This window comes from Lithobates pipiens, unplaced genomic scaffold, assembly GCF_037356315.1.
Source record: "Lithobates pipiens isolate NorthernLeopardFrog02 unplaced genomic scaffold, aLitPip1_a1.2 Scaffold_23, whole genome shotgun sequence".
In the NCBI taxonomy this organism is placed as follows: domain Eukaryota; kingdom Metazoa; phylum Chordata; class Amphibia; order Anura; family Ranidae; genus Lithobates; species Lithobates pipiens.
Window position 1 is genome coordinate 74329545 of NW_027507785.1, and position 60948 is coordinate 74390492.

At 44.5% G+C, this 60948-nt stretch overlaps 1 protein-coding gene across 2 annotated transcripts; it reads left to right on the forward strand.

The window, feature by feature from the left end:
* The first annotated feature begins 6610 nt into the window (after nucleotides 1-6610).
* Nucleotides 6611-60647, forward strand: LOC143927671 (interferon-induced very large GTPase 1-like). 2 transcript variants are annotated; one of them, XM_077451893.1, is made up of 2 exons: nucleotides 6611-6674; nucleotides 49356-60647. In XM_077451893.1, exon 2 carries the CDS (start codon nucleotides 49358-49360, stop codon nucleotides 56552-56554), a length of 7197 nt encoding a protein of 2398 aa, XP_077308019.1. In that variant the 5' UTR covers nucleotides 6611-6674; nucleotides 49356-49357; the 3' UTR covers nucleotides 56555-60647. The 2 variants fall into 2 exon arrangements, with proteins under 2 accessions (XP_077308019.1, XP_077308020.1); XM_077451894.1 differs by lacking the exon at nucleotides 6611-6674 and adding an exon at nucleotides 12756-12812.
* The last annotated feature ends 301 nt before the right edge of the window (nucleotides 60648-60948 follow it).

A 60948-nucleotide genomic window follows, 5' to 3' on the forward strand; every position in this document is an offset into this window, starting at 1 on the left:
AGCGAACAATACTAATATTGAAAGATTTTGGAATCCTGGATTTTTGATCCGGCACTTTCATTAGACGTTTTATAACTGGATCTTAAACTTCGGGCCCACCTCTTCTTGTTGAGTGGTCTCTCTGAAGGTCTTGCACTCCATATTAACTTGATTGACTGACTTTCTTCAACCAACAAAAAAAAAAAACTGAAGTCAAATCCAGTGCTTCTGCTATACATGTCCTAGCAAACCTGGCAGGGATTTTACCCCCCTCAGTTTTGGCCTTAGATACAGTAAAGCATGCTATGTGTAATTGCATGATGTATGCACAATACAGATTTGTTGACCAGTGTGGATAAAGAACCCCCGTTGCTCTATTTTTCAATATATAGTGCTATTTTGTGATTCTGCTGCCAAATTTGCTGAGAACATTGTACCAGTGACAGGTCTTTTGATAGATTCACCATTTATTTACCACCTATGGCTAGATAAGTTGCGGGTTAGTTTGAGAGGTGTGTCCTGTGTATACTGTACCAATATTGACATGTCCTCAGGATAAAGCATGCCCTGCTCTGCTGTATGGCCTCAGGCCGCGTACACACGGGCGGACTGTTCGCCCAACTAAGTTCGTCAAACAATCCGACAAACAGTCCGCTCAAAATTTGCATGAACGGACTTGACCACACACGATTAACGAACAGTCCGCTGAAAGCGTGCGCGATGACGTGAACGGCACGTACGACGGGACGAGAAAATCGACGTCCAATACACTGCAATGTAAATCCTTTCTGAGCATGCACGAAACTTAGTCCGTCCAACTTGCCTACACACGAGCGGACTGTCCGCTGAAACCAAGTTTGGACGGACTGTCTTACGGAAATTCCGAAAAACTTTGTTCGTCAGACTGTCCGCTGAAACAGTCCGCTGAAGCCCACACACGAGCGGACTGTCTGCTGAAACACTGTTCAGCGGACTAAGTTGGGCGAACAGTCCGCCCGTGTGTACGCGGCCTCAGTGTGCCTTGTATTAACCACCTTCTTAGAGAAGCCATGTACTAGTTAGCTGCTGAAATCACTAAATAGAAGTAATTGTTACATTGATTATAGCTATGAAAACCAAGGTAATATTCATGGCCGATTTATTATAATGAGATGTATATGTGTGTATATATATATATATATATATATATATATATATATATATATATATATATATATATACACACTTTTTTTTTTTTTTTTTTTTTTATATTCTATATCCTCAGGCTGTGCTTTGGGTGCTGAAAACCTCATTGGCTCATTTTAAGCGAATCTATCCAGCAGCTTGAAAATCTCCTAATGTATCTTTTGGTCAGTGAGGCTACCCCTGACACCGAGGGGCCGAGTGAGTACCCCTTGGTTATGGGCTAATACAATGGGCATTAGTGCCAGGAAAATAGTGTTGGTAGTTATCAGAATCTTACTGGTAAAGCTAATGTCGTCATATAGGAAGTATGAAAAAAAATTGTGAATGGAACTCCAGATAGCAGTAAAAACCAGAAGGGGTTCTAGCCCTTCCCCACTCTAATAGGGAGCTCCACACTGTCTATTTGTGCTGTTTAACGTTCTCATCAAAAGTGAAGGAATGGCAACATTTTAGTAGAGGGAAAATCTACCAATGGGGACCTTAGTTCTGCTGACCCTGGTAACAACCAGTGATTTCCTCACTTTGGAGGGATTTCCCCTCACTTCGTGTTTTGGCTATGGGACAGGAAGTGACGATAGATCTCCCCAGTGGGACTCCCTTACTCTATCAAAAATGGGGGTGAAATGTTTTGCTTATAGTTCTACTTTAAGGTTGTGTTGGAGAGGTACCAGAGGAATTAAAAATCCCACCTTTAAAGTACCAGGCGAAGACAATGCTGTATTAAATTAAATTGTATTGTATTAAATATACATGCCAAAAAAAAAATGACTTTAACCAAGTTTATATTGGTCCAGTCAGTTTTCATCACCATAAATTATGGCTCAGGAAGTCCAATAATCTGATATGTAGTACAGCGGGCAGAGAAGGAGGTTTGGTGGCCTGGTGACAAATGCTGCTTAATGAGGTCCAATCTGTGGTGTCAGCGCATGCTGGCCTAGTGGGGGAGCGTTGTTCTGGGTAACCAGCAGGCCGTGAAATCTCAGTCTGGCTCCTGTGTGGACAAGACAAACATAATAAAACAAATTCCCTGACAAAAATAGCAGGGGAAGCTTCCCTTACAATGGGGCATCTTGTCTCCCCTTAGAACATGTGTTAGAATTTTTGTCACTTGCATATGAGGCCCAGCAAAATAAACACCGACTGCTGTCTCCTTCTAGGAACCCTTGTTGATATTGTAGCCTAATCTCTGCAGTGAGGTCATGGATAGTGAATGCATCTCCGCTTTTTAATAAACATCATTTATCCATGACAGTCCCTAAACAAACAAACACTTGTCTACTGGTGCAATTTTTTCTTATTATTTTTTTTTTTTGCACGTTAAAATCCGATTGATTATATATATATATATATATATATATATATATATATATATATATATATATAAATGTATTTATTTTTTTGGGCTGTGAAATTATCTTAAACCCCCCCAAACTAGCATATATTTTCTGAAAGCCAAGGCTCTGTAGAATAAAATGATGGTAATTTCAATATTTTTTTTTTTTTTTTTTTTTTTATGTTACACCATAGGTGTGTGCAGCCTATTGCATTAGGGTATGCAACCCAAAGCTCAAACGCACATGAATGCCACCAGCTGTCACAGAGAGGAGGCTCTGATGGTGGGAGACTATTACCTTACATCAGAAGTATAGGTGTAATAAGTTCCTACAGTTGAACCTAGCCTTTAATATAATGGGGGTATTTGCACTGGCACCCCAACCACCCACCTACCTGGTGCCACCCCTGGATAATGCTAATGCACACAGGGTGATTAGGGTGTTCCCAGGCACACCCGGCACATCCTGTGCGCACGCCTATTTGTGACACCATATTTACGCAACTGTTATCACTGTTGCATGTTTCCAGGAAAAAAAAATACACTATAATATGAATTTTGGTAAAGCAAAAAAGGGTTGCATTCAGTAGATGCCAAACATGCCAAGCCTTAAAATAGCTTGAGCCCTTGAAATTGTGAAAAATTAAAGCTTTTATATGTTATCAATTTAGAATTGCTTGTAAATGATGACCTTAGAGAGCCCCACTTGTGTGGAGAAATTTTTGTTTTCGCATACATTTGCATTGAGGTGTGTATAGTGGTGCGGGCGTGCTTATATAATGTAAAGAATTAAGAAAGGATTGCTGCACTTAAAATTTTATGTAGAAAACCGACATGTTCAATATTAACAGTTTTGGGCTAAGTTGATGGCGCCCTTCTTTAAGATAGAATACACTGTATGTACATTGTGTGTGTATGTGTATGTGTGTGTGTGTGTGTGTGTGTGTGTGTGTGTGTGTGTGTGTGTGTGTATATATATATACAGCGGTGTGAAAAAGTGTTTGCCCCCTTCCTCATTTCCTGTTCCTTTGCATGTTTGTCACACTTAAGTGTTTCGGAACATCAAACCAATTTAAACAATAGTCAAGGACAACACAAGTAAACACAAAATGCAATTTGTAAATGAAGGTGTTTATTATTAAAGGTGAAAAAAAATCCAAACCATCATGGCCCTGTGTGAAAAAGTGATTGCCCCCTAAACCTAATAACTGGTTGGGCCACCCTTAGCAGCAACAACTGCAACCAAGCATTTGCGATAACGTGCAATGAGGCTTTTACAGCGTCCTGGAGGAATTTTGGCCCACTCATCTTTACAGAATTGTCCTAATTCAGTTACATTAGAGGGTTTTCGAGCATGAACGGCCTTTTTAAGGTCATACCACAACATCTCAATTGGATTCAGGTCAGGACTTTGGCTAGGCCACTCCAAAGTCTTCATTTTGTTTTTCTTCAGCCATTCGGTGGTGGACTTGCTGGTGTGTTTAGGATCATTGTCCTGCTGCAGAACCCAAGTTCGTTTCAGCTTGAGTACACGAACAGATGGTCGGACATTCTCCTTCAGGATCTCTTGGTAGACAGCAGAATTCATAGTTCCTTTTATCACGGCAAGTCTTCCAGGTCCTGAAGCAGCAAAACAGCCCCAGACCATCACACTACCACCACCATATTTTACTGTTGGTATAATGTTCTTTTTATGAAATGCAGTGTTCCTTCTACGCCAGATATACTTGGACACACACCTTCCAAAGAGTTCCACTTTTGTCTCATCGGTCCACAGAATGTTGTCCCAAAAGTCTTGGGGATCATCAAGATGTGTTGTGGAGAAATTGAGACGAGCTTTGATGTTCTTTTTGCTCAGCAGAGTTTTTCTCCTTGGAACTTTGCCATGCAGGCCATTTTTGCCCAGTCTTTTCCTGATGTTGGAGGCATGAACGCTGACCTTAACTGAGGCAAGTGAGGCCTGCAGTTCCTTGGACGTTGTTGTGGGGTCTTTTGTGACCTCTTGGATGAGTCGTCGCTGCGCTCTTGGGGTAATTTTGGGCGGCCGGCCACTCCTGGGAAGGTTCACCACTGTTTCATGTCTTCGCCATTTGTGGATAATGGCTCTCACTGTGGTTCGCTGGATTCCCAAAGCTTTGGAAATGGCTTTATAACCCTTTCCAGACTGATAGATCTCAATTACTTTCTTTCTCAATTGTTCCTGAATTTCTTTGGTTCTCGGCATGATGTGTAGCTTTTAAGGATCTTCTGGTGGACCTTACTGTGTCAAGCAGCTCCTATTTAAGTGATGCCTTGATTGTGAACAGGTGTGGCAATAATCAGGCCTGGGTGTGGCTAGAGAAATTGAACTCAGGTGTGGACAACCACAGTTATAGTATGTTTTAACAAGGGGGGCAATCACTTTTTCACACAGGGCCATGATGGTTTGGATTTTTTTTCACCTTTAATAATAAACACCTTCATTTACAAATTGCATTTTGTGTTTACTTGTGTTGTCCTTGACTATTGTTTAAATTGGTTTGATGTTCCGAAACACTTAAGTGTGACAAACATGCAAAGGAACAGGAAATGAGGAAGGGGGCAAACACTTTTTCACACCACTGTATGTGTGTGTGTGTGTGTGTGTGTGTGTGTGTGTGTGTGTGTGTGTGTGTGTCTGTAAGTATACTGTGCACGTGTCTGTGTGTTACTGTGCATGCGTGTATGTATACTGTGCATGCATGGGTTTGTGTATATACTGTGCATCTGTGTGTACTGTGCATGCATGTGTGTATACTGTATGATCCATGTGTGCTCACTGCTGCTCAACAGAATTTGATCCAACAATCCTGTGCCTGTGAAAAATGCCCTTGTTGCCATTCGGAGCCATCTGATTGGTGCACTGCTGAGCTCAACCTTGGATCAGGCAGCAAGGCAGGTCTGGGTGCACACCTGTGCAGTGATAACATGGTGCACAGCTTTTATTCATATGCCCCACTGCCCGATCTGAGGCCAACCACTGCAGTTCACTATTCCGCTGGCTCTACGACAGCACATGTGCACACTTTTTTTTAAAGGCCTTGCCCGTCAGCTGCCTACCTCACCAAGGTGCAAAGGTGTGTGTGTGTGTGTGTGTGTGTGTGTGTGTAAGGGGATATTCATGGAAGGTGACACTCTGGGGGCTCTGCCATAGGGCATGTCAAAAGTGTCCAATCTGTCTGCCATAATGTCACAGTCCTGCCGTCATTACTAGTAAAAAAATAAAAAAAAAATTATAATAAAAATGCCATAAATCTATCCAATCAATATACGTTTATTGTGATTTTATTTTTTATTTTTTAACAAAAATATGTAGAAGAATACATATTGGCCTAAACTGTGGAAAAAAAAGTGTGTGTGTGTATGTGTGTATATCTATCTATCTTACTTTTTTTTTTATAGTATAAAGTAAAAAATATTGCTTTTTAAAAAAAGTGTCTGCCTTTTTTCGTTTATAGAGCAAAAAGTAAAAATCCCACAAAAGAAAGCTCTGTTTGTGGGAAAAAAAAGGACATCAATTTTGTTTGGGTACAACCTCGCACGACTGCCCAATTGTCAGCTAAAGCGACGCAGTGCCGAATCGCAAAAAGTGCTCTGGTCAGGGAGGGGGTAAATACTTCCGGGGCTGAAGTGGTTAAGACTCTCCCATTGACCATGCCCATTGTTCGCCATGGTTCACTATGCATGCCACAGATCATCATCTCCCTGGTAGGGGTCCCAGTGCAGTATTTTGCCCAGGGGCCCATGATGTTAAGGTGGCATTGCCCATGAGAGGCTCGTGGTGTGTTTACCGGGTCACCAGGTCTAGGTCTCCTGCCACCCTGCATGTCGCCGAGCTTGGTGCCCCTCCTCTAAAAAAAATTAAATAAATGGCTGCCATGTGGCGGCCATCTGTAAGCCTGGGGGCCCCATAATCTCTTATTGCCCGGGGGCCCCATAAGTTGTCAGTCCGCCCCTGGCAAGTAGTTAAAGTTTACCAAGGAGATTAGTTTCCCCCCAAGCCCCCTCCCTAGGATTTCCAACCTTTGTGATTTCAGGGAAATAGCCTGACTTCAAATAGCTTGGTACTGAAACTGAAACTAGAGGCCCCTAATGTATAAAAGGGTTTGTTCTCAGTACATAGCAGGACTCGGCACTAAACATCCAATAAGGGAGCAAGGTAAGAAATCTTATGGACAATTATAAACTTATGGTTTTGCTTTATATACTGTATATCAGTTGTTTTTTTTTTTAAACCAGCCCTTTAAATGCTGATTTAAATTGCTGGCCCTTTAAATGCTGATTTAAATTGCTGGGGGTTAAAAATGATCTCTCACCAAAACTTTCTTTCTTAGTTTTGGATAGTAGGGATGATTAGAACTCCCATCAGGACCAAAAATTATGGGAAGCCTTAATTTTACATGTGTCACCAGAACAGGAGGGAAAAGGAGGGACATCTGTGTAATGCCCTGTACACACGGTCGGACTTTCCGACGGAACATGTGCGATCGGATCTTGTTGTCGGAAAATCTGATCATGTATGGGCTCCATCTGACTTTTTCCATCTGAATTTCTGACACACAGAGTTTGAGAGCTGGATCTAAAATTTTCCGACAACAAATTCCGATCGTTTGCAGACAATTCCAATGGACAAAGTGCCACGCACATGCTCATAATAAATTACGAGATGAAAGCTATTGGCTACTGGCCCGTTTATAGTCCCATCGTACGTGTTTTACGTCAACGCATTCAGAACGATCGGATTTTCCGACAACTTTATGCGACCGTGTGTATGCTAGACAAGTACAGATTTTGTCGTCGGAAAGTCCGACCGTGTGTAAAGTACATTCTCACCAGTCAGTGCATTACAACACAGAGGTGGGATGACAGCTGTGCCAATGCGCCAATCGTGGTATATCGTACTGTTCATTTATTGCACTGGTGTGAATTAGCCGGGTAGGAGACAAGGCAAGAAATGATTAATCATTGATCTAGTTAGAATGTTAATAGTCCCACATTACTTAACCATTTTAGACAATTTTAAAATTGTTCGCACACATTTTAAAATCAGCATTTTTTTTGCCATAAATTGCTTTAACCACTTGCCCTCTTGAAGATTTATCCCCCTTTCATGACCAGGCCATTTTTCGCGATTCGGCACTGTGTTACTTTAACCACTTCAGCTCCGGAAGGTTTTACCCACTTCCTGACCAGGCCATTTTTTTACGATACGGCATTGCGACGCTGTACCCAAATTAAATGTCCTTTTTTTTCCCCCACAAATAGAGCTTTCTTTTGGTGGTATTTGAGCGCCTTTTCTTTTTTTTTCACTATAAACAAAAAAAAGCAGACAATTTTCAAAACAAAAACAATATATTTTTTATTTTCTACTATAATACATATTAAAAAAAAAATGTAAAAAAAACTAATTTCTTTATCAATTTAGGTGAATATGTATTCTTCTACATATTTCTGGTAAAAAAAATCCCAATAAGCATATGCTGTTGCACAAAGGTTATAGCGTCTACAAACTACGGATAGATTTAGGGACTTTTATTTTATTTTTTCACTGGTAATGGAGGCGATCTGCGATTTTTAGCAGGGCGGCGACATTGCAGCGTGTGAGTGACTTGTATAGCGCTACCTATGCGAACTGAATCGCCTCAGGGCGCTTTCTTGCCACCAGAGTCCATCTGCGGCTTTGCGTGGTCCTTCACCCCTTAAGGTCCTGACACGCTACAAACACATACGACACTGACATACACATACACATATTAAGGCCAATTTTTTTTTAGTCAAGGTCTAATTAACCTACCAGAACACCAATACAGTGATCAGTGCTATAAAAAAAAAGCACTGATTCCTGTATAAATGACACTGGCCAGGAAGGGGTTGACACCAGGGGTGATCAAAGAGTTAAATGTTCCCTAGGGAGGTGTTCACTAACTGTGGGGCAGTGTCATACTGAAGGAAAAGAGAGATCCATAAATCAGTGTAGCTGAATCTCAAGATCTCTTTCCCTTCCTGACAGATCCGCCATTTTCCTTGTTTACACAGGCAAGTGTACATGGGGCGGTCTGAAAGCGATTAACTGACAATTACATGATCGTGCGACACTGTACCCAAATAAAATGTATGTATTTTTTTTCCCCCACAAATAAAGCTTTCTTTTGGTGGTATTTGATCACATCTGCTGCCTTTTTTTGTGCTATAAAGCATAAACCATAAAAAACAAAAATTAATAAAAAAAAAAATTATATATATATAAAAATATACAGTGCCTTGCGAAAGTATTCGGCCCCCTTGAACTTTTCAACCTTTTGCCACATTTCAGGCTTCAAACATAAAGATATAAAATTTTTACTTTTTGTGAAGAATCACCAACAAGTGGGACACAATTGTGAAGTGGAACGAAATCTATTGGATATTTTAAACTTTTTTAGCAAATAAAAAACTGAAAAGTGGTGCGTGCAAAATTATTCGGCCCCTTTACTTTCAGTGCAGAAAACTCCCTCCAGAAGTTCAGCGAGGATCTCTGAATGATCCAATGTTGTCCTAAATGACTGATGGTGATAAATAGAATCCACCTGTCTGTAATCATGTCTCTGTATAAATGCACCTGCTTTGTGATAGTCTCAGGGTTCTGTTGAAAGTACAGAGAGCATCATGAAGACCAAGGAACACACCAGGCAGGTCCGTAATACTGTTGTGGAGAAGTTTAAAGCCGGATTTGGATACAAAAGGATTTCCCAAGCTTTTAACATCCCAAGGAGCACTGTGCAAGCGATCATTTTGAAATGGAAGGAGTATCAGACCACTGCAAATCTACCAAGACCTGGCCGTCCCTCTAAACTTTCAGCTCAGACAAGGAGAAGACTGATCAGAGATGCAGCCAAGAGGCCCATGATTACTCTGGATGAACTGCAGAGAACTACAGCTGAGGTGGGAGAGTCTGTCCATAGGACAACAATCAGTCGTACACTGCACAAATCTGGCCTTTATGGAAGAGTGGCAAGAAGAAAGACATTTCTCAAAGATATCCATAAAAAGTCTCGTCTAAAGTTTGCCACAAGCCACCTGGGAGACACACCAAACATGTGGAAGAAGGTGCTCTGGTCAGATGAAACCAAAATCAAACTTTTTGCCCACAATGCAAAACGATATGTTTGGCGTAAAAGCAACACAGCTCATCACCCTCAACACACCATCCCCACTGTCAAACATGGTGGTGGCAGCATCATGGTTTGGGCCTGCTTTTCTTCAGCAGGGACAGGGAAGATGGTTAAAATTGAGTGGAAGATGGATGCAGCCAAATACAGGACCATTTTGGATGAAAACCTGTTGGAGTCTGCAAAAGACCTGAAACTGGGACGGAGATTTATCTTCCAACAAGACAATGATCCCAAACATACAGCAAAATCTACAAAGGAATATTTCACAAATAAATGTATCCAGGTGTTAGAATGGCCAAGTCAAAGTCCAGACCTGAATCCAATCGAGAATCTGTGGAAAGAGCTGAAAACTGCTGTTCACAAACACTCTCCATCCAACCTCACTGAGCTTGAGCTGTTTTGCAAGGAAGAATGGGCAAGAATTTCAGTCTCTCAAAGTGCAAAACTGATAGAGACATACCCCAAGCGACTTGCAGCTGTAATCGCAGCAAAAGTTGGCTCTACAAAGTATTAACGCAAGGGGGCCGAATAATTTTGCACGCCCCACTTTTCATTTTTTTATTAGTTAAAAAAGTTTAAAATATCCAATAGATTTCGTTCCACTTCACAATTGTGTCCCACTTGTTGGTGATTCTTCACAAAAAATAAAAATTGTATATCTTTATGTTTGTTTGAAGCCTGAAATGTGGCAAAAGGTTGAAAAGTTGAAGGGGGCCGAATACTTTCGCAAGGCACTGTATATGTGTGTATATATATATATTATATTTTTTACATTCTGCTATAAAAACTGTCCAATAAAAAAATAGAAAAAAAAATCATATTTCTTCATATATTTAAGGCCAATATGTATTCTACATATTTTTGGTAAACAAAATCCCAATAACCATATATTGATTGGTTTGCGCAAAAGTTAGAGCATCCACAAACCATGGGATTTATTTTTTATTTTATTTTTTTTACTAGTAATTCTGGTGATCAGCGACTTATAGCAGGACTGCGATATTGTGGCGGACAAACTGACACTTCTGATACTCTTTGGGGACCAGTGACACTAATACAGTGATCGGTGCTAAAAAATATGCACCGTCACTGTACTAATGACACTGACTGGGAAGGGGTTAACATCAGGGGCAATCAAAGGGTTAAATGTGTTACAAGCCAGTAATGTGGGGGAAGTGCTTTTACTAAGGGAAGGTTATAAAATAAATAACTAAAAATTATATAATAAAAATTCTGAAAAAGAACAATAAAATCATACAATTATGCTGGCTATGAAGTAATCAATGAACAGTTCTAAACCAATAATAAATCAATTATAATAAATATTTGCAAGACACTATTAACCACTTAAAGACCGCCTACTACATATATACTGTGACAGGGTCAGGGGCGGGTTGGCCGGGGGGGCAGGGATGCAATTGCCCCCTGGGCTGCTCTAATGTCCTGCACAAAGGCTGCTGAGCTGGCCAAGTGCAGCAGCTCGGGTGACGGGCACAGCCGGATTCAGTACTGCAAGGCAGCGATGAGCTCTGTCACAGGGCTGACAGTCTGTGTTAGTTTAGCCCAGCCCCTCCCTCCTCCACATGAAGCTCTATCAGAGGCTGGATGGAATCGGCTCTAATAGGCTTCAAAAAAGGTGGACTCAGAGTGCAGAGCATTGCGCCATGAGCCCACCCAGCTGTGTTAGAAAAGCAAATTAATATTCTCTTTTCTAACACTGAACCACCTCTCCGCCAATCAGGAAGCGCGGGTCTAATACCCGTCACCTGATTGGTTGAAAGCACAGGCATTCCTATTGGACACCTAGCAGACCAGAAGAAGAGACGCACGGGAACCACGGAGGACATAGGACAGGAGCTGTCACCTGACCCACTGCATGTCCCACAGCTCGCCACCATCACCCACTGCCTGACCTACCACCAAGATGGGGTAACTGTCAGTCAGGCAGCAAGTGGGCAGAGGGGGTGTCACAGTGGCTGCATATGATGGGGCACAGTGGCTGCATATGATGTTTTTTTTTTCAGTTTGCTTGCCCCCCCAAAAAAAAAAAAAAAATGTTGAGTACCAGTGTGAGCCCAAAGGCTTGCACTCTTAGCAGGCACTGCCACTCCACTGAAAAGTGATCAATGCTCAGGTCACTTTTCAGAGGCATTTGACAGGCAGTGAGGAGGCGATATCTAATTTCCTCCCTGCCTATTTTAACCTCCTAAATGCCAGTCCCTCCAGGTAATTCACTTTGAACTCCACCTTGTTTCCATTACTCTCTGTAGGTATTACATGTTCTCTCACCTTATTCTTTGAACTCCACCTTATTTCCAAAACTCTCATTATGTATTAGGTGTGCAAAGTGAATTTACCTAAGTGGAGCACCCCTTTCAGAAGATTTGAGATTTGATATTAAACTCAGACTGGTGGACTTAGGCCACCATAGACAGACTGAAATTTCTGCTGAACTTCCAGAATTGCAATCTATCAATGTGCAGATGGGTTATACAGAATCCGATCTATCAACTGACTTCAGTACAACCAGCGTGTCCTGTTTTCTTTTTTTTCTTTTTGTCAATCACTGCTGGCTGCTATAGCTGCCGGCAGTGACTACTGTATTCTGATGGCTGGGAAACGAGCACACACCGACACGCGGCTCTTACGGAAGCTTAAAACAAAGAAAAAAGGAATGCGAGATATCACAAACACTAAAGTGGCTAGTTAGAGGATATCTCAGATATAACCAGGTCAAAATGGTGCCATCATCCTTAGTGAGTAGCATTAGCATTATAGCATTATACGCTCTCTGGTGCATTAGGAGTGGAGGATGGGGGCCGGTCCATCTCCTACGTTCCCCCCTCTCTAGCTCCGTCCCTGAGCAATGCACGTCCCGACGTCCCGCCCCCCTAGTGCCTGTGTATGACACAGCCGCACTTGTGGGGAGGTGTGGGCGTCTTCCAAAGGGGCGTGGCATGCTCAGGGGCTTCGGCCGGCCCACCGCATTTGACGGACTGGCATTCTGACCAGTCTGAGTAGCGGTGGGCGGGGCATCCACGTATTTAGGGAGATGCAAACACCAGCGTCTCCCTCAGACGTCTCATCACTCTTCCTGCAGTCACATGTGCAGCATGGTGGATGCTCCACACTGATACACATAGAAGGTAAGCCTCTCTGCAGTGGATACCTCTGCCCTCTATTCCCCTTCCCCTCTCTCTTTCCCGACCTCTTCCCCTCCTCTTTCCCCCTAAATTTGTCTCTTTTGTTTTGTTCTTTTTTGTCTTTTGAAGTATATAAATAATTTTAATCACGCCCCAGAAGAAGTGTTGTCCGTAAGAACGCGAAACATGTCAGGCACTTCCCTTGGATCCTGCATCAGTTTTTCATCATAATACCTATTGACCTATCTTGGTTCTACTGTGGGTGACTAGTTCCCCTGTATCGATATGGAATCTTTGTAATATTTGTACCTTGATATGTATACTGATGCAGTCTTCCTATGTGTATAGATCCATTTCCTATGTCTAACAGTCTTTTTAATCTTTCTATCTTTATGATTTTCTATTTTTTGAATAAATTTTATATAAAACCAATACCGATTGATTAGAAAGAAATTCCTTTCAAATTCATTACTGGTGCCTTTTAAAATCCTAAAGTCCCCATCCAGTCCTTTCTCGCAATAGCCTCTTACGGAAGCTTGGTAAATCAAGTGCCAGGCTTCCCTAGCATTACACCTGTGTGGCTGCAACCAAGTCTTGGCACCAGCCAGCACAGGGTCCTGGAAACGCATGAGGATGGCCAGTAAGAGGAGAGCTGGGATAGAACATTACTTATGCCATATCCCTGGACCCTGCCACTCCTAAACCTGCTCCACTGCCACACCAGGCCCACGGTGCCCTTAATTTGGTCCCGGGGACTAGTGCACAGGCCTGTGCCTACACATGCACCGCACTACCCACACAGAGAGAGTGGCCACTTCACATTGCCCTCACAGAGAGAGAGAGACTGTGCAACATTGCTTCCAGAGAGAAACTGCAATGTGGAGTGATCTCTCTCTCTCTCTCTCTCTCTCTCTGAGGACAATGTGGAGCAGTCTCCCCCTCTCGCTCTGTGAGGGCAATGTGGAGCAGTCTCCTCCTCTCTCTCTTTCGCTCTGTGAGGGCAATGTGGAGCAGTCTCCCCCTCTCTCTCTCTCGCTCTGTGAGGGCAATGTGGAGCAGTCTCCTCCTCTCTCTCTTTCGCTCTGTGAGGGCAATGTGGAGCAGTCTCCCCCTCTCTCTCTCTCGCTCTGTGAGGGCAATGTGGAGCAGTCTCCCCCCCTCTCTCTCACTCTGTGAGGGCAATGTGGAGCAGTCTCCCCCTCTCTCTCTCGCTCTGTGAAGGCAATGTGGAGCAGTCTCCCCCTCTCCCTCTCTCTCTGTGAGGGCAATGTGGAGCAGTCTCCCCCTCTCTCTCTCGCTCTGTGAGGGCAATGTGGAGCAGTCTCCCCCTCTCTCTCTCGCTCTGTGAGGGCAATGTGGAGCAGTCTCCCCCTCTCTCTCTCGCTCTGTGAGGGCAATGTGGAGCAGTTTCCCCCTCTCGCTCTGTGAGGGCAATGTGGAGCAGTCTCCCCCTCTCTCTCTCGCTCTGTGAGGGCAATGTGGAGCAGTTTCCCCCTCTCGCTCTGTGAGGGCAATGTGGAGCAGTTTCCCCCTCTCGCTCTGTGAGGGCAATGTGGAGAAGTCTCCCCCTCTCACTCTGTGAGGGAAATGTGGAGAAGTCTCTCTCTCTCTCTCTCTCACTCTGTGAGGGCAATGTGGAGCAGTCTCCCCTCTCTCTCTCTCTCTCTCTCTCTCTCTCTCTGAGGGCAATGTGGAGCAGTCTCCCCCCCTCTCTCTCGCTCTGTGAGGGCAATGTGGAGCAGTCTCCCCCTCTCTCTCTCGCTCTGTGAGGGCAATGTGGAGCAGTCTCCCCCTCTCGCTCTGTGAGGGCAATGTGGAGCAGTCTCCTCTCTCTCTCTCTCTCTCTCTCTCTCTCTCTCTCTCTCTCAGGGCAATGTGGAGCAGTCTCCCCCTTTCTCTCTCTCTGTGAGGCAATGTGGAGCAGTCTCCCCCTCTCTCTCAGGCCGCGTACACACGGGCGGACTGTTCGCCCAACTTTGTCCGCTGAACAGTGTTTGGGCGGACAGTCCGCTCGTGTGTGGGTTTTCAGCGGACAGTTTCAGCGGACAGTTTGACGGACAAGGTTTTTCGGAATTTCCGAAAAACTGTCCGCTGAAACCTTGTTTCAGCGAACAGTCCGCTCGTGTGTAGGCTTGTTCGTCAAACTAAGTTCCGCGCATGCTCAGAAAGGATTTACACGCCGAAAGTTATAATGCAGTGTATAGGACGTCGTATTTTCCGTCCCGTCGTACGGCACGTTCACGTCATCGCGCACGGTTTCAGCAAACTGTTCGTACGTCGTGTGTGGCCATGTCCGTCCATGCTAATTTTGAGCGGACTGTTTGCCGAAACTGTTTGACGGACAAAGTTGGGCGAACAGTCCCCGCGTGTGTACGCGGCCTCACTCTCTGTGAGGGCAATATGGAGCAGTCTCCCCCTCTCTCTGTGCAGGCAATGTGAAGCAGTTGGATGGTGAGCTGATTCGGTGGTTCAATGGGCCACTTGACTAGACTTGCCCCCCTAAGGCTGCCAGCCCTCCCCTGCCTCTACGTCATTTTGTGCAATGGATACTGTGGGTGTGTGCAGAATACATAATGGCCTAAAATTGATGAAGAAATTAGATATTTTAATTTTTTATTGGGTGTGTTTTATAGCAGAAAGTAAAAAATATTGTTTTGTTTTTTTCAAAATTGTCACTTTTTTTGTTTATAGCGCAAAAAATAAAAACGATAGAGGTGATCGATAGTTTGTGGGGGAAAAAAAGGACATCAATTCTATTTGGGTACAGCCTCACATGACTGGGCAATTATCAGATAAAGTAATGCAGTGCCGTATCACAAAAAATGGCCTGGTCCATAGGCATCCGCAGAACTTTTTTCAGGGAGGGGCATCATTTTAGGGTCATCCCTGCACTGCCCCTTTTTGACAATGTCATTATCACATTATCATGGTCAAAGACTGCAGACGTAGTACAGTCCCTAGGATAAGTAATGGATAATGGCCAACAGGCCCTCTTACCAGACCCAGAGAAATTACAGCAGTGATCCCTCCAGCTGGAGGATCGCTCACTCTGGGTTCCCTGGGATAGACTCTTGTTAGTAGTATAGCATTTCTATACCCTAGTAGTGGCTAGAAAACCTCACCATCTATTTATGCAATAAGAAAAACTATTCTACACATATGAATGGCCTACCTACAATCAGAAACTAGTGATTTTATGCTCCTATGGATTGCAAGAATGGGAGTTCTATATAACCATTAAAAGGAGTTGTAAAGTCTTGAGGTTTTTCACCTTAATACATTCTAAGCATTAGGGTGAAAAGCCTTCTATGCTGCAGCTGCCCCCCAGAGCCCCCTCTTTTGCTTACCTGAACCCAATTTTTCCAGCGTTGAGGACCAGTCCAGCAACTCCAGCCGCTGTCTCGGGTCCTCATTGGATAGATTGATAGCAGCAGGAGCCATTGACTCCCGCTGCTTTCAATCAAATCCAGTGACACGGGGGGCCGAGTCCTGCTGTCTGTGTCAAAGAATGCAGCAGCGGGACTCGGGAGCACGCCCGCACTTGTGCCCCCATGGATAGAGGCTTTCCGAGGAGGCACCCAATGAAGAGAATCAGCTAGGAGCGCTGCCGGTGGACCCTAGAAAAGGAGGATTGGGGGCCACTCTGTTGCAAAAGCCTTACACAGAACAGGTAAGTATGACATGTTTGTTATTTTAAACATAAAAAAAGAACCTTTACAATCACTTTAAGTTGAAGACTACGTTTTGAAGGATAGTATGGACCTCGAATTTCTAATTTAACCCCTTAGGGGCCAAAGTGTCTAATCTAAAAGCCCCAAAAGTTTCTCTTTTACAGAACTTTTGGAACCTCTCAGGAAAAGCATTGTTTGGTATTTAAACCCACTTGTTAGCCATTAGGGGCACGCTTTGACAAAGGAATAGTAGAATGGAAAGGGGTTGGGACTCTGTGTGAGGCCTAAGACAATTACGTCAAATTGCCTCCATCCCTGTTGACACTGAAGAAAGAGGTTGGGACTTTGGGTGAAGCATGCAAATTAAGAAGCAAAAATTAGCTCTATTGATTTGATATTGTTAAATTGAATGAATATTACACAATTATATATGTAGCGGCGGGCTCCTGAAGAGCACGCGCTATGTTTTTCAAAGTTAAAACTTTACCCAGACTACAGTTTGGTTTGGGTCTATTTGTCTAAATTAGACTTCTGTGTCAGTCTGACTGAGCTGGGAAATGTTCGGCCTGGCCACAGGGGGGCGCTGCCTCTGGTGGCGGGCGTGGGACTATGATCTAGTCAGGCATTTAGGTTACTCTCTTTCGGAGTCAGGTCAGTGGGAGTGGCCCTCCCACTGTGCCCTCTGGGGAAAGGTATTTAAGACATGGATGTCACGTGGTTCAGGGGTTTCGGTCCAGTATGAAGTGTTGAGTACTTGGTCCTGGTCTTCCTGACCAGCCCCCAGGAAGGCTATGGCCTGGGGTGCAGATCCACCTGACTTTAATGCCTCTGGGCTGGCTAGCCCAAGGCAGGGAAACTAAAGGAGGATTCTGAGGTGGTTGGGTGCCGTCTCCGGTTCGGGAGAGACCCATTGAACTTCAAGCATTCCAGGGGAGGACTCTTTAGAAGATTACCACGAGTGAGTTTGGTTTTCTTAACAAGAGCCTGGAAGGGCTGAAGTAACCGAGAGAATCCGGTCTTGTGGATATCGGCAAGCTGGTTGAAAGATCCAGGTATCCACAAGTGTTCTACAGCTTAGTTTCCTACGTGTTCTGCAACGTCGGTGATAATTAAGACTTTGTTCCCGAGCAAGCACCTTGTTGGCTGCTAGGTCTTGTGAGAGAGGGACTGTCCAACCTGAGTGTTCATCCAGCTGTGAATGGTTATTCTCTGGATGCAGTCAAAGTAAGCAAATTCTTTACCGTTTTTGACTTTGACATTGAGAGTGCCTGAACTTTCCTTCCCAACCCTCTGATTCCAAGTAAAAGACTGTTATATGCAAATTGAAGTTTGCATATAAAATCCATTCAACTGGATCTATTGTCAGTCTCAAGTTACTGGGTCATCTACCACGGGACATCCCCTAAACGTGCCAAAAGAAGAAGCGGAAGGTAACAGTAAGCCCAAAAAATAACCAGCAGCTCCTTCGGGGGTTAGTGCTATATATACATAAAGGCACAGTGGTTCATGATTCATAATCAGTCTCAGTTAATTAATTCTTATTGACATATTGCACAAAGGGAAGTTAATCAATATAGTAATAAAACAATAGGCACAGAAAGTATGAAACTGCATTCATTGAACATGATTGTGGCATCTGAAGCTCGACACATTTCATGGCTACATTGGAATAGATGTCTAAAAAAAGAGAGATATTCAACCAAAAAATTAGTCAGGTTTGTGTGTGTGTGGGGGGGGGGGGGGGTGGAAAAAGAACCATCCACCTATACTTACAGGCCGATTGATGATGAAAAGTTCTGCCAGATGTTTCTGTAATAGGAGTGGCCAATTCTTCTGAAAGATTGCATATATCTTATTTGACTGTGCTCAATACTCTCCCATAATCCAGATTAGGTCCTTTTGGTCCTTATTTTGTGAGGTTAGGCTTGCCACTTCTTGAGCAAAGTGCCAATTCAGCGTTAAGTGTCTGCTCTACTCTTTCAGGTAACTGCCTAGTGCCTACGCTCTACCCTGCAACACAAATCCACTTTGCCTGTCTGCAATCCACATCTGCTTTGCTGTAACCACTGACTCTTCCACACTTCTCTGAACACTGGGCAACATTGCATGATTGAAATCAACATTTGCCTTGCTAAGACTTTGAAACCGCTGTTAATACTTGTCTTTTTGGAAGTAACACTTTTTTATGCTGGTGCCTAGGCCATGTGCTTTTTTTTATTAGCTCTTAATTGAACAGTTGTTAACCTCCCTCTACTCCATCCCAGTATAAATTCAGTTCAACTCTTAGAATAGCTTGCAGGGTAAGGCTGCCACTTATTGAGCAATGTGCCACTTCAGCGTTAAAGTGGTTGTAAACCCTTTTTAAAAAATCCTGAAAAAAAAAAACCTGCAAGACAAAGACATGATGAGCTAGTATGCATAGCATACTAGCTCATTATGAATAACTTACCTGAGAACAAAGCCCCCGAAGCAGTCCTCCGTCTTCCTCTTCGCCGCTGCCATGGATCCCGGAGTGACTTCCGGGTCTTGCGGCTCCGGCGCTTTGATTCGCCAGAGCCGCGATGACGTCACTCCCACGCAGGCCTGGACTGGCCATAGGGCACACCGGCCATTTGCCCGGTGGGCCGCGGACCGCCGGGCCGCATATCACTGGGAAGCTGGTCCAGTGACAATCTGCCATAAGCTCCGCGGCCGGCTCCGCGGCCGACTCCGCGGAGACGGCCGCGTTTATTTCTGCCAGAGACTGAGTTGCGGGCTGCGCTGGGCTGGGCTGCGGGCTGGACTGCTCCTTGTGCCAGCGCTCACCACAGCCATCTCCTCCGCGGCCTTTCACCTTTGCAGAAGATGTCATGTGAAGAGGACAGGTCATGTGACCGAAGGGGGAGGAGTTGGAGGAGAACTCATCTTAGTGTCGTAAAAGAACCTTCAACTAGAAAGGTAAGTGACACTATTGCCTGCCTCATATGTATATTTTTTTATGCATCTTTGCTGATAATGTTTTTTTTTTTTTCCATGCCTGCCAATGTGTTTTTTTTTTTTTTATCATGCCTGTGCCAATGTGATTTTTATTTTTTTATCATGCCTATGCCAATTTTTTTTTTTTTCAATGCCTGCCGATGTGTTTTTTTTTTTTTTTAATCATGCCTGTGCCAATGTGTTTTTTTTTTCATGCCTGCCAATGTTTTTTTTTTTTTTTATAATGCATGCCAATGTGTTTTTTGTATCTTGGCTGATAGTGTTTTTTTTTTTTCATGCCTGGCAATGCTTTAGGCTGGGTTCACACTGCAGCGATGCGGGAACGCCGCGAATCCGCGGCGGGTTCCCGCATCGCATGCCTCCCGGCAGCAGTTCACACTACCCTATGCGAACTGCTGGGAGTGTCAGTGAAACGTTAATGACACGCGCAGATCAGTTCGCATATCGCAGTGCGATCTGCAAACTCGGACAGGAATCGGATCGCATGGTGTGAACACCCATGAGATCCGATTCTGCTGCGGACCAAAAAAGGGTCCTGTGCGAGTTTGGGGCGGGTGCGATGCGAATTCAGCCATACTATCTGTATGGCTGAACGCGCATCGCACAGAGATCGGATGTGATTTGCACTGCAGTGCGGTGCGAATCACATCCGGTTCTCGTAGCCGCAGCAGTGCGAACCTAGCCTAAAACTGATCTTAATAAAAAATAAAAGTGGTCAGTCTCTCTTAGAGATCCCTTTCACACTGGTCATCTCCTGTATTAGATCCACAGTCTCTGGTCAACTCCTGTATTAGATCCGCAGTCTCTGGTCATCTCCTGTAATAGATCCGCAGTCTCTGGTCATCTCCTGTAATAGATCCGCAGTCTCTGGTCATCTCCTGTATTAGATCCGCAGTCTCTGGTCATCTCCTGTATTAGATCCGCAGTCTCTGGTCATCTCCTGTATTAGATCCGCAGTCTCTGTTCATCTCCTGTATTAGATCCGCAGTCTCTGGTCATCTCCTGTATTAGATCTGCAGTCTCTGGTCATCTCCTGTAATAGATCTGCAGTCTCTGGTCATCTCTTGTATGAGATCTGTAGTCTCTGGTCATCTCCTGTAATAGATCCGAAGTCTCTGGTCATCTCCTGTAATAGATCCGCAGTCTCTGGTCATCTCCTGTAATAGATCCGCAGTCTCTGGTCATCTCCTGTATTAGATCTGTAGTCTCTGGTCATCTCCTGTATTAGATCCGCAGTCTCTGGTCATCTCCTGTAATAGATCCGCAGTCTCTGGTCATCTCCTGTATTAAATCCGCAGTCTCTAGTCATCTCCTGTATTAGATCCACAGTCTCTGGTCATCTCCTGTAATAGATCCGCAGTCTCTGGTCATCTCTTGTATTAGATCCGCAGTCTCTGGTCATCTCCTGTATTAGATCTGTAGTCTCTGGTCATCTCCTGTAATAGATCTGCAGTCTCTGGTCATCTCCTGTATTAAATCCGCAGTCTCTGGTCATCTCCTGTATTAGATCCGCAGTCTCTGGTCATCTCCTGTAATAGATCTGCAGTCTCTGGTCATCTCCTGTATTAGATCCGCAGTCTCTGGTCATCTCCTGTAATAGATCTGCAGTCTCTGGTCATCTCCTGTATTAGATCTGCAGTCTCTGGTCATCTCTTGTATATGATGACTGTGAAGGGGGAGGAGCCAAAGCAGGCACCTGCTGCTGAGTCCTGGCAGAACACCGGATAACAGAAAACGTGAGTTCCGCGCCGTGCTCTGCGCTCACCCCCTTATAACCTGGATAGGAGGAGCGATGGGGGGGCTGCATATAGAACAATCATTCTCTCCGACGCACTCCCTGCACTCTCCACCTCCCCCGATGCTCTCCACCGCCCCCCCTGTGCTCTCCACCACCCTTGCTGTGCTCTCCACCTCCCCCCATCCTCTCTGCTGCCCCCTGTCCTCTCCACCTCCCCCCATGCTCTCCGCTGCCCCTGGTGCTCTTCTCTTCCTCCCTGTGCTCTTGCCCCACCCCATGTTCTCAAGATTCTTCCCTGTGCTCTCCATACCCCATGCTCTTTCCTGGTCCCACCTCACCCCCCCCCCCCACATTTGTAGGAGTGGAGAGTGGGGAAGGGGCCGGTTACCATGTCATGGGCTGCTCAATCCAAAATGCCCGGGCCTATTTTTTGTCCCAGTCCAGGCCTGCTCCCACGCATGCGCATATCGCCGCGATCTGCGGCCTGCCCCAGTGCCTGTGTGCCGCTGTATACGGCACATGCGCTGTAGACAGCGGTGGCTGTCTTCGGGCAAATATCACCTAAACCGTATAGGTTTAGGAGATATTTCTTCGACCTACAGGTAAGCCTTAAACTAGGCTTACCTGTAGGTCAAAGTTGGTTGTAAGGGTTTACAACCACTTTAAGTGCCAAGTACAAGTAGAAACATTAGTGCTCCATATCAAGCTGTCTGGAAGTTCCCATTCATCTTTCTCAAATCGCCTTTCAGGACAACCCCGGAGAGAGTGTAGCTCCACCTTGTCATTAGGAAACACATGCCCACTTTAAAAACACCTCCTCTTCCTCCATGGCTTCAGTTATTGTGTTTCCTCCTTGGAGGAAGCATGTGCCTGAACCAGGGGAGAGCTACACTCTCTGCAGGGGAGTAAGGCTTACCTTTCGTTACAGGTTGTTTCTTCTTTTGACCCCCAGCAGCATCTCCAGTGGGAGAGGACTCCTGGAGCTCCTGGTCTCGCCATCTCACGGGAGTAAGGACCGTTGGAGTGCCGGCGTTGGGTGCCCGGTGTCCTCTGGTTAGCGCAGGGAGGGCTCTGTCGCTGGCGGAGGTCGCTGCAGGTCAGCGGCGTGGCTCCGTTTTCGGCGCCGGGTCCCGGGCGGCAGCAGCGTTGTTTACGGTGACGCGCGGGCGCTCTGAGGGGGCGTGGCGCCGTGGTTCAAGCGCCTAGAACGCAGGGATCATGGGGCGGGTCAGGTGACCGCGTGCTTCCGCTTCCGGCCGGCCCTGATGACGTGGCGGCCGGGAAAATTTGAAATAATGACGGAGCTGTTTGTGATAGCTGCCTTACTCAAGCGATGGAGGAGTGTAAGCCAGCTATGGCGGAGACAGGCGCCCCTAGCACCGGTCCAGCCCAGGTACGTAAGGTGCACGGGCACCCTCTGCTTCACTGTTGAGCTATGTCTTTGTCTGTTCCCCCCTCTTGGGGGCCTGTCGCTGCAGGTCAGAGGTGACTTCGCTCTGACTTTTTGCAGCCTAGTTCTGGGGTCTTACTAGTGGTCTGTTTGGTGGTGGGTCTCTGCACTGGCTTGGTGTTAAGCAACTGGTTGTTGAGAGCTTTTAGTGAGTTAAGCCTGCATGTCGTTTCAGGAAAAATCACTAGGAAAAGCTAGACCAGGTCAGAGAAAATGTCCTTCTTGCAAGACCCCCCTCAGAGATTCGTGGCAGAAGGCAATGTGCAGAAATTATATCAGAGAATTGGTGGAAGAGGAAACATCCCAACAATATAAGGATTTGTTTTCTTCGGTTAAAGAGCTGACAAACTCCTTGAGTTCAGTCAGGTCCATCCTGATACAAAACCCTCCCGCACAGACCGAGCCTCAGAACTTGCCGCCCAGCCCCAGGGCGTCGTCGTCCAGACAGGTGGATACAGAGGATTCTGGAGACGAAGGGGGTAGTACTCTCATCTCCTTCAGGGATTCTGAGGAGGAGGAAGAGGAAGAAGATAGCAGGGGCTCTAAATACAAGCTATCACTAGAGGAAGTAGATGACATTCTTAAAGCAATCTACACTACTCTAGAAATTCAAGAAGAAAAAGTACAACTGTCAATTCATGACAAAATGTACCAGGGGTTGGACGAAACAAAACGGAGAGTTTTTCCAGTCCACAGGGTCCTCTCAGTCCTCTCAGGACCCAGAAAAAGCCCCTTTCTTCTCTAAAGCTCTCAAGAGAAGGTTTCCCTTCGAAGATAAAGACTCAGAGGTTTGGAACAAAAAACCCAGAGTCGATGCAGCTTTCTCGCAGGTATCCAGACGAACGGATCTAGCCTTTGAAGATATGGGGATCCTTAAAGACCCAATGGACAAAAAAGCTGACTCCATCCTTAAAAAGGCTTGGGATGCTGCGTCAGTCAGTCTAAAGCCAGCTATGGCAGCTACGGTAGTGGCCAGGAATCTGGAATGTTGGGTAGAGAAGCTGAAGAGCCATATTGAAGCGGGGACTCCCCGCAAGGATCTCTTAGAGTCCTTTCCACTGATCCTGAATGCAATCGGTTAAACTGGCCGCTAGGTGTTCGGCTCTTGTAAATTCAGCCAGGAGAGCAGTTTGGCTGAAAACATGGTCTGGGTACACTGCTTCTAAGGTCAAACTGTGTGGTCTGCCCTTCTCGGGTGACTTGCTCTTTGGACCCGATTTAGAGTCTGTGCTGGATAGGACAGCCGATAAAAAGAAGGCTTTTCCAGCTAAGAAAAAGCAGGTTGCCAAAAAGAATTTTCGTGCTTTTCAGCAGTCCCATAAAAAAGACCAGGATCGCAAGAGCAGATGGGGTTCACAGAAGGGCAAAGGCAAGGGTGGAGTCCTCTTTAGATCTCCCCCAGAGCAGTCCCCTAAGAGCAAGTGACAATATCTCCCCAGTGGGGGGGGGGAGACTGTCAGCTTTTCGCGAACAATGGGACAGGCTGTCTCCAAATCTGTTCGTGAAGAGTATTGTCGATCAGGGGTACAGGTTGGAATTTTCAGAACCACCCCCGAGCAGGTTTTATGTGACAACATTGCCAAGGGATCAGGAGAAGGCCTCTGCAATGAAGCTTTTGTTACAGGAGCTGATACAGCAAGAGGTTCTGATTCAAGTCCCAGTAAACCAGCAGGGCAGGGGTTTTTACTCACATATTTTTCTGGTGAAAAAACCCTCAGGGAAGTACCGTTTAATCCTGAATCTGAAAGTTCTGAACAGGTTCATTCGCTACAAACATTTCAGGATGGATACAATTTTCTCCATCACAAATTTGTTGACCCCAGAATGCTTCATGGCATCCCTGGATCTAAGGGATGCCTACCTTCATATACCCATTCATCAGGCATCGCAGCAGTTCCTGCGCCTGGCATTGAAGGTGGGAAGTTCGGTATGGCACCTCCATTTCAGGGCTCTGCCATTTGGACTCTCGTCCTCTCCCAAGGTCTTTACGAAGATTATGGCAGAGGCTTTGGAGCCCCTGAAGTTGAAGGGGATTCCAGTCGTCCCTTATTTGGACGACCTTTTGTTTTTTGCAGACTCCAGGGAGCAGGTCCTAATCAATCTCCAGAGGGCCCAGTCTCACCTCGAGGGCCTGGGATGGCTTCTAAATCTGGAGAAGTCAATCCTGACCCCCTCACAGGAAATGAAATTTCTGGGGTATACGTTAAATTCGATTCTCCAGAAAGTTTTCCTGCCGCTGGAGAAACAGGAAAAGTTACAGCTAGCTGTACAGCGGATACAGAGCAACCAGACAGTCTCAGTCAGGACGGCTATGGCAGTTCTGGGCCTGCTTACGGCAGCAATCCCGGCTGTTCAGTGGGCCAGGTTCCATTCCAGACCCCTTCAGAGGGAGGTTCTGTCAAGCTGGTCCCATCAGGATCCTTTGGAAAGACAGCTAAAAATTTCGTCAAGGACGAAAAGGGCTCTTTGGTGGTGGAGAGACCAGGCAAACCTCTCAAGGGGCCTGGTGTGGACCTTTCCTGTGGACAAGCGCCTTACTACGGACGCAAGTGCCTGGGGAGCCCACCTGGATGGTCAGACATCTCAGGGGGTCTGGTCCAAACAGGAAGATCATCCAACTGGAGGGAGTTGAAGGCGATCTTTCTGGGATTAGTGGCCTTTCGGCAGAATTTGGGAGGCCACCATGTCCAGGTGTTGTCAGACAACACAACAGCGGTTACCTACATTATGAAGCAAGGGGGAACCAGGAGCAGGAGCTTGATGGAGTTGGCCAATCTGTTGTTAGCCTGGGCAGAGCAGAACACAGCCTCACTATCGGCAGTGCATCTGAAGGGCTCTCAGAATTTGTTTGCGGACCTCCTAAGCAGGCGCAAATTGCTAGAGGCAGAATGGAGTCTGAATCAGGAAGTGTTCCTAATGAGCTCCGAGGCCTGGGGGGTTCCACAGGTAGACCTTTTTGCCAGCCAGCAGAACTCAAAGGTGGACAGATTCTTTTCTCTTCACCGAGGAGATGCAGCAATAGGGTTGGATGCATTTGCTCACCCCTGGCATTACCAGCTGTGCTACGCCTTTCCCCCCTTTCCTCTAATTCCACTAGTACTGAGAAAATTCAGGGAAGAAGGGACAGACTTAATACTAGTCACTCCTTTTTGGCCAAAAAGGCCTTGGTTCGCGGGTCTTCGAAACCTAGCCTCGAAGCCCCCATGGAGGTTACCACTCAGAAAAGATTTGTTATCCCAGGGGACAGTAAATCATCCAGAGGTGGAACTTCTACAGCTAACCGCCTGGTTTCTGAGGAGGACCTATTAAAAGCCAAAGGTCTCTCAGATAAAGTAGTAAAGACCCTGCTGTCTAGCAGGAAGGCAGTTACACAGGCAATTTACATGAAAGACTGGAAAAAGTTCAACTCCTGGTGCAGTTCTAGCCACTTGCTTACTGGGCACTTAAACCCCCCTCAGTCCCAGACCAATTTTCAGCTTTCAGCGCTGATGCACTTTGAATGACAATTGCGCGGGCATACAACACTGTACCCAAATGAAATTTTTATCATTTTTTTCCCACAAATAGAGCTTTCTTTTGGTGGTATTTAGTTACAGCTCGGAGTTTTATTTTTTGCTAAACAAACAAAAAAAGATGCAAAAAAAAAAAAAAAAAAAATCATGTTTTAATAGTTTGTTATAAAATTTTGCAAACGGGTCATTTTTCTCCTTCATTGAAGTGCGCTGATTAGGCGGCACTGATAGGCTGCATTGGTGGGCACTGATGGGCTGCATTGGTGGGCACTGATGGGCTGCATTGGTGGGCACTGATAGGCTGCACTGGTGGGCACTGATAGGCATAGTTAAGGCGGCACTAATAGGCACAGATAAGGCGGCACCGATGGGCACAGATAAGGCGGCACTGATGGGCAAAGATGGGCACAGATAAGATGGCACGGATGGGTGGCACGGATAAGTGGCACGGATGGGTGGCACGGATGGGCACTGATAGGTACCACAGATAGATGGGACTGATGGGCACTGATAGGTGGCACTGATAGGTGGCTCTGATAGGTGGCACTGCTGGGCACTGATGGGCGGCACTGCTGGGCACTGCTGGGCGGCACTGCTGGGCACTGATGGGCGGCACTGGGGTGCAGCACCTTTGAGGCAGATTTTGGGTGGCACTGTGGGTGGCACTGCGGGTGGCACTGCGGGTGGCACTGTGGGCACTGCTGGGTGGCACTGTGGGCACTGCTGGGTGGCACTGTGGGCACTATGGGCACTGCTGGGTGGCACTGACAGGGGGGCACTTACTTTAGTTCAGGATGGCACTGCGGGTGGCAGGTGGGCACTGGCAGGGGGCAGGTGTCCGCTGGATATGCTGGCCGTGATCGGGACTGATGTCCCGAACACGGCCGCCGGCGATCGGCTTTTTTTTTTCTCCTCGCGCTGTCAGCGCGAGGAGGAATACTAGCCGATTACCGGCTCCGTTTTATCACATGATCAGCTGTCATTGGCTGACAGCTGATCACGTGATAAGGGGTCGGGATCGACCCCTTACACGGATCGGTGATCAGGCGAGTCTCACGGACTCGCCGATCACAGAGCGCGCCGCGCGCGCCCCTCAGGGGGCGCGCAGGCCGCTCGTAACCAGGACTACGTCAATAGACGTAGTCCCGGAAATGTGGGTCCGCGCTATTGCCGTCATTTTGCAATAGCGCGGTACCCAAGTGGCTAGAGAACTCAAGGTCAAGAGCACGGTGTCCGTCTTGGAGTTTCTCCATGAAGGAATGGAGAAGGGTCTCGCAGCCAGTACCCTGAAGACTCAGGTGGCGGCCTTATCAGTTTTCTTTGAAAAGACTTTATCTAAAGAAACTTTAATTTCTAGATTTTTTAGGGCTCTTGCTCGAAGTAGACCAGTAGCCCTTAAAGACTTTCCCAGTTGGGATTTGTCTACAGTTTTACAGGGTCTCTCGGGGGCACCGTTTGAACCCTTACAAGAAGCTTCTTTACAGAAGGTGGTTTTAAAAACAATCTTTTTGGTGGCCATCACCTCGGCCAGGAGAGTCAGCGAGCTCCAAGCTCTAGCTATTACAGAATCCTTCCTTAGAGTTCATCAGGACAGGGTGGTACTAAGGACGGATCCAGCATTCCTACCGAAAGTATCCTCAGCTTTCCATCGATCGCAGGAAATAGTGTTACCTACATTCTCTGCAACCCCAGCGAATGCAGGAGAGGAAGTTTTTCACACATTGGATGTGAGAAGGTGTCTATTACAGTTCCTGAAAATGACTAAAGATTTTAGAAAATCAAACGCCCTTTTTGTGATTTTTTCTGGATCACGCAAGGGGGAGAAAGCTTCTAAAAGTACGCTGGGTAGGTGGCTTAAGTTGGCTATAACAGAAGCCTATAAAGCAAAAGGAGAAATACCTCCCTCAGGTATTGCTGCCCACTCTACTAGATCCACGGCAGTTTCCTGGGCTGAAAGGGCCGGTGCAACGCCTGAACAAATCTGCAAGGCTGCCACTTGGTCCAGTTATTCGACATTTCTCCGGCACTACCGGTTAGATCTACTGTCTGCAGCAGATCAGGCCTTCGGCAGGAAGGTACTGCAGGCAGTAGTCCCGCCCTAGGGTAAGTTTCTCGGTTATCCTCTCCGGGGTTGTCCTGAAAGGCGATTTGAGAAAGACTAAGTTAGACTTACCGGTGACGGTATTTCTAAGAGCCTTTCAGGACAACCGTTACTTCCCTCCCTAGGTTATGCTTAGTAAATGTATTAAGTTCTACCATGGTGTTGTGCTTTCTGTGCTTTGTTTTCCAGTGTCGGAAGGCCACAATAACTGAAGCCATGGAGGAAGAGGAGGTGTTTTTAAAGTGGGCATGTGTTTCCTAATGACAAGGTGGAGCTACACTCTCTCCGGGGTTATCCTGAAAGGCTCTTAGAAATACCGTCACCGGTAAGTCTAACTTAGTCTTTTCTCTTTCCCCCAGCCTACTTTTTTCCACTCTCTCCACCCTCCAACATGCTCATGATCTACTTCTATGCAATAACGCTGCCCCTCCCCCTTCTCGAACTCTTATTTCTATACCCCCCCTCTCGACCCCACAACCTGTACTTATGTCCCTCACTTATGCCCTCTCAATATTACTGAATTTATTACCTCCTGTTCTTTCTGAACAGGGATCTGGGGTTAAAAGTCCAATTTCAGTGTTTGCAGATGACACCAAGCTATGCAGTGGAATAACGCCCTTCCAAGATGTCACCAATTTACAAGCCAACCTCAATACATTATTTAATTGGGCAACGATGTGGCAGATGAGATTTAATGTTGATAAATGTAAGGTTATGCACTTGGGGGCTAAGAATATGTATGCATCTTACATACCAGGGGGAGTACAACTGGGGGAATCAATGGTAAATGATCTGGGAGTTCTGGTAGATCATAAGCTTTATAATAGCATGCAATACCAAGCTGCAGCTTCCAAAGTGAGCAAAGTCATTTCTTGAATTAAAAGAGGTATAGACGGCTGAGAGAGAGATATCATTTCACCCTGTACCCCACCTTAGTACCTCATCTGAAATATTCTGTTCAGTTTTGGGCACCAGTTCACAAAAATATATCGGGGAACTGGAGAAAGTGCAGAGAAGGACAACCAAACCATATAGTGGACTTGGTGATGAGTTATTCACTTTAATCACTTCAATGCCGGGCACTCTTATCCCCTTCCCGCCCAGGGCAAATTTAAGCTTTTAGTGCTTTCACACGCAGTCATGCAACACTGTACCCAAACAAAATTTTTAGCAATTTGTTCACACAAATACAGTTTTCTTTTGGTGCTAAATTGGCACTGGGTTTTTTATTTTTGCTAAATAAATGAGAAAAGACTGACAATTTAAAAAATAAAATGCATTTTTTTTTCATTCCTGTTATAATATCTTGCAAATAAATAATTGTTCTTCATCAATTTAGCCCAAAATTTATTCTGCTACATTTCTTTGGTGAAGATAACCCAAATCAGCGTATATTATTTTGTCTGTAGGAATGTTATAGAGTCCACAATCTATGGTATATAGCTGGGAGCCTAATTTCTTCAGGCCAAAAATGCCAAAAGAGTAGAAATACTCCCCAAATGACTCATTTTTGGAAAGTAGACAGTCCCAGGTATTTAGTAGGAGGCATGGCAGGTTTTTTGTCATCATTTTTGGGAAAATTAAGAAATAAAAACAAAAATTTACTGAATGGAACTGATTCATTCAGTCTGTTTTGTTGCGATTGGCTGTGATTGGTCAAAACTAATCACATGGTACAGATAGGTTTTAATTGGCCCTGTCTGTACCATGTGATCACACTGACCGATCACAGCTAGCAATACAATGTACACACTTCCTTTCAAGCCATCCATTGTGTACAACTATCATGTGATTCGTCACAGCGGTCACATGTTACCTGCAGCGAGCCTGTACTCTGATCAATCATTGGCCATGACTCCTGTCCCATGGACACGGCCAGTGGCAGATCTTTTTTCGAAAATTGCAGTAAGTATGGAGGAATCATTTTCTGTATTCCTTGCTAACCTCACATCAGCCCACCATGGAATATAACTAGCAATAAAAAAGAAGGGCAGGAAAACAAAGGACACAGCCAAGATATGCTGCATAATAAGGAAAAACTCATTTTATTTCTCTTGTAAGGCTGCTGAGACCACCACTGTCACAAAATTTGCAGATGCTGTGGCCTGAATATCCAGGCTATAGTGACAAGCAAAAGTTGTGCAAGAACTCCAACTGGCAGTTCTACAGCTGTCCTCTAGCAGAACCTTATCGTATGCTGCCCAGGAGGCTGCCATCCCTCACATTGAATGAGCATGTGTCACTTCCAGAGGAGGCAGACCTTGGTTCTTGTAGGCTAGGGCAATGACCCTTGATACCCATGAAGAGATAATTCTTGACGTTGCAGCCTCACCTATTCTGGTGCCCACGGGGAGGATAAAAAGGTTATCCACCTTCCTGATTGGAGCAGATCTCTTCAGATACATGGCAAGCAGGCTCACCAGATCCAGTGCTCTGAAATCCTCTGTTCGTGAAGATGAAGGTACCGTATATACTCGAGTATAGGTCGATCCGAATATAAACCGAGGCCCCTAATTTACCACAAAAAAACTGGGAAAACTTATTGACTCGTGTATAAGCCGAGGGTGAGACATGCAGCAGCTACTGTTCCAGCTTAAAAGAGTGGAAAAGAGGGTCAACAATGCCCATCTGCAGCTGCATACATCCCTGTGTCCCGACCATCCCTGTGTCCCGTCCATCCCTGTGTCCCGTCCATCCCTGTGTCCCGTCCATGCCTGTGTCCCGTCCATGCCTGTGTCCCATCCCTCCCTGTGTCCCGTCCCTCCCTGTGTCCATCGCAGTCTAACTATCTCTTTGCCTTCTGCAGCCTGTGTGTGCCATGCCGCACCTCTCCTCCTCGTCTGACAGACGGCGGCCATTCCACTGTTCAAAAGCCGCGCATCTCTGTCTGTGATAGGCGGAACACTCAATTTCCCAGCAGCCAGTGTTCCGCCTATCATGGACATCCTCTCATCCTCGTCCGTAGTATGAGAATAAGCGGATGTCCGTGATAGGCGGAACACTGACTGCTGGGAAATTGAGTGTTCCGCCTATCACAGACAGGGAGGCGCGGCTTTTGAATAATGGAATGGTCGCCGTACCTGATCTGCGTGACTCAAGTATAAGCCGAGGGGGGCACTTTCAGCCTAAAAAAAGGGGCTGAAAATCTCGGTTTATACTCGAGTATATACGGTACTTGATCAAAACTTGGGAGTATTGCCTCCCAATTCTCATGAAAGCTAGATGCGACCTTAGACATCAGACTTGGAGCAGGTCATAGATGGCTTTTTGTGGAAGGATCACACAGTAAGGTTCTTTGCAGGACATGGGTTCCAATTCTGAAACTCTCCTTGCCAAAACTATGGCGACCAAAAACACCAATTTTAAGGTAAGGGACCATAAGGAGCAAGAGTCCGTAGGTATAAATGGAGGTTGCGTGAGTAACCTATGGACCAAGCCGAGATTCCAGGAAGGTATAAGGCACATCTTTGGTGGTGAATGTGAATTGCAGCCTGCAGAAAATGCCTAATTAGAGGATCTTCAGTCCATCTATGCCTGGTGAGAGATGACAAGGCAGAGACCTGCATTCTAATCGAGTTATATGCTAACCCCTTATCTAAGGCAGACTGCAGGAAATCCAGTATGTTGGGCCAAGAAGTAGATTCAGGAAAAAAGTGCTTGCGTTCAGTGAGCTCTACAAAATTCCTCCATACACGTTCATACATGAGGTTGGTTGAGGTCTTTTTGGCCTTCATTGAAATCTGTACCACCTGTGAGAAAAGCCCTTAGTCCTGAAGCCTTAATCAGGCCGATTCAGCAGCCATGCCACTAGTCTTAGTTTCACCGGGATGGAGTGTCGCTACTGGTTCTGGATCAAAAGGTCCCTTTTGGCTGGAAACAGGATTGGCGGGGTTGACAAGATCTGCATGATCGAAGGAAACCAAGGTCTCTTCGGCCATTAGGGAGCCACCAACACCATGTGGACCTTCTCTGCTCTGATTTTCATTCGAACCTTCATTAATAACGGGACTGTGGAAAAATGTACACCATCGGAAAGGCCCAGGGTATCGAAAAGGCATCCTGTGCTAGTGCCCCTGTGTAACTGTATCTGATCACAAACAGGGGAAGCTGAGCATTTTGCGGGGTCGCCATTAAGTCGACTGTGGGTGTGCCCCACTTCCTGAAAACTGTCAGGAGGTACCTTGATTGGAGTGACCACTTGTTGTGTTCAGGGGAAAGGTCTGTTTAGATTATCTAGCAGTTAATTGTAGCTTCTTGGAAGATATGCTGCTGTCAGATCCTGAAGATGCTCCTCTGCCCAAGCAAAGATGTCTGCCGAAAGGTGAAGGAGCGTTTTAGACTCCTTGTCTCCCCCCCCCCGGTGGGCAAGGTAAGCTACTGCGGTCTTGTTGTCTAGTAGCATCTTGACCCGTGCTCCCCGGAGATCTTCCTGAAAAGCCTATAGAACAAGAAAGGCTGCCTTAAGTTCCAAATAGTTTGATTGTCTGTGTAGTGGTTTCCTCTCCCTCTCTTTTCCGCTGGTACATGCTTGATGGCCCCTTTGGACAAAAGTTTGTCTATATAGGTCTGCAAGGACTGTCTCTTCTCGGGACACTCCGGCCACTGAGTTCTTACAGAGGAATTTGGAGGGTGGTGTAAGAATTCTATAGAGTAGCTGTTTTATAGTGTCCAGGATCCAGTGGTCTGTAACCTTCACCACCCAGACCCTCCAATAGGAGGTTAGCCTCGCTCCAACCAGAAAAGCCTGGGTGGGCGCACCCTCAAAAGGACTTTTCACTGGTAATGGCTGCCTGTGTGGCCTTAGATTTGATGCCCCGGAGAAAGGAACTTTGAGTTCCTAACCATTGAGGTCTCTCCCGTCCTGGCCTATACGATTTTGCCAGCAGAGGTCAGTAAATGATGTGCAATCTAAGCAACAATGCCTGAAACCCAGGCACAAGGGTACCCTGGCTTAAGGGGGATTTACCACCCACACACAGTGTCTTCCAACCCAGGAGAGACAGAGAACCTGGGTTGAGGTGCGGTAGGGGGATACTGCTCACCAACATACATCCAATCTGGAAACCTTTGGTAGGTTACCTGGAGCGACCAAAAATGAAGAATACCAGGGATCAGGAGGGTGGGACTTTTATTCCAGCTATTGGAGGTGGTCCTTGGGGTTACCTATGGATGATTAACCCATGGGGTGCTGACATGAGGCTAGCTAGAAAAAATGGGTTACCAGGTATAAGCTGGAGAGGGGCTCCATAATGCATTAACACCAAAGGAAGGAAAGTCTGTACCATCCAAGATACTTTCGCCTGATATCCAGAAGAAGCCTGAGTATTTGCTTGTTTTACATATCTGTCAGTCTTGAACGGTATTCCTAAGCCCTTGTACACACGGTCGGAGATTCCGACAACCAAACCAAATCCGAGTAATTCCAACTGATTAATTCCGGAAGAGGTCCGGAAGTGATGTTGCATACACACGTTCGGACTAAGTTGTCGGAAAATCCGATTGTACATAATGTGATGACGTTATTTCGTTATGTCAGGACTACGTTCAGGCTTTGTAGCCAATAGCTTTGGTCTAGGAATTTGATCTGAGCATGCGTGGCACTTTGTCCGTCGGAGTAGGCTACACATGATCGGAGTATGACCAATCGGAGCATTTTGTCGGAAAATTTTACCGGCAAGTTGGAAAAGTTGGTGCGTCGGATATTCCGACGGAAACAGTCCGATGGAGACCACACACAGTCGGAATATCCGTCAAAACGGTCTGATAGGACACATTCCGCCGGAATCTCTGACCGCATGTACAAGGGCTAACATTGTAATAGTTTTGTATGTACAACATTTTTGTATTGTAAAATCACAATTACACACTGCAGTGGTCTCAGCTTCCTTGCTTATACCACAAAGTAACCCTACGAGATAGACGTAAGCAAAACAATGATACAGCTCCACTCCGGTTGCAGCCTGAGAGAGTGGAAGTTGGAGTGATCTGCACTGTGCTCTACCTCTCCTAGCAGACGGGCAGCTTGTTTTGCTGCCTGTGAAATTGCTGTGTATCAGGGCAGAGATGCGGAGCGGATCGATCATGTGGGTAGCTAGCTAGCCGGTCTTTCTCCGGACAGACTGCTCTGCTGACTGTGCTTGCTGAAGTGCAAGTGTTCACTGTGGTCTAGACGTTTCTTGATAAATTAATTGGCAATTCTGCTGATTGGAACTGTGTAGTGGCTGTGACTGCTAGATGCGGCAATCTCTTTTCTGGATTGGGCAATAGTTTTGCTGAATGGGGCTGTCTCTTTGCTGGATGGGGCTGTCTCTCTGTTGGATTGGGCAGACTCTTCTCTGGAATGTGAATCTCTTTGCTGGACTGGAAGTGAGGTCCTACACAATTCTTCCAAGTTCTTCACAGCTGAGGGAGATAAGAAAATGGATATTTGCTGGTCTTCCTCCCCTCCACCCATTGACACCTGCCATAGGGGTTCTGGGCCCACAGGTGGGACAGCTGAGCCAAGTAAGCATGGTGGTGGGAGTTGCATGGGTGGGAGCACAGTTCTGGGGGCCACAAAAAGCTTCATAAAGTAACAGTTGGCTTGTTGAGTGTAAAAACACAGTGTGTGTGTAAAGTAGCCTGATGTCACCAATGTATGACTCTATCCAAAGCTAAAAAAATATGGTTCACCTTTATTTATACTTAAAGGTGAAGCTGTGTGATCTTGCACTGTCATTCAATGGCACGCATGGCAACACAGGAGAAGGAACCCTCACCCAATTACAGCTAATGTGCCCCACCTCTTTTTTTTACAGTACATAGACTTTAGCAAATTTTTTTTGTCTTCTGGGAACACTGAAGTCCTGCAGGCAGACTTGGACATAGCAAAGTCACTCCAGGGCCTAAGGCTCGGTTCACACAGGGGCGACACGACTTCAGGACGACTTTGTGAGGCAACTTGGACACGACTTGAACACGACTTAGACACGACCTGGGGCGACTTACAACACAACTTTAAGTCGCCCCAGGCCAGGCGACTTTTGCCGTGGCCAATCAGAGAATGAGCTCTGAAGGGGGAACTCCACGCCAAACTTATGAAAAAAAATTGGTGTGGGTTCCCCCTCCGAGAACATACCAGGCCCTTAGGTCTGGTATGGATTCCAAGGGGAACCCCCTACGCCGAAAAAACGGAGTGGGGGTCCCCCCCAGATCCTTATCCGAGCACGCTACCCGGCCGGCCAGGAAAGGGGGTGGGGATGAGTGGGCGCCCCCCCCTCCTGAGCCGTACCAGGCCGCGTACCCTCAACATGGGGGGTGCCTTGGGGAGGGGGGGCATGCGTCCCGGGGAGGGGGGGCATGCGTCCCCCCCACCCCAAAGCACCTTGTACCCATGTTGATGAGGACAAGGGCCTCTTCCCGACAACCCTGGCCATTGGTTGTCGGGGTCTGCGGGCGGGGGGCTTATCGGAATCCGGGAGCCCCCTTTAATAAGGGGGCCCCCGGATACCGGCCCCCCACCCTATGTGAATGAGTATGGGGTACAATGTACCCCTACCCATTCACCTGTGAAAAAAAGTAAAAAAAAACACAACACAGTAAAAATAGTTTATTGCACAGCTCTGGGGGACTTCCGTCTTCGGGGGTCTTCTCGCCGGACTCCTCCGCTATCTTCTGCTAGCTCTTTTACTAGCAGAGGAGCCCGGCTTTCTTCCTCGCCGCCGGCCTCTTCTTCCGACTTCGGTGGTCTTGTCCCCCTCTTCGGTTCTTCTGCCAGGCCACCGCGCCTTCTTATAGCTCTTTTACAGGCGGTGGCCCGGTCTTCTGTGATAGTGCATAGTGCATATCTTTAAAAGGACAACATAACAGCAAATAATGAAATACTTGCAAAACATACACGAAAGCATTGTGCAACATTATGGCAAATAATGAATTCATTATAATAATACAAGATCTTAAAAGCATAAAAAGCTGCTGAACTAGCCATAAAAATAATGGATAATAAAAAAAAATGAATAAAAGAATAAAAAGCTTCAGCTGTGTAGTGATTATATAGTATGTATAGGCACAAAAATGTAAAGCAAAGGAGGAGGGGGGACACAATAGGCATACTATTCATAGTGTAGAAATTTGAAATATATATAAGTAACCTCTCTAAAAACCAAGACATGCGTTGGGGTAGATAAAAAAAAAAAAAATTAATATGCATAAGGCGACCATGACATCATGCATTAGGATGGGTAATAAATTAAATTGCATTGGTATATTGCTGAAGGGGTGGCATTCAGCATTAAATTAAAAAAATTACATAGGGACATTGCAGATTTTTTAAATAAATGAGGATTGAAGCAATGGGTCTACTCTGGTGCTTGCCAACATCCCTAGATGCAATACCAAAAATTCAAAAGTTTTCCTACATGGGATTTTAAAGGCAGAAATGGCACATGCTATTAAAAGACATACATGTCAATCGTTATTTGGTACAGTTCAATAAAAATATATAAAAGAAATATTAGTGCAGCTTTTTTCCATGCACATTACAGTGTGTTAGCGCCAATTCATACCTATAAAAATATTTATAACAATATCTTCTGTCATGAAGACTTGATATATAGAGTTTGATATTTATATAGATGATATAAATGTCCCTTGATACGTTTCAGAGTCACAAAACTCCTTCTTCAGGGTTGTAAGTACATTAAATATATAACATGTCTACAACAAAATCAAAATTATATAAAAAAAAAAAAAAACATCCAACATACTGTCCATGATATTATGTATACTGCTTAGGAAGACATGTTACTCACAAGGCAGTTGGACAAAGAGGATGTTATAGTCCAGGGATAGGAAACCTCGGCCCTCCAGCTGTGGTGAAACTACAATTCCCATGAGACATTGCAAGACCCTGACAATCACAGGCATGACTCCTAAAGCCAGAGGCATGATGGGATTTGTAGTTTCATCACATCTGCAGTGCCGAGGTTGCTTTCCCCTGTTATAGTCTCTCAAATCATAAATGATCAAAATATATCAAGATATCAAAATAAGTGTTTACTTGGAATAAAAAAAAATCCAGAAACCACCAGTTGCCCCAAGGGACCATTTATAGAAACCTTTTATCAGGTGGTACATGCTGATCTCATAGCTCTTTGCAAGAAGAGTTCCCAGTAAATGAATAAAGCACCTACTAACCTAAGTCAACAAGAAAAATAATTCACTAAGACAGCTTTCACACTGCCGCGCCCATAGCATCGCTTTACCCTCGGATTCGCAGTGCATTTCGACCACTAGCAGGGCGCTTTTACCCCCCGCTAGCAGCCGAGAAAGGGATAAAACCGCCCGCAATACGCCACAATAGCAGCGTTTTGCCGGCGGTATAGCCACGCTGTCCCATTGATTTCAATGGGGAGGAGCGGTAAACACACCGCTCCAAAGAAGCTGCTGTCAGGACTTTTTGTGAAAGGGGTCTTAAAGAGAATGTAAACCCAGCATTTCATATTCCTGATATCTGCCTGCTGTGCCATGTAGTATGTAAAAATATCCTGTTGTCTTTGTATTGCTTCCTTTGTGTGAAATCCCTATTGCTCCTGCCACACTCTGCTTTTTTTTTTAAAACCTGACCACACTAAGCAGAACACAACGTGGTCAGTTCTATAGCTATGCTGGGAACTTATATGTCAAAAAAAGATTGCTCTATTTAGTAAATTGATAAAGCTGCAACTCAAAGTGATATACAACACAAAAGAAACAATGAAACAAAGGGAGCTGCGCTGTGGTAAACCACAAATTGTTATATAAAAAACAAAAAATGGTTCAAACAAATAAAAGCAACAAAATACATTAAATGTGTGTGCCACATCAAAATACACATACCGGTATATGGCTAAACCCATCAAACCTAAATTCTATAGTGCTGGATGTTCAAAATTAAATGTGCACAAACACGATAAACAAAAAGTCTATAAAAGCTGAAGGCAGCCTGATGGTAATATTGCAACACCCAGTGACAAATCTTCATGAGATAAAAGACAGTGTGATTCCACCACCTTAAAGGGATTGTAAAGTTACATTTTTTGTTTTTAAAAATAACAAACATGTTATACATGCCTCCACTGTGCAGCTCGTTTTGCACAGAGTGTCCCCGAACCTGCTCTTCTGGGGTCCCTCGGCTTCCTCCCACAGGTGCTTCTCATGTTCATGCGAGCTCCCTCGCATGGTGAAAAGCATCTGCGGGCGCGCTCCTGTGATACAGCTGGCAGCTATAGCCGCTCGCTGTATCACACGGCCCTGCCCCCCGGGGCGCTCCGCGTCAGTGGATGTGATTGATAGCAGCACAAGCCAATGGCTGCGCTGCTTTCCATCCATCCACTTCAGCCAATCAGCGGCCAGGCTGAGTGGTGAAGAGGAAGTCGAGGACAAGCGCGGGACTTTCGAGGGGGTGAGGTAAGTAAAACGGGGGGACTGGGGGCGCAGGCACTGTCAGATGTTTTTTTACCTTAATGCATAGAATACATTAAGGTGAAAAAACATTTACCTTTACAACCCCTTTAAGGGATGTAGGCTTACCAGATAGCCACTAAGATAGGCTTGCCACCCAGTCTTCGGTGGTAAAGATCTCCAGCTGTTGTAACCCACCACCACAAAGAACGATACACAGATCTGGCGTTCTCCTGATGTCGCGGCTTTGGAAGATCCAGTAATCCCAACAGGTTAGTATCGGCTGACACACTGATTGGTTGATCATGCGGCACACAATCCAGCAGATGGAAAATAGTGAAGGTGGACAAACCAATCACATATATATGACCATGGAAAAAACCCAAAAAGGGGCCACCATAGATAAAATCAGATGGTTTATTGGTTCATAAAAAAGGAAACTGATCGGTGTCAGTTAATATACATAAAAATCGATATGAACTACCGTACAATGAAAGCCGGCCAGCAAATTTAAAAGGACAGATAAAACAACTCGCCCATGCAATGCAGAGGGGGACAGCACGTGGTGACATCAACACATCGCTTACCCTACGTGTTTCGTCACACAAAGGACATCATCTCAGGGCACGGGCGGCATTCTGACACACCATAATATATAATCAAACCTGAGTTCCATGCCTCAATCTGAGTCCCGTGCCGCTGATAGATGGGACCATCTTGATTGTGGGAAAGGATGAGAAATATATATCCAAAAACTAGGGGTGCACCGAATGGGTTTTTTGGTGCCGAAACCGATACCGAAAATGAAAAATACACTAGAAACCGATACCGAAACAGCACCGATACTGAAAATGACTGTTTTTAAAAAATATTTTCATACAGCAGATGGTCAGAGACTGCAGGCATAGTAAAGGAGATGGTCAGAGACTGCAGGCATGGTACAGGAGGTGGTCAGAGACTGCAGGCATGGTGCAGGAGATGGTCAGAGACTGCAGGCATGGTGCAGGAGATGGTCAGAGACTTCAGGCATGGTGCAGGAGATGGTCAGAGACTGCAGGCATGGTACAGGAGATGGTCAGAGACTGCAGGCATGGTACAGGAGATGGTCAGAGACTGCAGGCATGGTACAGGAGATGGTCAGAGGCTGCAGGCATGGTACAGGAGATGGTCAGAGGCTGCAGGCATGGTACAGGAGATGGTCAGAGGCTGCAGGCATGGTACAGGAGATGGTCAGAGACTGCAGGCATGGTACAGGAGATGGTCAGAGACTGCAGGCATGGTACAGGAGATGGTCAGACACTGCAGGCATGGTACAGGAGATGGTCAGAGACTGCAGGCATGGTACAGGAGATGGTCAGAGACTGCAGGCATGGTACAGAAGATGGTCAGAGACTGCAGGCATGGTACAGGAGATCAAAGCAGCCTCACCGGTTCCCCTCAGATGCAGCCTGCCTGATAAAAATACATGCACAGTGTTTTCCATGTATTCCAATGGCTGTAGTTCACACCATGCAGTCAGTTTCCAGTGCGGAAACTGACTGCATGGTGTGAACTAGAGCCATTGGAATACATGGAAAACACTGTGCATGCATTTTGTGCAAAAAAAAAAAAAAACACACGGAACTGCATCTGGTGTGAACTGGCCCCATGCAAGCTACCTGTTCCGTTCCAGCAGACTTCTATTGGGAATGCTCATATCGTTACCTCTACTAGCAATAACTTAACCCTTCCCCATTCTATGACATGGCGATAAAAAGCTAGCTGGGTCAAAATCAAGATTATTATTATTTTTTTACATGGTCAATAAAGTGAGTACAGCCTTTGTCCTGTGACCTTGTTTATATAGCATGGCCACATTCACACAAGTGGCCAGAGGTAGATAGTTTCAGAGGCAAACAAATTACTTTTGGATGCAGCAGCACTGTGGGCACAAAAAACGTGCGATTTAGCTGCGGACAAAACTCTGCAATGCTTGCCCTGGGCACACTCTTTCCCCCTTATGCAGCTTGCCAGTGTCTAAATGCAGCCTTACCCATGCCCGGATCAGAGCGGTGATCTCCGCGTGTCACGGAGCTGTGCATTGAATTGCCCGGGCGGCTGCAGTAACAATGTCCCGCCTCCTGTAATCACGTCACACTGATTCAATGTCCCGCCATTGGATCAGTGTACCGTCTGTCACAGGAGGCGGGACATTGTTACTGCAGCCGACCGGGCAATTCAATGCACAGCTCCGTGACACACGGAGATCACCGCACTGTCGGGCGGGACGAAAGGAGGACAGAGGACTGGGGACGGACAAGGAAAACACCCGTGCAATGGGCGGCACCAGGGGGCGGAGCCCCGCACAGGCCCCGCCCCCATTATCGGCAAGATTTTCCTTTCGGCATTTTGCCGAAAACACCATTTTCGGCCGATATGTTTCGGCGGCCGAAATTTCGGTGCATCCCTACCAAAAACATACCTAAACTAAGGGCAACGATAATGGTGGTCTCTGCGGTGGATTCGCCGCAAGATCACCGTTATTGGCAGCGAGAGAGGGACCCCTTACCGGAGCTGTCGGCAACGGCGGAGGCAATCTGATTTTGTACTGGGTTCCCATGGTACCAACCGACATCAGGTAACTTCTATGTACTTGTAGCCAACTTCCACCATCCCCAGTGGAGAACATTCCAAAAAGCCAGTTCTTCAGGCTAGACAGTATTTGCACTTAGAAAGAAGATTATGTTTTACAAAGTTCTAAAGAACCAATAACATTTCTAGAAAAAGCATACCCCGAAAGTGATATCAATGAAGCTTATCAATCATGCGTTCATGTTATTGTCTGGAAGCTACAGTAGATAAGAATATCCTAAATGAAAATCCACCCCAGCACTTGATTTACCAAGCTTCCGTAAGAGCCGCGTGTCGGTGTGTGCTCGTTTCCCAGCCATCAGAATACAGTAGTCACTGCCGGCAGCTATAGCAGCCAGCAGTGATTGACAAAAAGAAAAAAGAAAACAGGACACGCTGGTTGTACTGAAGTTAGTTGATAGATCGGATTCTGTATAACCCGTCTGCACATTGATAGATTGCAATTCTGGAAGTTCAGCAGAAATTTCAGTCTGTCTATGGTGGCCTAAGTCCACCAGTCTGAGTTTAATATCAAATCTCAAATCTTCTGAAAGGGGTGCTCCACTTAGGTAAATTCACTTTGCACACCTAATACATAATGAGAGTTTTGGAAATAAGGTGGAGTTCAAAGAATAAGGTGAGAGAACATGTAATACCTACAGAGAGTAATGGAAACAAGGTGGAGTTCAAAGTGAATTACCTGGAGGGACTGGCATTTAGGAGGTTAAAATAGGCAGGGAGGAAATTAGATATCACCTCCTCACTGCCTGTCAAATGCCTCTGAAAAGTGACCTGAGCATTGATCACTTTTCAGTGGAGTGGCAGTGCCTGCTAAGAGTGCAAGCCTTTGGGCTCACACTGGTACTCAACATTTTTATTTTGGGGGGGGGGCGGGAAACAAACTGAAAAAGAACATCATATGCCGCCACTGTGCCCCATCATATGCAGCCACTGTGACACCCCCTCCGCCCACTTGCTGCCTGACTGACAGTTACCCCATCTTGGTGGTAGGTCAGGCAGTGGGTGATGGTGGCGAGCTGTGGGACATGCAGTGGGTCAGGTGACGGCTCCTGTCCTATGTCCTCCGTGGCTCCCGTGCGTCTCTTCTTCTGATCTGCTAGGTGTCCAATAGGAATGCCTGTGCTTTCAACCAATCAGGTGACGGGTATTAGACCCGCGCTTCCTGATTGGCGGAGAGGTGGTTCAGTGTTAGAAAAGAGAATATTAATTTGCTTTTCTAACACAGCTGGGTGGGCTCATGGCGCAATGATCTGCACTCTGAGTCCACCTTTTTTGAAGCCTATTAGAGCCTATGGCACAAATCAGGTGCTTAAAAAGAACAAAACACCCCCGCCACTGTAATTCAGGCACCCGGCATTTGCAAAGGGGCCAGATGCCTGGACAGAGGGTAGCCACAGTAATGCATGAATCTATCTATTTTACATATAGGGAGTGGTATAATGGAGGGGGCAGTGCCCGTGTGCCCTTAATGGACAGGCCTCCACTGTGCTGGTGGTTTTCCATAGCCGCTGTCCCTCAGACTTCTAATTAGGTTGTCGTTTTTGCTGCATTTTCTGGAATTGCATCAAAGATGCAGCATGCGGGACTTTTTGTGCTCTTTCAGAACATGCAGCAAAAATGTACAACCTAATAGAAGTCTATGGGACCAGGGGTAACATGCAGGCACTACACCAGCACTGCACCATGCCAGTGTGACCCCCACATCATAACATCTAGGAGGGCAAGCAACTGTCACAGGCTGTAATATAACACTTAAGATGCAGAGAGGGGAGAGAGAGTGGGAATGGAGGGAGGAGAAGCTCACTTGTCACTTGGACGCAATTGACAGTCCCAGGAGGCTCACTTGTTTTTTTTTTTGTTTTGTTTTTTAAGGCTGTGGCTACCAAGCTCAGGAGCTCAGCCGACTGCTCAGTTTTAACTTTCCTGGCCACACATCCTCTTCACAGACAACACACGGGCTGCCTGGAGTGTGGGGGGGAAAGAGAGCAGATTCCATCCAGCCTCTGATAGAGCTTCATGTGGAGGAGGGAGGGGCTGGGCTAAACTAACACAGACTGTCAGCCCTGTGACAGAGCTCATCGCTGCCTTGCAGTACTGAATCTGGCTGTGCCCGTCACCCCGAGCTGCTTCACTTGGCCAGCTCAGCAGCCTTTGTGCAGGACATTAGAGTAGCCCAGGGGCAATTGCATCCCTGCCCCCCAGCCCAGCCCGCCCCTGGGCATAACAAACATCTCGTGTACACATAGTCTAGAATATAAATATAATCAAATTAGTACAAATATAACAAAGAAGACAGGTGCATAGCTCTGCATGAACATCTTTAGTGGGTAATGCTGAAAAGATTGAATATACTCACAAGCCTGAAACTGTCACCGATAATCATGGGGGGTAAAAGTACTGTAGTATAAATAAGAGAATTTCAGTATTGTGGTGGGTTGACCTGTAGATATGTGCCACTGAAGGGCCAAATATTGGCAAGACAACTGCACTGTGGCTGCAGGATCTCGGCTGTCTGGCTATATAGGTGGCCAGAACAGTATGTCAACGGCTAATATCCGAAAAAAAGTGTGTCTAATAAAAAAGATAGAAAAATGTCAAAAAGTGAGAGGAAGTACATAAATATAGCAATATGGGAGTAGCAAATTATCAGAGTACCAGAAGGTACTATCCTCACCTTGACTCGAGTATATCTGTGGGACAATCCTCAGCGGCAAGCAACCCGCGGCGTACTGAGCGCCATGAGTGCAGGCCTTAAATAACCCAAAAGAGTTGTGACGATCAGCTGTGGACAGGCACCATCAGCAGCCTCCACAGCTGAGGCTGATGAGACAGACTGGTGTGCCAATGGCTGCAGCCAGTCCGTCTGAGGAGATCCCTGGCAAGGATGGAGCGCAAACAAGAAGAGGCACAGCAATCATGCCGTGCCAAACAGGCATAAAGACCACAGGCACCCCAAGGGAACCATGGGGGCATGTAAGTCTCCCGCGTGCCGGGCAGCACAGCGGCAACATCTGGAACGCTTGGTAGGTAAAGAATTCGAAAAATGTATCACAGATATAGAGACTATATCTGGAAAGAGAAAAATATGTATAACCCCCTAGTGGTGAACAAAGGGAAGTGCAGGCTGGAGTAAAAAGCAATACATTACAGAAAACGTAAACAAAAATTATAAGTTATGAATCATAATACCATAAGGTACAGTGCAACGCACAAAGATTACACATAATGGCAGCATAAATACAATGAGGCAAAATTGACAGTTATAATAAAATATACAGCTAAATAGAACATATATATCAATACAATATCATGAAGTTAGAATAATATTAGCACGGTACAGAAAATATTGGAGTATGATAAATACAAAGGATGGTGTGCAGCATGTGAGAATACACAAATGATTAAGGTAGGAGCAGAAACAGATATATGCTATGTATATGCTTGATATTCTGTTACATACAACATATTTACTAGGTTTTTTCAATTAAAATATATATATTTTTTAACTACGGACTGGTCCATCTCATTTAAAACATCCCTAGGGGTGTGTGCTGTGCTTATTGCACTAGGCCGTTTTCTCTTTTGTTGCAATATTTGGGATGTTATAGACCAGCCACCCTGCATGCATTTATTTTTAGTAGTAGGCCAGGGCTGTACCAAGAGGTTGGCGAGACTGGCGCCCACCAGGGGCGCAGGCCAAGGGGAGGGGTGCCAATTGGCAGTGTTCTAATGCTCCTCTAACTTGTTCTCACACACACACACTGACAGCCCGCCTTCACATCACCTCACACGCTTCCAAACCCAATACCGATGCTAGCGCCCGCCTCGCCATTGGCCTGCCTTCACATCACCTCAAATGCTTCAGATGCGGATGCATGTCTCCCGTCTCTGCAGCCTGTCACACACACACACACACGGAGAGGGAGCAGGAACACATGCTGACTTCAGGTCTGTACAAACTTTTCCATGCTTTATAGATAGACAGGGAGGAGGAGGGGAGAGTGGCTGGGATTGGGAAGAAGGAAACTAAAATGTTGTACAGCCTGTACATACAGTGCAGCCTGGGATAGAACTACAGGTCCCCGCATGTTCTGCACCTCCATGGCAACCTGTGATAGGACTAGAATTTTCAGCATGCCTTGCTCCTCTATTGCAGCCTGTGATAGAGCTACAGGTCCTAGCATGAATGATCTGCAATTTCATTGTAGCCTAGGTTCCTGTGTGACTGGGCTAGAACTACAAGTTCCAGCTTGCGCTGCACCTCTCTTGCAGCCTATGATAGAACTACATGTCCCAGCATGCTCTGCACCTCTATTGAAGCCTGTGATAGAACTACAAGTGTCAGCATGCTCTGCACTTTCATTGCAGCCTATGATAGAACTAAAAGTCCCACTATGCTCTGCATGAGCATTACAGCCTATGATAGGGCTACAAGTCCCAGCATGCTTTACAGTGGTGGGGCAGAAGACCAAGGGATTACAGAGGTGGGGCTGAAGACCAGGGCGGTACAGAGGTGAGACAGATGTGCAGGAGGTACAGTGTTGGGGAAGAACAGCAGGGGGTGTAAAGCAGTGGGACAGATGTGAAAGGAGGTGTATTGGTGGGGCAGATGAGAAAGGGGGTTACATTGGTGGGGCAGATGGAGATGTGGCGGTGGTGCAGATGTGCAGGGAGGTAAAGTAGTGGGGCAGATGAGAAAAGGGGTACATTGATGGGGCAGATGAGCAGGACGGTACAGTGGTGGAAGGGATGAGAAGGGGGTTTAGCGGTGGGACAGAAAAGCAGGGGGTACATTGATGGGACAGATGAGCAGGGGGTTACAGCGGTGGGACAGAGGAGCAGGGAGTACAGAGGTGGGGCAGAGGAGAAAGGAGGTAAAATCGGTGGAACACATATGCAGGGGGTTACAGTTGTGGGGCAGATGAGCAGGGTGGTTACAGTGGTGGGGCAGATGAGCAGGGGGGTTACAGTGGTGGGGCAGAAGAGCGGGGGGTTACAGTGGTGGGGCAGAAGAGCAGGGGGGTTTACAGTCGTGGGGAAGATTTGTGGGGGGGGGGGGGAACAGTGATCTGAAGTGTGAAGGTGAATGAACTGGGGCTGATCTGAGGGATGAGAGTGCAGGATTTTAAAATTTCTCACTACTAAAGTAGTTTACAGCATTTACTTTATAAAAAATCCTTTTAGTGATTGAGAGTGGGAAGTTGACATTTTTTTTGTTATAAAATCGGCACTCTTAATTTCTTTGAAAACATTTTTCGGCACACTGCGCTCAAAACATTGCCTACCCCTGTACTAGAACATTTATTATTATTATTATTATTATCATACATAATTTATATAGCACCAATAGTTTATGCAGCACTTTAGAAAATAGAAAGGGAGACAACAACACAGTTATAATACAAAAACATACAAGAGGATTAGGAGCAGAGGCGTAACTAGAAACTTCAGGGCCCCGGTGCAAGATATCAGGAAGGGCCCCTATACTATATTTTTTTCCACTGTACAACAAAGTAAAACATTTCTGTTTCTGATTACAACTTACCGTAACTGTCAAGAGGAAGCTTCTATTAACAAAAACTTTACCTGTGCCAGAAAATGCAGCCTGCCCGTGTCCACCAGTGCAGCCTGTGTCCCCAGTGCAGCCTGTGTCCCCAGTGCAGCCTGTGTCCCCAGTGCAGCCTGTGTCCCCAGTGAAACCTGTGTCACCAGTGCAGCCTGTGTCCCCAGTGAAACCTGTATCACCAGTGCAGCCTGTGTCCCCAGTGCAGCCTGTGTCCCCAGTGAAACCTGCATCACCAGTGCAGCCTGTGTCCCCAGTGAAACCTGCATCACCAGTGCAGCCTGTGTCCCCTGTGAAACCTGTGTCACCAGTGCAGCTGTGTCACCAATGCAGTGGTGGTACTGGAGGGGGGGCGGTGGTGGTACTGGAGGGGGGTGGCGGTGGTACTGGAGGGGGATGGTGGTCCTGGAGAGGGGTGGCGGTGGTACTGGAGGCGGGTGGCGGTGGTGGTACTGGACATCAGGGTTCCCAGAGGGCCCCCTTGCTTCAGGGTCCCCAGATACCCCCCTTACTTTAGGGTCCCCAGAGAGCCCTCTTACATCAGGGTCCCGAGAGAGCCCCCTTACTCTAGGGTCCCCAGAGAGCCCCCCTTACATCAGGGTCCCCAGAGAGCCCCCCTTATTTCAGGGTCCCCAGAGAGCCCCCTTACTTTAGGGTCCCTAGACAGTCACCCCCCCTTCCAGAGGTTTCCCTGTACCTTGCTGGACTCCGCTGTGCACCTTGGCCCCCAGCACATCTCTGTACCCCCCCACCTGGGGGGAGGCAGCGATCAGCAGCTTTATGATGTTCATGGGCGGCGGGATCTTCCTGTGGCTTGTAGTTCTCTTCCTGAGTCTATACACACACTGGAGAGGGGTCAGCACGGCTGTGAGTGGAGAGAGTGTCCCTCATGTAACAGCAGCACAAAGACACCGGGATTGACGTTTTATTTCCCCCTTGTTTGTCCTCTCTCGCACGGGACACAAGACACACAGCTGATCTGCTCCCCCCTCAGTCCCCCCCGCCCCCAAGGGTTTGGAGACCCCTGTGATATGAGGTCACATTGAAATTTTAGATAGCCAAGCTAAGCACAATATGAAGCATAAGCATAATATGAATACAGATCATTATCTTTTATTATAATTAGCACCTTTAAAAATGTAAAATAGGTTTTATATTTTTTCTAATATAACTCATTAAGGTTTTATATTTCTTCTGAATGTGTTTAACCTAAATCTCATCTGACTACTATGTTTATGTACAATATCTTTTTCAAAAGTCAAAACCATTGAAAAGGGACATTATCTTTAATAGATATGCAGACAATTAAAAATTTAAGGAAATTTATGTAAAAAAACAAACAACTGAAATTCTAACTCTTTAAAGTGGTTGTAAACCCTTACAAACCACTTTGACCTACAGGTAAGCCTAGATTAAGGCTTACCTGTAGGTCCAAGAAATATCTCCTAAACCTATACGGTTTAGGAGATATTTGCCCGAAGACAGGCACCGTTGTGTACGGCGAATGCGCCGTAGACAGCGGCGCGCAGGCGCACTGAGCGCGGCATTTCCAATAATGGAGCTACCGCGCGTGTCGGCTCCCGTGCGCATGCGTGGGAGTGACGTCATCGCGGCTCCGCCGAATGACAGCGGCGGAGCTGCGAGACCCCACCGAGAAGATGGATGCGCCGGACTACAGGGGACAGCGGCAACTTCGCTGGCTCCTGTGTCAGGTACGTGACACATAATGGGCTACTATGCGATGCATAGTAGTCCATTATGCTTTGCCTTTGTAGGGAATGAAAGAGGAAGTAAACCCATCAGGGTTTACTTCCTCTTTAATGAAGGGGGGATGCCAGGGGGCGCTGATACAGATTCTCGCCAAGGGCACTGGAGACCCTAGGTATGCCTTTATAGTAGGCTAAAAATAATTGAAATACAATGTGGAAATGGATACATGATTTTACATTTTGACCATTAATATGCTTTAAGATATATTTAAAGTGAACCTTGCAGTAAAACGGAAGGCCCCCTGATACTGTCAGATCTTCCTCCCATTCAAAAATGATCTATTTTCAGTAGTTTCAAAACGTACCAGTAAAAATAAAAAATTGATTTATACTTACTTTACTCCATCCTACGCCTTAGCGCTTAGGTGAGGATGATTTCACTTTCCTTCTGATTAGATCCTGGGGAATAAGGAGCAGCCATTGCACTGCAATGTCGCTATAAAGGGTAAGTTCACTTTTCATAAAAAAATGACAAGGAGAAGTAATTCTGAAAACCCTTCCTGCCACTGGGGCTGTGTAGTGAAGTTTTAGAGTGTGCAGTTGGTTTAGAAATTTAGAAAGTTTGGAAAAAAATGATGCAAAAAAGAGTGAATTTACCCAATACCGCAATAATCCAATTCATAATCCAATGCATTGACAAATGACCCTAAAATATGAAATGTGTAAATATTTTAACTGAATTGGTTTACTTAAAAGTTTTTTTATTGTATTTATAGAGATGTCAGGTCACGGATTAAATGGCTGCTCTGTCAATACTGATCTTAAAAATAAATTGGAAGAGACTGGTCTGGATCCTGAGTACTGGCTTTCCATCATAGGAGAATGTTTGGGCATACGAAATATTCAATCATTAAACTATATTCAGCCTGAAGAATGCTCAGTGATAGAGAAACATGTTCGTTATCCCTGGGAAAAGAAGGCATTACATAAATTGTTTAACATACCTGACAGCAGTGTAAATATTGCTGAAGTGCAAGAAAAGAGAAACCAATTCATAAAAGAGAAAAATAAACAAGCACATAATCTAATAGCAGATTTAAAAAAAATGACATCTGAAGGTAAAAGTCGAAACGATGGCTTTGTTAAAGAGCGTGAAAAAGAAATGTGGAAGATTCTGGAAGTTCCTTCTGAATACTCAGCACTCCCTGAGAAATCATTGTTGGATCTTATAAATTACTTTGAAAAGCAGATTAACTTCAGAGAGGAGTCATATTCTAAAAAAGAAAACCTAATCGATGAAGAAGTCATCCAACATTCATCTGGAGGCCTAGCACTAGAGGGAATTTTCCAAACCAAAAATGAAGAAGATATGTTTAAGAAACGTGAACCACTTCTGTGTATCCCTGAGGGCTTCAAACTTGTTGGACCAGAACAAAGTTCTGTTTTTGAGCAAAAAGAATTTACCTCTCAGAAAGCAGAATCAAATTTTCATAAAACAGTTGAGAAAATCGGGTTAAGTTTAAGTAGCTCAATTACTGCAGGTTTCATGGGATTTGGTCTAAAAAGTAGTGTTAACTATCAAAAATCTGCAGAGTCTGAGCACACAAGCAATCAGTCAGATCAACACGGCTACGTTTGCACCACCAGATATAATTACATTCCTTTAGCATCCTGTTACTTCAGAAAGGATCAGCTGAGACTCTCTCCCTCTGCTCTAAATGCATTACAGGAGATAGAAAATGTATTGAGAATTGATTCAAATTCATCCATATTGTCAACAAAATGCTCAGATTTTTTCCAGAGGTTTGGCTCACATGTTAATCTTGGTCCAATACATTTTGGTGGGATATTCTGGTGGAAGGCATCCATGGATAGAGTAGACAGCAGCAAGATGGAAGAAGCAAAAAAAATGACATCTGAAGCACTGAATATATATGTGGGTGTTAGTTACGGTGGATTTGGAGTAGATATTGACTTGTCAAAAACAAATACACAGGGATTTGTGCACATTTCAAAAACATCCAACATTCAGAAAGATGTTCAATTGTTTGTTACTAAAACTGGAGGCCCATCAGAGGCTGATTCTCTTCCACAGTGGAAATCTGGTTTAATAACCAGTAACAAAACTTGGAGTGTCATAGATCGTGGAATTCAGCTGATACCAGTGTGGAAGATTATTGTGGACAATCACAAGGAGGAGTTTGCAGATAATTTAAAACTAGCTTTATTTTTGATTGACCATTACAGGTCAGAGACAGGTCTCACTACAGAAATGATGATTGGAGAAAATTTACCTAATGCTTTAGAAAAAGCAAATTTATTCTTGCAGGGTGTGGGGTTCTGGGATGTGAATAATGCAGAAAAACACTTGCAGGAGTTAAATGACTTTAAAGTGGAACTCTGTAAAACATCAGGAAGTTACAGTGCTTGGAAAATGATTTGTCTATCAGATAAAAACCTGCAAGCATTTTTAGTAAGTATTGTTGACAAATACAAAGACAATTCTACAGAAGACACAAATCTTACAAAAACTTTATTGAAATCGTTAGTGCATCCTCACATTTATTCCATTGAAAACTTTCCCAATGCTTCACTTATTATGAGATGGATATATGACTCTGATAAGGATGAGCTTGAGAGAGTTATTGTGTCTGATTTTGAAGAGCTTCTTGGTATTTTAAAGAATTCTATGGATGAAGTTCTGCAAGTTACTGTCAATATAAACTCAACCAGTGATGATCAACTTCAAGCAAAAATTAAAGCTACAATGAATATTAGTCTTTCATTGTATTCCTTTCTAAGCTCACTAAGGAAAACCAAACAAATGGACACAGAATTATTGTTCCTCTGTATTGCCAACAACTCTGGGTACAGTTTTCAAAACTACAGCTTTCAAAATCTTTTAGGAGACAAAGAAATAGAATTTCTGAAACATCAGATGCAAGAAACCTATAAGGAGTATACAAGCATCAGAAGTCAGTGCACTGATCGGGCTCAAGCTTTTGTCCTGTACACAGGCCTGACATCTGTAGGTGAATATCAAGAAATGTCTCTAGAACAGAAAAAAGAACGTCTACATTTTATGAAAAAACACATGGCAGGACATATTACTCCTGATGTCGATAAAATAATGAAACAGTATTCAGAACATGAATGGTACAAAATGGAAAAAGACCTCAGAGCATTTAGCTATCGGGAATCAACAGACATGGAACTGGAAAAAAATAAGATTGCCACTGAGCTGAATAGTATATGCAAGGAAGAAAAAACATCTACTAAAAATGATATAGCAACAGATTACAGAAGCATGGACAAAGACTTTTTATTTCTGCTGCAGAGACTGGACCTTGAGAAGTATTACCCCCAAAAAATGAAGAATGCTGATTTTCATAAGATTTGTCAGCCTTCTTTGGTTGAAGAACAGATTTCAAAAGAAAAACAACTTCCTCTCCATTTCCTGCAAAAATTACTTATGTTGGACTATCGTGCAAGATATGTGCAGTGTGAATTCACAAGTGAAACTGTCTATGCAGAGGTGAGGAGTATTCAAGAAGAAGAAAACATGCACACAACTGATTTTTTAGAACAATTTTTAGATGATGAAAATGAAGATTTCGAGCAGCAAAATTCAAACAGCGAACAACCTATTCACCCAATGGATGTTCAAATGTCAATATTCCATTGTGCTAATGATTTTATGAGACAGTATCTTTACACAAAACTTTCATTTTGTCAGTTTGCTCTTCCACTTTTGGTAAGTCTTCCCAGTACAAGTTCTGTAGAGTTCCCACTTTGGGCTTTTCAGGAAGTTAAAAAGAAGTGGAAAAATAAAAGTGTCAAATCTTATGACAAGTTTATTAAGGAAACAGAAGTTCCCATCATAGCCTTCCTTCGCCTTGGTCCATCTTCTACCTCTAAATCACAGTTAATGAACTGGTTGATTAGTAAACAGAGGCATGATATCTTCTATCACAGACATTGCAAAGGAAGCACACAAAATGCATTGCTGATGAATGGAATGACAGAGATTGCCTGGTATTGTCCAGGTGGAAAAGAGGATGACAGGTTTGATGACTGCATTGCATTCACTAATCTACATGGTGATGCCAAAGAACATGACAAACAAGTGAAATTCTTAGAAGAAATTTCCTCAGTCATTGTCATTCTATTCTCTGAATTGGATACAAAAGGGAGAGAACTGTTAGACTGGCTACTAAGATCCTCAAAACCACTAATTTGCCTCTGTGCAGACAAAGAAAAGGGTTCTTCATCTAAGGGAACCAAAGTAAAAATTGGTATAAAAAACCAAAATGAAGCAGAATTGGTACAACAGATATCAAAAACTATACAATCTTTGTTGGCTATTTCAAAGGAAAGATTTTCACTTGACACATGTGCCAGTATTGCCAGGAAACATGGATTTATAGTGGATGAAGACAAAGAACAGTGCAAACAGGGAAGGGAACAAGCAGATGTTTTACTGTCATTGTTAAAAGAAAAAAATGTATCAACCATGAAGGAGACATTTTTGCCTCTACAAGGAGATCTCTGGAAAAATTGGTGCAAGAAAGACAAAGAAGTGACCCGACTGAAACAAAATAGTAACATGAGTATTGAGCAACAGCGGAGCAACATTGAGTCTGAAAAGCAGGATATAAGGAATACACAAATTCAAAGAGCATTTCCTCTTAATGACTTCATGAGAACTGTCCTGCACATTCTATACTCAGACTCAAAAATGTACTTTCTCAGGTGGTTTAGCATGTATTTAGATGATCTATCTTCAAAAACTCTTTCAGTGCTCTACCAGGAATACCACAATAAATGGTCAAAACTAAAGGAGGAAAAGGAACTAAAAAATAAAAATAAACAGATTATAGAAACAATGGAGAGAGGATTAGAGAAATTATCAGTTGAAATTGAAGTCTCAACTTTTGGTCTTGAACACATTCTAAGAGAAATTGGACAAATATATGAAGCTTTAGAAACATTTCCAAGAAAGCATAAAAGTTTTTTCACATTGCCAAAAGTTGTTGCCAATCTCATGGTCTCAGGGTATCCAATTGAGCTGATGGATGGTGATGCTGCACATGTACCACTGAGATGGATTGGAGCCATTCTGGATGAGCTGATAAAAATATTAGGAGACAAAAAACTGTATGTCCTCTCTGTATTAGGTATACAGAGTACTGGAAAGTCCACTTTACTCAATGCTATGTTTGGTCTTCAGTTTGCAGTGAGTGCTGGCAGATGTACTAGAGGAGCATTTATGCAGCTTTTAGAGGTTGACAAAAAACTCAGACAGGAAATGAACTTTGACTATGTGCTTGTGGTGGATACAGAAGGACTTAAAGCTGTTGAACTTTCAAAAGATACTACACTTAATCATGACAACGAACTGGCTACTTTTGTAATTGGCCTGGGTAACCTGACATTGATCAACATCTTTGGGGAAAATCCTTCTGAAATGCAAGACATCCTACAGATTGTTGTTCAAGCATTTTTAAGGATGAAGAAAGTCAATCTACAACCCAGCTGTGTCTTTGTTCATCAAAATGTTGGAGAAATAACAGCCAAAGAGAAAAACATGGAGGGAAGGAGACGGCTCCAGGAAAAACTGGATGAAATGACAAGGTGTGCTGCACAGCAAGAGCAGTGTGATGTCACATGTTTCAACGAGGTCATCAAATTTGATGTAAACACACATATCCATTACTTTGCCCACCTCTGGGAAGGTGACCCTCCCATGGCTCCCCCAAATCCAAGTTACAGTCAGAACGTTCAAATGCTAAGACGGGTCATACTTGAATCTGGAAAACAGGAAGGGAAACACAATATTTTAACTATCTCTACACTCAAATCTCGAATAAATGATTTGTGGAATGCATTGCTCAATGAGAATTTTGTATTCAGCTTCAAAAATTCACTTGAAATTGCTGCATTTAATAAATTGGAGGTAAAATACAGTCAGTGGACATGGAAATTAAGGGAACACATGTTGATCCTTCAAAGGAAAATCAGCAACCAGATTTACAAGGAAGAACAAGAGGAGGTTGATAAGATATATTTAAAAAAGCAGTTTGAAGAAATATACAGCGCTGTCCAAGGGGAGATTATGGCATTTTTTAATAGTGAAAAGGACAGAGAGGTACTAGTTCAATGGAAAGTTAATACTGAAAACAGAGTGGCTTCAGTTAAAGATGAATTGATAGATGAGATAAATAAAAAATCTAAAGAGCTCATTAGATCAAATAACAACAATAAAACTATAAAAAAACAGAGTGAGAAATATGAAGATAAAATGTTAGCTGAAAGCAAGAAATTGGCCCTGTCTTTGCAGGGAAAAATTGTCACTGAAGATGAATTGGAAGAAAAATTCAACGAAATGTGGAATTCTCTGATCACTAAAGTCACTGAGGAAACGTATACTCCTAAACCACCCCAAATCGACAGAGATTTACAAAATGTGTTTCTTGAACGCTTCAAAAATGAGCCCAATATAGCTGATACAATTAACGATTCTTCTCAATGGACCGACTTGCTAAAAGAATTCTCTAAATATATGTCAAGCAAACAAAAATATTTAGTGTTAAAAGAAAAGCTTTCAGATGATGATGAGAAAACAATAAAAAATACAATACAGATTCTAAACAAGAGAATGGATGAATACATTGATTCAAAGCAGCAGGAAAAACTAGATTATCAGTATGTTTACTTCCATGAACTTCTAAATATAATCACATTGGAAATAAACATCAAGTTAGATAAATTTAAATTCAGGAAGGAGTTTGCATTGTACGCATCACTGTTCTTGTGTAAGAAAGCAGCTCGCAGATTTCACAGGATTTCGGAAGTTTTTAGACAAGCTAATGACCCCCTTGTCTACTTGGGAAGTAAGAGACATGAATTTTTGCAAAGTTTTAAACTCTCCTGTGAGGGGAAAAAACAAATCACAACATTGGCAGATTTCCTGTGTACCAAATTGGAAGAGGCCATCCGGCAAGAAGTCGATGAGAAATCTGCAATAAACTTAGCTGGGGAGGTAAAGAATAACCATCAAGCCTTGAATGGAAACAGATCAAAACTAGAGTTCTGTCTACTCAGGTCTCTGGCGGAGAAGGAAAATTTTCAGCATTACCTAAATTATATCGATGATCCAAAATCTGCAATTAGTACTTTTATCAAAGAGTGTGTTAAAGAGTATTGTAAAGACAATAAGAACATACCAGAAATTCTAAACACTAAACTGGATGAATTTGAGAACATTATATTAAAGGCCATCAACACATCAACTAGAATAGTCAATGACAAACAGGGTGATATCAGTGAATGGCTGGATACTTTCTGCTCTCAGCTTGGAAGTGATGTGAAGCTGTCAAGTCAGGATCTCAAGAGTGTGAAATATCAGAATATAACTGATATCATTTTTTTGAAGGAAGCAATGACAAAAGCTCTGAAAACTGTTTTGGAAAAGCTCAAAGATTTATTTTCCAAATGCGACCTTACCTACCTTGAACAAATGATTAATGTAAATCTATCCAAGCAGTTTTCTGGGTGCTGGGTGCAATGTCCATTCTGTGGTGCTGTATGTACAAATACAATTTCTGGGCATAGTGGAGACCACAGTGTTCAATACCATCGTACTCGTGCTATGAAAGGTGCTAAATGGTTTGATACAAGTGACTTTAGTATAGAGATCTGCACCAGTCTTGTATCTAGTGATATACATTATGTGCTTGATGATGACAGAAGTTTCCCCTACAAAACATATAGAGATGGCGGAGCCCCTTGCAATACCTGGTCTATTACTCCAGACAACTCATCATTATCTTATTGGAAATGGGTGACTTATTTCTTCCAACGTAATTTTGAAAGCCATTACAACCTAAAATTCACAGGCCGGGGGACAATTCCATTTCAGTGGGCTTGTATAAAAAAAAATGAAGTACTTGAGGAACTTACAAAAATTATGTAAATTTCTGCAGTAAAAATTAACCTTTACATTGGATGGACATTTCTGAGAACCTAAAAACATTCTTTATGTTTAACCTCCTAGAACATTTAAAGGCAGAGTGGACAGATGATTTTTTCTATATATTCTTTATTTAAACTTCAAGGAGGTCACAGAATCAAATTACACACATCTTCATAGTTACATACAAGCGTTCATCGGTTCTCAGCCCATCTTATTCTCTACCAAAAATACAGTTTCCCTGGTTTACATAACTGAGAGCCCTTTCTTATTTATCTCTGCTGTTATTAAGTATTCCACTTTCCCTCCTTTTATTTTAGTTTTTTCCCCCCTACCCTCCCACCCTCCAGAACAAAAAAAAAAAAAAAAAGAAGAACCCCCCTTCTGCCTCCAACAAATACAATTTACTTAATCCCACTACATGGTGATTTCCTTATCTTTCCCTGTTCCCCAGCAGTTTCTTTCCCTCTTCTGAAGAGAGGAAAACATTCCATACCGCCCATATCCTGGCATATTGCTCACTTCTGTCCTGGGCCGAGTATATTAAATCTTCCACTTTATTTAACCACATTGCTATTGTTGGTGGTTTAGAATCTTTCCAAGAACGGGCAATACATCCCTTGGCCTCATTAACCATGTGACACAATACCGAGCCCTTATATTTTCTTATTGGGATATGTGAGAGGTGCAACAGAAAAAAAGCCGGGTCATCTAGTATTGGATATTCTGTAAATTTTTGCATAATTTTTTGCACGTCTCTCCAATACTGTTTGATCCTGGGACAGGTCCAGAAAATATGTAATAAAGTCCCCCGTCCCCCGTTGCACCTCCAACATTGATCTGAAGCTCCAGGGGAAAACCTCTGGAGCTTCGATGGGGTATAGTACCACCTCGTCAACAATTTGTAATTCAATTCCTGAATTCCAGTGCAGATTGATGTGTTTAACGAGAGGTATATCATCCTCTGACGTTGATCTAATGAGAATGTCCTATCCAAGTCCCTTTCCCACTTTACAAAGCATGGCATCTCATAATTATCTGGGGGGGCTATAAGCAATGTATATATCTTTGATATCGTTCGAGACAGAGGTTCCTTCTCTTCACAGTATATTTCAAATCTAGTTAGATCTCGTTTATAGTTTATTGCTGGACCTAATGACTCAAAAAAGTGCCGAAGCTGCATTGCCTGCCACACCTTCACTTCAAATTGGCCCCCCTGTTGAGTCAATATAGTCACTGTTGGCCAGGAATTAGATTGCAAAAAATGTGATACCTGCATATACCCCTTTTCCCGCAAGCTCTTAAAGTCCCTCCTCTCCATTCCTGGTTTAAAACTGGGGTTACCTAGCACCGGGACTAATGGGGAATGTGCTGACGAGAATTTAGGGTTCTGACTAATTCTAAACCCTATTTGCAATGTTGGGCCTATAAGAGGATGTTTTTTCATGGATTCCGGTAGTTTTGTATAGCACCAAATCGCTCTTCGGAGAGGTACTATACACATTTCTTGCTCTAATTCTATCCAAATCTTAAATTCTGTATGTCGGCACCAGTCGATAATCCTCCCAATATGCACTGCCTTATAATATTTAAGTAAATCTGGTACTGCTAAGCCTCCGTCTCTTTTTAGCATGGTCATCCGGCTTCTACTGATCCTCGGTCGCTTACCTGCCCAAATAAATTTCGTGAACACCGTATCTATTTTATGGAAAAAAGCAGGTGGGATTTCTATCGGTAAAGCCTGTAATAGATACAGGCGACCAAACCATGAATGCCGTCCCTGTTGCCATTTCTCTAACAATATTCTAACTGCCTTAAGGAGCGGGGGGAAGTTCATCTTAAATGTCTCTTCTATCTTTACTGGGATATGTGTGCCCAGGTATTTCAAGGCCGTCCCTACCCATTTAAATTTAAAATTGGGTTGTAACACTTGTTGTTTTTCCCGGGGAAGGGCTACCCCCATTGCCTCTGACTTTGAATAATTGATTTTAAAATTTGCTAATGCACCATACTCTTCTATTTCCTTCATTAAATTTGGCAGTGAGATATGTGGACTAACCAGTGAGAACAGCAGATCATCTGCATAAGCAGAGATTTTATAGCTCCTATCTCCAACTTGTAGACCTCTAATATCTGAATTTAGCCTAATTTTATTCAGTAACGGTTCTATCGAAAGAGCGAACAGCATAGGAGAAAGTGGGCACCCTTGCCGTGTTCCATTTGAGATTTTAATCGGCTCTGAGAATACCCCATTGACTTTAACCAGAGCTTGCGGGGAGGAGTATATTTCAGATATCCACCTTATCATATGCTCACCTAGTCCCATATGCCTCAATACTTCAAACATAAACCCCCAGTTCACCCTATCAAATGCTTTTTCAGCATCTGTACTTAAAAAAATAGAGGGTGTTCTAGTTTGATTGGCATAGTGGACCAGGTTGAGTACCTTAACCGTGTTGTCTCTCGCCTCCCTAGTAGGGATAAACCCTACTTGGTCTCGATGTACCAGTTGGTTTAATAATGGTTGGAGGCGAGAGGACAATAGTTTGGTAAAAAGCTTCAGATCACAGTTTAGCAATGAGATAGGCCGGTAACTCCCACAGTCCGCGGGATCCTTCCCTTCCTTTGGAATTACCGAGATGTGTGCTCTAAGTGCATCCTGTGGGAGGGCCGCGGCTTGGCCAATCGCATTAAAGGCCTTTAACATATGCGAACCTAAGATTGGGAGGAAACTCTTATAGTACTGGATTGAAAATCCATCAGGCCCCGGTGCTTTCCCTTGTTTAACTGTTTTCATTACTACATTTAACTCCTCTATCGTTATAGGGGCTTCCAGTCTACTACGTTCCGTGGAAGAGAGCCTACGTTCCGTGATTTTTTCTTAAATGGATTGTGTATATGCAGAAAGTTGGTCTGAAGATGACCTGTGAAAAGCAGCATATCTATTTGTATACAGAATGACAACTACAAATGCTGTTTCTGGCTCACTACCACTCACATACAACTCTGTCAAAAAAATGTCCAGAAAAAAGATGACCAAAAAACAATTCTTCAGATTTAAATCTGGAAATCATCCTAATAATTAAGAAGTACATTTTTATTAAAGCTGAAGTTTCCGTATGGGTATTTTTGCATAGTTACATTGGTCCAATGTAAGTATGTGTGTGCCATACCTGGTTGATTCCCAAAGGAAGCTGGAAATATTTGCAGTAATCACCACTACTACAATGATTACTGCTAGCTTCCGGGTCCTGTGCTGAGCTGCTGCACTGCTGCTTAGTGAACACAAGAGGTTACTTACTCAGCACAGGTGCACTCAGAGACCAATTTTCATTTTCTCAATGAATGCAAATTGTTCTCCGATTGGCTAAGTTGGAGACTGACTTCACCATCTCACCTCTCCACCTCATCCAATCAATCCAAGCTGCGACAATGTATCTATACAAAATTTTCCATACATTATCTTCTGCTTTAAGTAATTAAAAGTGTTGCTAAACCCACAACAGTAAAATCAGTATATGCAGTTAACATGCTTGTTATACTCACTGTGGAATGTAAGGGGTTAATCCTCCGCATTGTGTAAAAAGGCTGTTTGATTTTGTCTTCACTGATTCCCCCCCCCCACTTCTACTTTCCACAATCCATCGCCTGATATTGCAGAGCCTTTGGAGACACAATGCACATGCTCAGTTTGGTGTGTATTGCTAGAGTTTTTTTTTTCTTGGGAGGGTGCATGTGATCAGCACAGGGCCAATCAGCACTGTTCAGACAAAGGGTCAGGGGTCCTGTAGCCTCATAGGACAGTCACAGTAGAATGAAAACCCCTTCTACACACTTTAACCAGACACTGATAGCATTTACAAGACCGCTATATACTGCTGATGAGAAAAGGTATTTAGCAGTTTATATTTACTAAAATAATTTCCATTTCCATGATCTGTATACTGTGGGAGACCAAATATAGTGAATGTAGGGTCCTGGGTTTAGTAACACTTTAAGGAACAAAACTGTGTGGACCTATATGCTTATGCTTCTTTTTTCCATTCTTTAATTGTATTAAAAAAAATGCACAAAAATATATACCAAATAATCACAATTGTTATCTTTGTCTTTATTTTTAAAACATTTATTCTGCAGATTTTACACTACAAGGCTTTTTTATAGATGCAAATATGAAGGCTGCCTGTGATGGAACCGCCCAGCACCCAGCATGGGGCTTCCATCAAGATATAGTTTCCTCCAGGCTGGACATAGGAACCAGATATTATAGCTGAATACTGCATAGCATACAAGACTAGGCGACAATAGCTTGTATGAGAACTGGAACTCTTTATTGAGTCAGATCACATTATTGTATACAATGCAAACTATAAACAGGAATATAATTAACATAGCTG

Excerpts from the sequence above, each read along its gene's own strand:
- LOC143927671 (XM_077451893.1), top strand. The coding sequence starts at position 49,358 with ATGTCAGGTCACGGATTAAATGGCTGCTCTGTCAATACTGATCTTAAA.